This window comes from Euphorbia lathyris, chromosome 8 (assembly GCF_963576675.1).
Source record: "Euphorbia lathyris chromosome 8, ddEupLath1.1, whole genome shotgun sequence".
NCBI classification, from domain to species: domain Eukaryota; kingdom Viridiplantae; phylum Streptophyta; class Magnoliopsida; order Malpighiales; family Euphorbiaceae; genus Euphorbia; species Euphorbia lathyris.
The window spans coordinates 37,754,264-37,826,352 of record NC_088917.1 but is presented as its reverse complement, the minus strand read 5'-3'; the positions used below and the strand labels follow the sequence as shown (position 1 = coordinate 37,826,352).

The 72,089-nt window shown below is 36.2% G+C and overlaps 4 protein-coding genes across 4 annotated transcripts; 3 read left to right on the top strand and 1 right to left on the bottom strand.

The window, feature by feature from the left end:
- Positions 1-28,281: 28,281 nt before the first annotated feature.
- Positions 28,282-41,891, top strand: LOC136203104 (ATP-dependent zinc metalloprotease FTSH 4, mitochondrial). Its single transcript, XM_065994162.1, has 7 exons — positions 28,282-28,588; positions 29,733-29,820; positions 30,137-30,400; positions 38,669-38,905; positions 39,011-39,135; positions 39,535-40,011; positions 40,603-41,891. Exons 1-7 carry the CDS (start codon positions 28,562-28,564, stop codon positions 41,533-41,535), a joined length of 2,151 nt encoding a protein of 716 aa, XP_065850234.1. The 5' UTR covers positions 28,282-28,561; the 3' UTR covers positions 41,536-41,891.
- A 4,054-nt stretch (positions 41,892-45,945) lies between these two features.
- LOC136202411 (uncharacterized) lies at positions 45,946-49,222 on the top strand. The gene is made up of 7 exons (XM_065993012.1): positions 45,946-46,057; positions 46,333-46,451; positions 46,623-46,705; positions 47,849-47,970; positions 48,341-48,505; positions 48,698-48,791; positions 48,874-49,222. Exons 1-7 carry the CDS (start codon positions 46,018-46,020, stop codon positions 49,109-49,111), a joined length of 861 nt encoding a protein of 286 aa, XP_065849084.1. The 5' UTR covers positions 45,946-46,017; the 3' UTR covers positions 49,112-49,222.
- Positions 49,198-52,073, bottom strand: LOC136202410 (UDP-sulfoquinovose synthase, chloroplastic). The gene is made up of 3 exons (XM_065993011.1): positions 51,911-52,073; positions 49,926-51,007; positions 49,198-49,848 (listed from the first exon to the last, which is right to left on the bottom strand). Exons 2-3 carry the CDS (start codon positions 50,967-50,969, stop codon positions 49,447-49,449), a joined length of 1,446 nt encoding a protein of 481 aa, XP_065849083.1. The 5' UTR covers positions 50,970-51,007; positions 51,911-52,073; the 3' UTR covers positions 49,198-49,446.
- Positions 52,074-68,650: 16,577 nt separating this feature from the next.
- LOC136203285 (acyl-lipid (9-3)-desaturase-like) lies at positions 68,651-70,530 on the top strand. Its single transcript, XM_065994403.1, has one exon. The coding sequence runs from the start codon at positions 68,795-68,797 to the stop codon at positions 70,136-70,138; it is 1,344 nt and encodes a 447-aa protein (XP_065850475.1). The 5' UTR covers positions 68,651-68,794; the 3' UTR covers positions 70,139-70,530.
- Positions 70,531-72,089: the final 1,559 nt, after the last annotated feature.

The following is a 72,089-nucleotide window of genomic DNA, read 5'->3' as shown; positions in this document are numbered from 1 at the left end:
ATGCGTTTTATCATCATAATTTATAGTATTTTTCGTACTTAATTACTAGTTATTTTGTACCATTTTAATAAGGTTTAATGATAGTTTTCTTATATTTTCATCATTAATGTATCTAGGTCATTTTTGTGTGTTTTCAGGCACTTTCGTAATGTTTCATCACAAATAACCAAAGTCGGGGCTTAAGGCAAGGACTCGGTAGTGAAATGAGCAAAAAGTGAAGTTTATTCACTTCCAGCCATGCAACTCGTTGAGGTGCATAAGCACCTCATCGAGGTGGTGCTGTAAGTTACAAAGTCATATGTTCACATGGCGGGCAGATTTGATACATTTTCATATTTTCACCATATCTCCCTCATACAAACTCGGATTGAGGCGATTCAAAATGCGTTGGAAAGCTAAGAAAGATGAACAAATGAGTGACAATAATCATCTCCAAATTCGAAGTGTAACAGGCTCAAAAAATATGTCCTAATCTGATGTACATGTTGAAGCCTAAGATTGCTTTCCCACCTTCACACATTTCAACTCCTAAATTGTCAAAGTCTTTCACCACCCTCTTTAAAGCTGAATTTGGAAGATTAGGGAGTTGGGGGACATAAGGATACTTGGTCTTTGGAAGCATATATGCCATTTTACTATAAAATGAGATCTTGTGAGCCATTTGAAGACACACCAATCTTAGGCTTAATTCCTCCCTCTATAATGTTACTTTGCTAATTATTCTCTTTAAGAATCAGTTGTATTTGTTATTGTAATTGTTGTTATTGTTCTTAATTTGTTGTTTGTGCATAAGTTCATCAAATAAAAGTAAGTTTCAAGTTACCGAAGAAGTTCATACGACAATCGTTATTATGGTTTCTTCTAAACTTTAATCTCTTTTTATTATTATGAACTCCATTATCTATCTTTCTATTGTGTGTTTTAATCTAATCATGGGGTAAAACCCCCTTAACTAAGGCTAAAAGCGGATCTTAACCTTAATTATGTGGTAATTACATTTAACCTATTTAAGTTATGTTTATCCTTTTTACGAACAAACTTATGATTCTTAATGCTTGTTGGAGATGGAACAAATCCTAACTCGAATATAATTAATCGTTTATATTGACCGTGATTAAATTGATTAATCGAAACTCATAAGTTGGACCTAACGGCCATTTAGTGTGGCTTATTGGTTTTCCAAGGTTTTTCATGAATCTTATTACAAATCTTAGATTTATTACTTGAGCCGGACCAAAGTGAAGTAATAAATCGAAGGTTTGGAACTAAGAAAACTTAATGCTTCTTTGAATTAATTACTTGAGTCAGACCAAAGTGAAGTAATTAATCGAAAGTTAAGAACTAATTACTCGAGCGGTTTTCTTGAATCTTATGTAATCACTTTAGCCGGACCAAGGTAAAGTAGGTTAAAAAGTTTAGATTAATAAAAGTTAATGTTTCTCTAGATTAATTACTTGAACCGGACCAAAGTGAAGTAATTAATCGAGAGTTTAGAACCAATCTCAAGAACCTATTAGTTAATAAGAAAAATCGTCATCTTAGAAAGGATAAAACAACTTAAAAGGGGTTAAATGTTATTACCAAGCAAAAAGGTTAAGTGAAGCTCGAAGCCTTAGTTTCTTTCATTATAAGTAATCTCTCACCTAATTTGTACAATTTTCATTTCACTTCTTGATTAAGTCTTTACTTGGTTACTCAATAAACTCTACCTTTCGATTGTTTAAATAATAGATAGTAAGCAAATAGATTAGTACTTATAATCACAATCCTCGTGGGAACGATACTCTACTTTCACTTTATTACTTGATACACGATTAAGGTGCACTTGCCTTCACATGCATGTATACGTAAAATCACGCATCAATGTGAAACCGAAGAATATTCAACAAGCTCTCTCATATCCTGAAAAGGACAAATAGATTAAAGCAATGGAATAAGAAATGACTTCCATGCAAGTCAACCATGTTTGGGAATTGGATGACTTACTCAAAGGTAAAAGGGTAATTGGGAACAAATGGATTCTCAAGATTAAGCGAAAGGCTAATGGTAGTGTAGAAAGATACAAGGCTCGCTTAGTCGCCAAGGGTTATACACAACAAGAAGGAATAGACTTTGAGGAGACATTCTCTCTTGTTGTAAGATTTACTTCTATAAGGCTTATACTCGCAATTATGGTAGGGTTGGACCTGGAGCTACATCAAATGGATGTCAAGACTGTATTTCTCAATGGAGAATTTAAAGAAGAAATTTACATGCAATAGCCTGTAGGTTTCGTTCGAGAAGGTTACGAACAAAAGGTTTGCAAATTGATCAAATCGATCTATGGCCTCAAACAATCTTTAAGACAATGGTACCTTCATTTCATGATGAGATGACGTCGAATGGCTTCAATCAAATTGAAGAAGACCACTATGTCTATACCAAGCACTCTAGAAATAAGTTTATCATTCTATCATTATATGCTGATGATATCCTAATTGCAGGTAATGATATGACTTTTGTAAATCAAGCCAAAACTTGGTTAAGTTCAAGTTTTGAGACGAAAGATATGGAAGAAGCTGCATATATCCTTAGGGTCAAGATCGCAAGTGATCGCTCAAAGAAACTATCGACCTTGGCTCAATAGACTTACATCAATAAAGTTCTTGAGCAATTCAATATGCAAGACTTTAAATCCATAGATAGCCCAATAAGCAAAGATCATGTTCCGAGCTTAAAGATGTCCCTAAAACACAACAAGAAATCCAGAAAATGGAAAATGTTCCTTATGTGAATGTTGTTGGAAGCCTTATATATGCAATGTTATGCACTAGGCCTGATATCTGCCGTGTTATTGGCATGGTAAGTAGATATCAATCCAACCCAGGTCAAGCTTATTGGTCTGTTGTAAAGAGAATACTAATGTATCTCAAAGGAACAATGGACCATTCTTTGTGTTACCAAGGGAAGAATCTTCTACTCAAAGGATACACAGATGCAGACTGGGCAGGAGACTTGGATGAAAGAAAATCCACTTCCAACTACATCTTTTTACTCAGAAATGGGACAATTTCCTGGAGTAGTAAGAAACAGACATAGATAGCATTATCCACCATGAAAGTTGATACGTGTCTTACTCATCCGCACTCGAGGAGGCCGTTTGGTTGAAAAGATTCATGGATCACCTAAACATTGTTACAACAAGCTCTCTAGTAATAATCAACAGTGATAGTCAATCTACTATTGCTTTTTCTAAGGATCAAAGATTTTATAGTAAAGCAAAGCACATTGAGATTAAGTATCATTTTGTTAGAGAATTAGTTACACGCAAAGAAGTCTGTATGAAATATGTTTCGACTCATGACATAGTTGTTGGCCCTCTAACGAAACCTGTCAAGAGAGATGTTTTTGTGAAACAAATTAGGTCTTAGGGATTACTTAGGATCTAAACATATTTTTACTACATGTAACTTTTGTGACATGTGTTTCAAATTCAATAAAGTGTCCTTTTGAATCACCTATAATACACGTATATGTAAATATTGCATGATAATGTTTGCAATTGAGCATGTCAGACAGAGTAGCAGCTCACTCACATGAGCGCTTACCACCATTTTGTTAATTGTGGTGACAAAGATAAGGATGAGGCGAATTTATGAAAACGATAACTTGCTCAATAATTGACGTCGTCTTGCAGTAACAATGAATCTAGGTTCATTAGCTTGCAGGATATAAATATACATACGAGTGGAAATATGTATATAAAAGATTGTTTGTAATATGAGATTTCAATAAGAGTTGCTTGAATGAAATCTTCTATCTTAGATAGTCGAAGGTAGTCCTATAATGAGATAGACTAAGGTTAGATGTGTTGAAACACCTTTCCACATGATTTTGATTTGACAAAATTATTTAAGTTATGATAAAAATATTCTAACACATTAAATTTATAATGCTTTGATTTATTTACACTAATGTGTTTGTTCAATGTTGAGTTTAATTGTGTATAAGACATTAAGATTAAAAAGCCCAAAGACCCATAAAGTGGAAGTCAAGCCCAAGTCAACACATCAACACCATTCGGCTTAGAAGTTCAAAACAAAGCCGTATCAACCAAAACGACGACTCAGCAAGAGAAGGATCGAGAAGCCTTCGTGGCAAAAGCTTCAAGACGAAGCTGCTGAGTTGGACGACAAAGCAGTCTGGACAGAGGCAGAGAATGTTTAACTTCCAGACAAAGTATTTCTACTTTGGGAAAGGTTCAGAAGGCGCAGAAAGCTGTCTCGTGGACTTTTCCATAAATGGCGAAACATTCTGCTGAAGACTGACGAAGACAGAAGATGCAAGAATTCTATTGGCCAACGACGCTGAGCACGCCCAGAGTGACAACGACATGAAGTCGTTTCCCTCCAACGGTTATTTCGAAATTTGAAATGACCAGGTGCCTCAAGTGTCACTATATAAAGGCCATCCATATGCTTCAATCCACACAGAACTTCAAGTTGTCAAAACGCTGACCAATTCCATACTCGAAGATTCTGTGAGAAAAAGCAAAGCAAACACCTTACACCAATTTCCATATTATTGTGTAAAAGTCTAGAGTGATTTCCAATCATCTAAAGTGTCTTAGCAATTGTTGTTTAGGACAATCTCATTATCATTTCTAGAAGAATAGAAAGGAGAGGTTGAGTACTTGGTTATAGTACTCAGCGGTAGAATAGGAGTGAGTAGAGGTATAGAGGAAGGTACTCTTGTTATACTCAGCTTCTAGTTGTAAAAGGTTTGGTGATCTACCTTTAAAGAGCTCAGTAGAGAATTCGAAAGCTCGGAACGTGTTCCGGGGACAGGACGTAGGCATAGAGGCCGAACCTGGATAAATCTGCTAAGTAATATCTTTCTAACCTTTAAACTCCTTTGATATATTTTGCTTGCTCGAAAACTGACTAAGTAAAGAGGTCACGCTGAGTTGTGTGCATTGAGTATCTGAGTTCAGGAATAGACTCAAGTGCTATCTCCTGACTCAAGGAAAGAAGCTGACTTAGTCACAAGTTGACTAAGCTAGTGTCTTAAATTCACTCAGCGCGCTGTGTAATCCTTTTCATTGTAAAAGAAGTCAGCCTTAACGTACCAAAATTTTAAATAGTTCCTATCCCCCCCCCTTGGAACTAACTTGTTACGTTATAAGGGACCAACAAGTGGTATCAGAGCCTTAAAAGCTCACTATGCAAGGTTTAACTACCTTGAGCTGACCCCCACTATGGCTGAAAACAACACTCGGTTTCTCCCAGGAAATCTGACAACTCAGATTTTACCTGAGGGTCTGTCCATTACTCGGCCTCCCCTATTCTTCGGGTCTAACTATACCTTCTGGAAGAATAGGATGAAAAATTTCATTCAGGCAACAAATATGAGTGCATGGCTATCTATAGTCCAAGGCCCATTTGTTCCTGTTGAAACCATTGATGGCCAAACGGTTGTCAAATCTGAGACCAGATGGACAGAGGATGATCTCAAGAAGCTACAAAATCATGCTTCGGCTATAAACATGCTTCACTATGCGCTAGATGCTGCAGAATACAACAAGATTTCAAGTTGTGAGTCAGCGCAGGAGATTTGGAAGAAGCTGGAGGTCACCTACGAAGGAACCAACAAGGTGAAAGAGTCCAAGGTGAACCAGCATATGAGATTGTACGAGCTGTTCGAAATGAACGATGATGAAGGGATCTCAGACATGAATGCAAGATTCACAAACATCATCAACGAGCTCAAGAGACTTGGGAAGATCTTCACTGAGGAAGAACAAGTCAAGAAGATTCTTAGGAGTCTTCCTAAAAGCTGGCAAGCGAAGAAGACTGCTGTTGAGGAAGCTCAAGACTTAACCACCTATAAGTACGATGAACTCATTGGCTCACTACTGACCCATGAGATCTCAATGAAGAATTTCGAGGTGAAGGAAAAGTCTGAAGACAAGAAGCAAAAGTCTCTTGTCATGAAAGCTGACTCCACTGATGGGAGCTCAACAGACGATGAAGAGATGGCTATGTTTACCAGAAAGATGAAAAGGCTGTTCAAAAAGAATGACAAATATTCCAAGAAGCCTTACAAGAAGTTTGATAAGTACAAAGCTGACTCCAGCGACAGCAAGTACAAGAAGGACAGCTCAAAGCCCATTACATGCTTTGAATGTCATCAAACTGGCCATATCAAGTCAAGCTGTCCCTCGCTGAGGAAAGAAAGGAAGAACGGCAAGAAGGCAATGGTGGCAACCTGGAGTGATAGTGATGATTCATCATCATCTGAAGCTGATGCCACTGAGTCAGCAAAGATTTGTTTCATGGCTGACGAACTTGCTAAGCCATGTGTTTCTGAGCATGTTGACCCCTCCATTGCATCTGACGATGAGGAACATTCAACTGAGGTAATATCACTACCCTTGCTCAGAAATGAAATGGTTAATGCCCTGAGTGACCTCTACACACTTGTCAAAAAGTGTAATAAAAAGGTTAGAGCACTCAGCAGGCGATGTGACGAGGTTGAGGAGGTCAAACTGAGTGACCTTCGATATCTTCTTCAGGACAACTCAGATTTGCATAGTAACATAGGAATTATGCAAAAGTTTGTCTCTGAGGTCCAATCAGATTCTAAGAAACTGAGGAAGGACGTCACATCAATTCAGAACCAACTTAAGGTTCCGAATAAAAGAAATAATCCTCTGAACACTGAGTACCGAAGTACTAGTCAGCAGAGATGGAATCCTCAGCGGAATGTCCAGTGTGACTTCTGTGGGAAGAAAGGACACACCACAAAGGTGTGCTGGCATGCTCAGTACTGGGGTGCTGACCAGTCAGTGAGACATCCTAAACGGAAGGTCAGCTGTGACTTCTGTGGAAAGAATGGACATACTGTCCAAGTATGTTGTCATAAAATAAAATATGATGATTTACCTGTTGAACCTAACAAGCAAGGACCCAAAAAGAATTGGGTACCTAAAAGCAACTAGCTATATTGCAGGTAAGCCTGAGGTGTGCTGAGAAGTCAAAGATGTGGTACATTGACAGCGCATGCTCGAGGCATATGACTGGTGATGAAACTCAGTTCATCACATTTGAGCGTAAACGAGGAGGAAGCGTAAGTTTTGGAGACAACAAAAAGGGTAAGATAGTAGGGTCAGGAACCGTTGGTGGTAATCCTACTATTGAGTCTGTCTCCCTAGTCAGCGGACTCAAATATAACTTACTCAACGTAGCTCAGCTATGTGACAATGGGAGAAAAGTTATATTTGATGACACTGGATGTAAAATATTCGAGGGTAAAACAAATGAGTTAATTTTAACTGCCCCTCGTATTGATAATGTCTTTATGCTGAACTTAGAAAAGAAGTTTTCAAAAACTGTATGCTTAGTGTCAAAGGAAGAAAATTCCTGGCTATGGCACAGGAGACTTGGTCATGTAAGCATGGACCTCTTGGCCAAATTAGCAAGAAAGCAATTGGTTGAGGGTCTGCCAGAACTTAAATTTGAAAAAGATCAATTATGCCACGCTTGCCAAGCTGGAAAACAAACCAAACAATCTTTTCATAGTAAAAACATTGTCTCAACTAAGCGCCCATTAGAGTTACTACACTTGGATCTCTTCGGTCCAGTCCAGCCGCTGAGCTTGGGTGGAAGAAGATTTTCCTTGGTCATTGTAGATGACTTTTCTCGGTACACTTGGATCATCCTGCTGAGTAGCAAGGATGAAACCTTTGAGACATTTTCAAAATTTGGTTAGAAAACTTGAAAATGATAAAGACCTTAAGTTAGCTCACATCCGAAGTGATAATGGTGGAGAATTCAAGAACCAACAGTTTGTTGAATTCTGTGAAACCAACGGCATTGACCATAATTTCTCTGCTCGTAGAACGCCTCAACAAAATGGGGTTGTTGATAGGAAAAACAAAACCTTGGTTGAAATAGCCAGGACAATGGTGAGTGAGCATAGGCTTCCAAAGTACTTTTGGGGAGAAGCTGTCAACACAGCGTTCTATATTCTTAATAGGGCTCTCGTTAGACCTATACTAAAGAAAACCCCCTACGAACTTTGGAAAGGATGAAAGCCCAACATTGGATACTTTCGTGCCTTTGGCTGTAAATGTTTTATTTTAAACACCAAAGATAGCCTAGCTAAGTTTGACTCAAAAGCTGATGAAGCTATCTTTTTAGGCTACTCAACAAACAGCAAAGCATACAGAGTTTTCAATAAACGAACTCAAGTCTTAGAAGAGTCAGTACATGTTGAGTTCGATGAAACTAACCCTGTAGGAAGGTACCAGCCACTGACCGAGGATGATCCACACTCAGCACCCGCTGACCAAGAAACAGCCGCTGAGTTATTTCCTCAAGGGCTGACCAAAGGTAAAAGTGAAACTCAAATTACTTTCACTGACCAATCTACACCTGCAGAGATTGTTGAAACACAGCCAGCGCAAGACATCAATCTACCAAAGGAGATTAGGATACCAAGAGGCCACTCAGAAAGTGCCATTCTTGATGCCGTTGAGAATACCCTGATGACGAGAAATCAACTCAGGAGATACCTCGGCAACGTAGCATTTGTCTCAATCTAGGAACCAAAGAATTTCACTGAAGCTGAGTATGACGAATTCTGGATGAATGCAATGTAAGAAGAACTTGATCAGTTCAGACGAAATGAAGTATGGGATCTAGTGCCAAAACCAAGAAGCCAGAAGACCATAGGAACAAGATGGGTCTTTCGCAACAAGTTGGATGAACAAGGGAACGTGGTCAGAAACAAAGCAAGACTTGTAGCTCAGGGCTACAGTCAGCAAGAAGGTATTGACTACGGTGAGACCTTTGCCCTAGTGGCAAGGCTAGAGGCTATTAGAATTTTATGTGCATATGCATCTTATATGAACTTTAAATTATTTCAAATGGATGTTAAGAGTGCATTTCTTAATGGGGTTATAAACGAGGAAGTCTATGTTAATCAGCCTCTAGGGTTTGAGGATCCTAAGTTCCCAAACCATGTTTATAAACTAAAAAAGGCTCTGTACGGCCTCAAGCAAGCACCACGTGCTTGGTATGAGAGGCTGGCCAGTTTCCTGCTGACTAGAAATTACGTCAGAGGCAAAGCTGATACAACCTTATTCATTAAGAGGAAGGGTAAAGATACCCTGCTGGCTCAGATTTATGTGGATGACATTATTTTTGGTGCCACTAACGAGTCAATGTGCAAGGAATTTAGCAAGTGGATGCAAACTGAGTTTGAAATGTCAATGATGGGAGAACTCAACTTCTTCCTTGGACTTCAAATCAAACAAGGGAAAAATGGCATCTTCATAAGTCAAACTAAGTACGCAAAGGAGATATTGAAGAAATATGAACTTGAAAATTGTAAGCCAATATCTACTCCAATGGGCACTAACACTGTCCTCTGCGCTGATGAGAATGGTAAGTCGGTAGACAGCAGATTGTATCAAGGTATGATAGGCTCTCTACTTTACTTAACAGCAAATAGACCGGACATTCAGTTCTCAGTATGTTATTGTGCTAGATATCAATCTAACCCTAAGGAATCTCATTACATAGCTGTAAAAAGAATCCTTAGATATTTGCAAGGCTCAGTGAATGCAGGTTTATGGTATCCCAACACTTCAGATTTCACACTTCTTGGATACACTGACGCTGACTACGGACGAGACAAGCTTGAACGAAAAAGCACCTCAGGAGGATGCCACTTCCTTGGGAGCTGTCTTATGTCCTGGTTCAGCAAGAAGCAGGCATCGGTAGCCCTGTCAACCACTGAAGCTGAGTACATTGCTGCTGGAAGCTGTGTTGCTCAAGTCCTATGGATTAAGCAACAGCTTGAAGATTATGGTGTTCAGACTAAAACAATTGAAGTTAAATGTGACAACAAAAGTGCAATTGATCTATCAAAGAACCCAATCCAGCACAGCAGGATGAAGCATGTCAGCATCAGACATCACTTCATTAGAGACCATGTACTCAAAGGTGAGATCAAGCTGACCTATGTCCCAACGGATGAGCAGCTTGCTGATATCTTCACAAAGCCACTGGCTCGTGAGCAATTCAACATACTTAGAGAAGCCATTGGTATGTTTAATCCTCTTCAATAAATTCCAAGTATGATATGCATGCTGAGTAAGTTTCCATGATGAATGATTTGTTATATTGCATGCTGAGTAGATAAATATATATATGCTGAGTATTTAACTCAAGCTGAGCTTCTACGCATTATATCTATTCCTCTACATAACACTGACTACTCAGAATTTTAAACGCTTGAAATTCCGAACACTGAGTAAAGAGCCATTACAAACTTTAATGCAAAGCACGCGAATTGAATAGCCACCTAGGATGATGTATAGGCTATAATTAGAAAACACACGAACCGTATATGTCATAAATGCCAGAATCCTTGTCGTTTGAGAATCTCGAGGTAAAACGAACAACCCAACGCCTTGGATTAACTCAACATCTCTATAAATAGTGGATGAATTCCCACTTTTAATTCTTTACGCTTAGAAATCTTTGGCATTAATACTCTCTCTCTCTCAAAAATTCCCAAAATTCCCAAAACTTCTCTAAGAATATGACAAGAGTTTCTCTAAACATCTCTAGTGCCGGTGTTTCCCAAAACTGCTCCGATGACAATCCCACATCTCCTACTCAGCGCAATCCCGCCGGAGTCACTACGCCGAGCAAGAAAGCTCAAGCTGTCCAAGCTACTTCTTCCAAAGGGAAACAGCAGCAAAAGGATAAGGGTAAGAAAGTAGTACAGCGCAACTACACACAGGTCTTCGCGAATGTGAGGGAGTGGAAGATTGACCACTCGAGGTGGTTCTCACAAGGATTTGTGGATGCCGAGTAGCCTTTCTGTGAGTGGATCAAGAACAATGGCTGGACCGAGCTGTTCTCAATACGGGATCCCACTTACCCTGAGTTGGTACGTGAATTTTACGCCAATCTGAAAGTCGCCACTGACAACAGGAACTACCTAGCAACTAATGTTCGAGGGAAGAATATCTCCATCACCCCAGCGTACCTAGCCTCTCTGTTCAAGCTGAAAAACGAAGGGGCTATACTTCGTAAGTCAGGTGATCATGACAAAGTCACCTACGTTAAGACCTTCTGCAAACCTGAGGGTCATGTCGGTGAAATAAAGAAAGATGGCCCATTACATTCTGACAAATTTCCTCTACCCCAAAATAAACTGCACCAACTCAGCAACCAACTTCGAGCAGTGCTTCATATGGCACATGTTGACCTACACGCCGATTAATATGCATGCTTTCATCATCGGTGGATTTCTACGAAGTATAGGAACTCTTAGGTTGGGCTCCTTCATCACGAGAATCCTTCTGGATCACAAAGTGGACACAGTCTCTGAAATTCGAGTTCAAGGAACCGAAATTACTGCTGCTGCCCTATTTGGACTAGCATACGACCTACCAATTGTGCCGAAGGAAGGAAAAGGGGAAGCTGTCCAGAACGCTGAAGGGACAGTGCCTAAGAAGGGCAGAACACAAAGAAAGAGGAAAGCTGTGCAAAGCACCTCCAAAGGAGCTACCTCTACCCCAAAGAGGATCAAGGTTGTGTGTAAAGGAACAAAACCGCTAACTCAGCAAAGTCCGGGTGGATATAGATCAGCTTCAAAACGACCTAGGGAAGCTGAGCCTGAGACAGAGGAAAGAGAGGACATTGAAGAGCAACCATTGAAGAAGAAGAATAAGAAGCTCAATTTTGAGTTAAGACCTATTGAGGCCATGCCGACAGATATCGTTGTTCCTCCTAACTCACACTATGCACAAAGTCAAGGAATTGACGCTGAGCAATAGGCTGAGGAAGAACAAGATCAAGACCAAGTAGGTGGTCAGATTGATGAGGAAGAGTTGGATGACCAGTTTGAAGACGAAGAACTGGATGATGAGTCTGACGAGGAAGACAATGGTCAGGATGACACTGAAGAAACAGTTGAGGATGAACAGCTTGAACCAATCTACACTGAGTTAGTAGAAGAAGAAGAAACTGAGCACACAGTAGCTACTCCCGCTGTTCAACGGGAGACCTCACCTAATGACTCTATTGAGTCCATTCCTTGTGACCCCACTCCTCTAAAGCTTAAAAGACTCAGAAAGAAGAGCGCCGTTCGAAAACCGGTCATTGACCTAATGGGAGACTCCCCGCTAAGAGATGAAATCACTGATCTTACTGAGGTACATCTCAAATATTTCTCCAATCCTCCTGAGTCTGACCAAGGGTACTTAGAAAATCAAGCCTCTGTTTCTCTAAAGGAACATGCCGACTTAAATGCCTCCGCAAATCCAAGCAATGCCGAGCAATTGCTCGAAGATTCCGCTCCTCAAACTGTTGAGCAAGATAAGAAATTTCCTGCCCAGGTGGATGCTGAACTTCCTCAAAATCCATCACCAAGTCAGCTTCAGCTTGACACCGTGCAAAGAACTCTTTCTGCCGATCCTCCACTTCCCCAAGTAAATGAGCAGAATCAGATTAATTCAGTTTCCACTGACCATGTTGGGGTTTCCAATGTCGAGCAGAACCAAACACTGCCTCTAACTGGTTCTACTCCACTTCCGGCATCTGGGCCAACACTGGATGGATCCTTTAATTACAACATTGCCTCTGAGTCTGGTAGACGAATTGTTGACTCAGCTCAAGCTCTCATCCAGGACCTCTAAAAATCAAGTACCAATGCCGCTGAATCCAGTTCTGTTGAGACAACTTCCTTCTCATCCATCACTCAGCTTCTCACCGAGATTAAAGGTATGAAGGACCTTTTGAGTGTTATAACTACACTGCAATCTCAATAGCCCCGACAGGACTCTATACTAAAACTGTCCGAACTCCAGCTGACCATTGTAAACCATATGAATTCTCTACAACAGGAGTTTCATCAACTGTCAGCTGCGAACTCAGCATATGCCCCTTCTGCCGAAGTCCAACATCTCTTTCGCCAACTTCACACTGAGCAAGAGAAAACAAATCACCAGCTTTCCACTTCCTCCCAATGCTCCATTGATCAAATTTCTGAGGCTGTGCGTCTGCTGAACTTAAATAGGCAAGAGATGGCCACTGACGAGCTTAAAACAAACGAGATTCTGAAGTATTCTCGAGCAATCTACAGCGATGTGCGCAAAATCCAGGGTCAACGTGAGTATTATGATTCATCTCTGCTAAAAATGTTTCATCAAGCTTTTGCAATACTCACCGACAACATGCACTGGATCGGCAAGTCTCAAGCCATTGTTTTAAGCATGCTGAGTGTTGCGTCTATCGGTATTCCTCGAACCATTATCGATGGCGTTCCAATCTTCGACGGAATAAATGAAAGCACGAAAAAGCTAAAGGCATTTTCTCAGCGTCTTACTCAAGCTGCCAATGACTCAATCTTCATTCCCAAACTTGATGATGGCAAAACGGGGGAGAAAGAACAAGCCCCAAGAACTCAGCAAGCATCAGTCAGTCAGCAACACAAGGGCAAGGGCAAACAAAAATAGCTTAACTTGTATTGTCTAGAATAGCTTTTGTTTTTGAACCCTTTTATCTGTGTTCTTTTTGTATTATGCTGACTTTAAACTTGAAACAAATTATATGCATCTTTATCATTTCACACTGACTACTCTTATGCGATGCCTACTTAAGTGTTTGATATAATTTGTTAAAATACATCTTCATTAAATCAACTGTGTTTTACTGTCTATATCAATTGATGATATGTTTGCTGTGTTGATCATGCATATTGACCACTTCTTATATGTCCACTTAACTAAAACTCATTGAACAAATTTTACTCAGCGCTCTCTGATATTTAAACCTTCCGCGTAAAACTGAGTTAAATAGAATATGTTCCATGAGCTGACCTATCTCTGAAAACTGACCTTAGACTTACTCAATTAAACCTTGAAATGTTTAGAGTAAAACTAAGACAGTAGCTCAACCCTTACGGGGGAGTTATTTGATAAAATAAGGTCAACTATCATGGGGGAGCTCAACACTGAGTTCTTCGACTGAATATTTTTGCCAACATCAAAATGGGGGAGTTTGTTGAAACACCTTTCCACATGATTTTGATTTGACAAAATTATTCAAGTTATGATAAAAATATTCTAACACATTAAATTTATAATGCTTTGATTTATTTACACTAATATGTTTGTTCAATGTTGAGTTTAATTGTGTATAAGACATTAAGATTAAAAAGCCCAAAGGCCCATAAAGTGGAAGTCAAGCCCAAGTCAACACATCAACACCATTCGGCTTAGAAGTTCAAAATGAAGCCGTATCAACCAAAACGACGACTCAGCAAGAGAAGGATCGAGAAGCCTTCGTGGCAAAAGCTTCAAGACGAAGCTGCTGAGTTGGACGACAAAGCAGTCTGGACAGCGGCAGAGAATATTTAACTTCCAGACAAAGTATTTCTACTTTGGGAAAGGTTCAGAAGGCGCAGAAAGCTGTCTCGTGGACTTTTCCATAAATGGCGAAACATTCTGCTGAAGACTGACGAAGACAGAAGATGCACGAATTCTATTGGCCAACGACGCTGAGCACGCCTAGAGTGACAACGACAGGAAGCCGTTTCCCTCCAACGGTTATTTCGAAATTCGAAATGACCAGGTGCCTCAAGTGTCACTATATAAAGGCCATCCATATGCTTCAATCCACACAGAACTTCAAGTTGTCAAAACGGTGACCAATTCCATACTTGAAGATTCTGTGAGAAAAAGCAAAGCAAACACCTTACACCAATTTCCATATTATTGTGTAAAAGTATAGAGTGATTTCCAATCATCTAAAGTGTCTTAGCAATTGTTGTTTAGGACAATCTCATTATCATTTCTAGAAGAATAGAAAGGAGAGGTTGAGTGCTCGGTTATAGTACTCAGCGGTAGAATAGGAGTGAGTAGAGGTATAGAGGAAGGTACTCTTGTTATACTCAGCTTCTAGTTGTAAAAGGTTTGGTGCTCTACCTTTAAAGAGCTCAGTAGAGAATTCGAAAGCTCGGAACATGTTCCGGGGACAGGACGTAGGCATAGAGGCCGAACCTGGATAAATCTGCTGAGTAATATCTTTCTAACCTTTAAACTCCTTTGATATATTTTGCTTGCTCGAAAACTGACTAAGTAAAGAGGTCACGCTGAGTTGTGTGCATTGAGTATCTAAGTTCAGGAATAGACTCAAGTGCTATCTCCTGAATGAAGGAAAGAAGCTGACTTAGTCATAAGTTGACTAAGCTAGTGTCTTAAATTCACTCAGCGCGCTGTTTAATCCTTTTCATTGTAAAAGAAGTCAGCCTTAACGTACCAAAATTTTAAATAGTTCCTATCCCCCCCCTTGGAACTAACTTGTTACGTTATAAGGGACCAACAAGATGGTATGGCACATCGAAACTATAACCTTCGTATGGTGTTGTTTTGAGCATAGACATGCGCTTTCTTCAGATGGAAGGATTAGAACACCATAGCACATGTTTTTCATACTATGTGTGCTTAGTGACCAAAAGATGGAAAAAGGACAATCTCACTTTTTCCTAGTGTGACACTCTCTATGTGAAAAACAAGTTTTTTCTCGAAAGATTATCCTCGATACCCTGAACTATTTCAAGAAGTGTAATTCATTTTGGCTGCTTTGGAAGGATGCCCTCAAGAGCTAGGTACTAATTCAGCTCAGACGAGGGCCAACTTGGTAAGTAAAAATGAATTATTATAGAAGGAACGTAGTAAGAGGGAAAGACTTTATCAAGTTCACATCTTGTATTCCTATATTTCATAAATCCGGATAGTTGTGCATATGTGCACGCTTGTGAATATAGATGAACTGTTGAGATAATGACAACTACAGTGGATATGATATGAAGTCTAGGATAAAATATACTATTTCTTAATTACACACGTAATTCAAGAGATTGTATATCTCCAACGAGTATACAACGTTTGAGTTCTCGATTGTATGCCGGTCGCATGAACTATTTGCGAGTATGAACAAGACAAAGTGATGGAATATGATTTCGTTACGTGCGAGTGGGAGATGTAGGGATAAATGGAGTAAACGGGCCTTGGCCCATTTACTGATCCATTTATGGCCCGCCCGTAACCTAACCTAATTAGGATTAGGGTTTAACCTTGCTATAAATAGATAGCTAAGGAGGCTAAAACCCTAACACGAGATAATAGAGAAAGAGACTCTCTCTCTCTCCTACGCGCCCTCCCTCTCTCCCTTTGTCTTCTAGTTTCGTTCTTAGTTCGTGAATCAAGGGTAATTAGTCCTTTGGTGTGGTAACCTCCTAGATTAGTGATATGAAGCTAAGGTCAATTACTTCAACTGCTATTTAACGGATCTGCGCTACAAGAGGTAAGCCTAAATCTATTGATTTACTTATCATTAGATCCGGGTTCATTACCTATCCTTTAGAGGTTAGAGAAATCCATTAGGCTTCTTCACTGAAGCCTATAATAAACAATTTTTTTAAATTAATAAGATAATAATTTTTTTGGAACAACCCTTTATAAATACATTGTTTTATTATTTCTATAAATTAATAATTTCTCAATTACACATGCCAAGTATATATAGATATATACTTAGGATAATTTAGCAAAATATGACACCATAGTACTTTGTTTTTTCTTGAAATTTAAATCTAGTTGAATTTAATCTCTAACTATTCTCAGGGGTAAATTTCATCAATGGTGTACAACCTTTACCCCATTTCACACTTTGGTGTACAACCTTCAATTTGTCTCACTAATATGTACAACCTTATAAGTGACCTCACACGATGGTGTACAACAGGTAAAAATGACCGGTCAACGCTCAGTCAACGCGCCACCTCAGCTTTGACCGGTCAAAATGTCAAAAAAAATTCATAAATTACTTATATACCCTTATCAAGAATACTTGTTTTTTTTATTAATTTTCTTTCTCTATGTTTATGTTTTCTTTTCTATTTCTTACTCTCTCTCTCCCCTCTTTCTTTCTCTGTCTCTGGTTGCAAAAATCTCTCTTCAACCTATGGCCATCTCTCTCTTTTCTTTGAGAGAACGTGAAACTCAACCTCCTTTTCCTATCACCTGCGCCGATTTCTTTTCGCTCGAACCACCTCTCTTCTCATTTTTTTTTCTTTTTCTTCCTCTTCCCTTCAAGGAAGGCGGCGGTTCCGACTTCAATGGCCGGAGGTCAATTCGACATCGTTCTCTAAATGCGCGGTCGGAATCGAGAGGTAAAAAGAAATTGCTAAGAGTAATCATAGTTTGAAGAAAGATCTAAACCCACAAATCCATGGATTTCAAGCTATTCAATGTCCCTAACTCCTCCTTTAATGGCCCAAAAAGTCTATTCACTTGAAGGAACAGAGTTTCCAATTTCTGTAAATTCCCAATTTGTCTCACTGAAATGGAGGAGTAGTCGAAAGTGTAGACATTGAATTTGAGGTAGGGGAAAAATTTGCAGGAGCTTCTGAAAATTTGTTGGAAACGGTGGAGCTTCTTTGAAGGGGAAAATTTTGAGAGAGCTTCTTAAATTCCTATGGAAAATTTTGAGAGAGAAAGAGAGAGATGATTTCATATTAGGAAGTATAATTTATAAGCATTAAAAAGAGAAAGGTACAAATAAAGGGAGAGAGGGTGTATTTTTATTTTTTTTATTTTTTTAGGGATAGGGGTATTTTAGTTATTTTACATATGGTGGGCTGAGGTGGCGCGTTGACCAAGCGTTGACTGGTCATTTTTACCTGTTGTATACCATAGTGGGAGGTCACCTATAAGGTCGTACATATTAGTGAGACAAATTGAAGATTGTACACCAAAGTGTGAAATAGGGTAAAGGTTGTACACCATTGATGAAATTTACCCCTATTCTCAGTGCATTCAATAATTCTGGTGTATCTTGTCAAATTGTAACAAAAAATTGTAAAGATTAGTTGATGCTATAATTGCTTCCTTTCTTGTGACCGGTTCCAAACCTACCGAATCATACTCAGCTTCATCCTCAATTGAATTTGCATGACACTCTATACATTAATAATTATTAATTTATTAATTAATTAATATCTCTATAAGTGAATAAAATTTCATGGTCCCAACATATATACTATATCTAATAGCGGAAGCATAAAGAATTTACAAGAAGTGTTTTATAGGCTTTTTACCTTAGTTGGCACCGTAGGAGCAAAAAGAATAAATGAGTTTTTTTTTTTGAAAAAAAAGAATAAATGAGTTAATGAGCTTTTATTATCTCTATATGATAAGTACTATATTAACACATTATTTATTATTAATTACTATAGTCCATTAATTAAAATAATAAAAGAAAGTATGAGTTACAATAAGATGAAAAACCACCAAGCGAAGGAAATCCAAAAGTCACATATAAATCTATATATAAAGCATGATATATAGTATTCCATCATTATATTCATTGGCCACCGAAAATCAAAGATCTCCTTTAATTTTGATTATGTATTAGTTTTGTTTTTAATTTTATAATTTTGTTCTTACTTCAAATAATATAGTCTTATAATTTTGTTCTTACTTCATTAAGAGATTCATTTAAGAGCAGTTTCCATTCATAAATTGTATTAATGGTATTTTTTATAAGAATTGGGAGAATTTAGACTTTGATATATCCAATTGAAGAAATCAGATGGAAATAGAAAAGACATAGACAACTGAAATCGGAATAAGCAAATGTGTCAAAAATTACAGGAAATTGTTATATTTACGAAGCTAATTATTCGATTTTTTCATGTGTAGTAGTTATTTTGTTCTCAATTATGTTGTTCCATACCTCTCGCTGTCTTATCTATGTTTTCTTTTTTATTTGTCTTTTTTTTTCTTTTCAAAATGACTAAATAAAGATTTTGTATATTTTCATTCTTTTTAGTATAAATTGCTAGGTGTAATCGTTTCGATTGTTAATTCTAACTAAAATTTGGATTTTCGGCTTTATATGAACTCAATTGTTAGGTTTAATTGGAGTTAGATTAATTTTTTCAAATTCAGAAACCTGGTGAAGTCCACTGATTTTTTTAATTTGGATTTATCTAACTCATATGGATTGAATTTTTTTATTTTTATGCATTTTTGGTACGAATAGATATAAAATTTCACACAATAGTTGTTTATTGAAGTTGAAGACATATTGAAGAAAATAATTAAAAAGATATTGAAACATTTTGTTAACTTTAACTAAAATTTGGATTTTCGGCTTTATATGAACTCAGTTGTTAGGTTTAATTGGAGTTCGATTATTTTTTCAAATTCAGAACCCGATGAAGTCCACTGATTTTTTTTTTTAATTTGGGTTTATCAAACTCATATGGATTGAATTTTTTATTTTTTATGCATTTTTTATACGAATAGATATAAAATTTCACACAATAGTTGTTTATTGAAGTTGAAGACATATTGAAGAAAATAATTAAAAAGGTATTGAAACATTATACTTCCAATGAAATTTATTTCAATTATAAATCATATTTTTATCATGATTACCATTATAAGTTGTTTTCTCATTTTTAGTGATGGATTTTATATCTATATTATATTTATTTATATATAATAGTGGAAGTAGAGAGAAATTAACGAGGAGAGTTTTAGAGGCATTTTTTATTAATTGTCAAAATAGTAATAAAGGAAAATTATAAAAATTATAAATATTATATCTAATCTAATATATATTTAATAGATATAATAAAATAAAATATCCCAACGAAACAAAATTATATGACGATAAAATATGTAAGCATCCATTCAAATTCCCTTTATTTAACTTTAATAAATAGCATTAAAACCAATATAACTGATTTTTTTTTAGGGATAAGGTACCAAAATAGACCTAAGGTTTTTGGGGAAGTACCAATTTAGGCTCAACGTTCAAAATAGCACTAATATAGGCTTAACGTTTACAAAATAATACGAATTTAAGCTAAACGTCACAATTCAATTAACCATATTATATCATTTTCCTATTAACTTTATATGTTATGTTTTTATTTAGTTCTAGGTGCTTACTTTGTTAAAAACAAAGTAAGCATAGCCTAACCCTTTAGTTCTATGTTCTTATTTATTATAATACAATTAATTAGTATTCTTGTCCATTAAAACCTTATATTTGTTTTTTTTGTTTGTAAGTGTATCCACCGCCGACAGGCGTGACTATTCACTTTCGCATATGGTTTGCACCTCTATGGGTGGGACTGCTGGCCATGAAAATTCTTTCTATTCCCAAAGGCGATGATCGAACCCTGGACTTTTGGTTAAGGGAGGAGGAGTCTTTACCACTCAACTACAACCTCGTGGTTACCTTATATTTATTTTTCATCAACCATTCCATGACTCCTAAATTTCATGGCTCGTGTAATATATGCAAACTAAAAGTAATTGAATATCCACAATAGGTGTTCGAAATATTGTGGATATTCAATTACTTTTAGTTTGCATATATTACATGAGCAATGAAATTTAGTAGTCATGGAATCATTGATGGGCAAGAATACTAATTAATTGTATTATAATAAATAAGAATATAGAACTAAATAAAAAGATAACATATAAAGTTAATAGAGAAAGAATATAATATAATTAATTTAATTATGACGTTTAGCTTAAATTGTATATATTTTGTAAACGTTAAACTTAAATTCGTATTATTTTGTAAACGTTAAGCCTATATTGGTGCTATTTTGTACGTAAGGCCTAAATTGATTCTATATTGTAAACGTTAAACCTAAATTGATATTATGTTGTAAATGTTAAGCCTATATTGATGTTATTTTGAACATTGAGCCTAAATTGGTACTTTCCCAAAAACCTTAGGTCTATTTTGGTACCTTATCCCATTTTTTTTATAACACTGGCAAAAAAAAATATGTAAGATTTATTCAAATTTCATTCATTTAACTTTAATAAATAGCATTAAAACCAATGTAACTGAAAAAAAAAATTATATTTATATTAAATAGATATACTAAAATAACTTACAAAATATCCCAACGAAAACAAATTATATAGCGATAAAAAAATATGTAAAGATCCATTCAAATTTCATTCATTTAACTTTAATAAATAGCATTAAAACCAATATAACTAATTTTTTTATAACATATTTAATTTTTCGTTGTAATAATTAATTCAATATTTAAACCTCCAAACTACTATATAAACCAAATAAAAATTTAAAAAGAAATACATGCTTATTTCAAATTCATGGATTTATAAAAGATTTTAGGAAGCACGAGAAAATGAATTTTGAGGAGAGTTAGAATTTGATTGAAAAAAATCACCACAAAGTGTAGTAAATATTTTAAAATTGCAAGATTACATAGAAAAAGTATTATACAAGAACGAAAATGAAGGACCATTGCAAACATGTCAACATGACAAATAGATTATGACTTCAACCATTTCCAAAAATTATTATCAAACAATTATAAAGATATGTTTATTAATTTATTTACAATTCGTAAATTTAAATTATTTTAAAACAAAATATTAATGTATGTAAATAATATAAAATTTTAAAAATTTTAAAATGTTAAATTTATGTAAAAAAAATTATCCACCCGCGCAACGCGCGGGCATAATACTAGTTATTAATTTATAGAGGTTTTACTATATATATATATATATATAAAAGAAATAATGTTAAATTATAAATAATATATAAATATATATAATTTATAAATAATTATAATTATAATAAATAATGATGAATTATATATAAATAATACTATTTTTTTTGTAGGAATAGGAAAGAAAAACAAAAGACAAAAGATTAACCCGGGATTAGCCTAGGGAAGCTAACCCCCACTACATCTTCCAAAAGAAGAGGAGATAAATAATCAGGAGGAGAAGATAAGGTTGTAATGCCCAACATCCTTTCGTGCCCAGCAGACGCCAAACGATCCGCTACCCGGTTTTGTTCTCTGAAGACATGGCTGAAACTGATGAGGTCAAAGGAAGAACAAAGTCTTCTAATACCTTTGATTAAATTTTGGCTATTTAAACAAATAGTATTTTCCTCGGAGATCATTTTCATTGCCTCGAGGTTATGAGATTCAACTAGCAACCTTTTCAACCCCAGACTCTTGGCCAGTCTAAGGCCAGAAAAAATCCCCAAAAGCTCAGCTGAAAAGGACGAGCCCAAGCCCAGATTCTGAACAAACCCAGGCAGCCAAGCACCCGCATCATCCCTTAGAGCACCTCCTGCAGAAATTCTACCATCTTTAAGGCAAGAACCATCTGTATTTAATTTCACCACCCCTTCCCTAGGCTTGCACTAACCAAGGAGGTGAAAACTCTTCTTTTGGATAGATCTAGCAAGAGCATCTCCTTTGAAACTATCAATAATATTAGATAATTTTCCCGAGAAGAACTCTCTCAAATTAGGAAGAGAAACATTCTTCCTATAAAAAATCTCCTCGTTCCTCCAATTCTAAATCTGGTGACAGACAATAGCAAAGAAAATATCACCATGCTCAAGGTCAGCCAACAACTTCCCCCTGACTCTATCTACAAACCAGTCAAGATCAGAGTGGGCCAAGAAAGTCGAAAGCAAGTGGTGGGGGAGAACTTTCATCCACACCTCTTTACTCCTAGTACAATCCCTAAGAGCATGGCAAATTGTTTCCACATGCCCTCTGCATCTGCTACAAGCACCGGAATCCACCAGATGCCATCTATTTCTATCAGAATTAGTCAGCAACCTATCCTTGGCACCAAGCCAGAGAAAGCTCCTGATACGGTAGGGAACTTTTAAAGCCCAAATAAGCTTCCAGACTTCAGAGTGGGAACCTGCCCCATTTTGTTGAAGGCTTCAAAGGCAGACTTACAGGTATAAGCCCCGTTTTTAGACAATGCCCAACAATGACTATCCTTATCTTCCTCCTTATTACTTATCTTAACCCCTCTAATCCTCATGAGAGTATCCAGAATGAGAAAGGGGTCAAATTTAGACCAAATCCAATCCCCCTCAGAGTCCACCACATCAGCAATCCTCCAATTACGGATGTTATCAGGCGGCAGGGAACTACACACTTCTAATAAGGATTTATCACCGATCCAGACGTCATTCCAGAAACTGATAGACTTCCCATTTCCCACCTCCCAACCAATCCTAGAGCAAAACTCTGGAAAAACAAAACTGAGGCCTTTCTAAAGAAAAGAATAGTTTACAACTCTCTCATTAGGACCCCCAAAAATCTTATCTTTTCTATACATTTCCCAAAAAGAAAACGAACCCAAAGAGAAGAGGGAAGTTGCCACATTCTGCACAATAACACTTTGTTATTGTCCTTGGCTTGTCTTATCCCCAGGCCTCCCATATTTTTAGGTTGAAAAACCTCCTTCCAAGGAACCAGGTGGATCTTTTTCCCCTCTGTGGAGTCCCCCCAAAGGAAGCGACGATTGATTTTATCAATATCATTAAGAAAAGGCTCAGGCAACCTACACGCTTGCATAATATGATTCAGAACCGCACAATTGACAGACTGAATCAAAGTAAGACGGCCCGCCAGAGAGAGAGATCTAGCTTTCCAACTGGCACAATTCCCGCTAGTTTTATCGATAGTCTCTTTAAAGGATGCTTTGGAGACTCTGTCACTATGAAGAGGAACCCCCAGATACTTACCCAAAGAATTAGTCAAAGGAATACCAGAGATTTCACTTAGCCTTTTGCAGACACTCTTACTCATGTTTTTAGAACACAACATCCTAGATTTTTGGATATTGAGCTTTTGGCCAGAAGCAGCGCAGAAGCAGTTAAGGATGTCCATAACCACACCAATTTGCTCCTGATTCCCTTCCACAAAAATCATAACATCATCTGCGAAAAACAAATGGGTAATTGAAGGACAGAATCTGTTAATGGAAACAGGGTGGAAATTTCCATTACTCACAGCTTCTTGGATAAGATGAGACAACCTTTCCATAGCAATAACAAATAAGAAAGGGCTCATAGGATCCCTTTGACGGATACCCCATGAAGGAGTAAACTCCTCAGACATATCTCCATTGATCAAAACCTGAAAACTAGGAAAAGAAATACAGACCTCGATCAATCTCCTCCAGTTATCTGGGATGCCAGCTCTCTTCAGACTATCCAGAAGAAAATTCCAGTTTAAGCGGTCATAAGCTTTCTCCAGATCCAGCTTAAGAGCCACAAAACCTTTCCTACCCTTCTTGATTTTCATGGAATGAACCATCTCCTGGGCTATAACGACATTATCCATCATCTGTCTTCCAGGAACAGAACTGCCTTGATTTTGGCTGATAATATCAGAAAGAATACACCTGAGCCTATTAGCCACAATTTTTGTAATAGCTTTGTACAACACATTACACAGACTAATAGGCCTTATTTGTAAGAAGGAGGAGGGTTTCTCAACTTTCGGAATCAAGACCAGAAGAGTTTTATTAACAAGCCTAATATCTTCAATACCACTGAAAACTCCTTTAATAAAACTATAAATACCTTCCTTCATGATATCCCAATGTTTGTGGTAAAAACAGGCAGGAATACCATCAATCCCAGGAGCTTTGGTGGCTCCAATACTAGAGAAGGCCAGATCAATCTCTTTCTGGTCAATAGGATAGAAAGCTTCCTGAATCGCTTCCTCTTCCAAACTAGGAAACGTAGTCCTAGAAAGAGCTTTATTTAGATCCACACTCTCCTCTTTGAATAAGTCTTTATAAAAATTAAGGGCCAAGCGTCGAATGTCCTCATCCTCATAGACCCAGTCTCCATTTGAATCTTTGATAGCATCAATCCGATTCCTCTGCCTTCTAATAATAATAGAAAGGTGGAAAAATCTGGTATTACGATCTCCATCTTTAATCCAAGCCTTCCTTGATTTTTGAAACCAAAGAAACTCTTCCTGCCTCAACACATCTTCTAATTCCTTCTGGAGAGATCTAAGAAGACAATTCAAGCTATGATCAAATCTCAACTCCAAATTACGTTGACTGCCTTCGATTCTGCTTAGAAGTTTATTCTTCCTTCTGATAATATGGCCAAAGATATTCCTATTCCATTCCACCACATTTCTTCTAAAACCCTCAGCAACAAGGAGAACATTGGAATGGGGTTTCCAATTGTCCTAAACAAAGTTTTTAAACTCAGGGTGAGATTCCCAAGCCACCTGGTACCTAAAAGGTCTATCCCCTTTAGGCCGATGGCTTTTAACCAGCTTAATAAGAATAGGACTGTGATCAGAGTGACAAAAAGGAAGATTTAACACTTTTACTTCAGGAAATCTACAGATAGCCGCAATATTCGCATAAACTTTGTCTAAACGAACAAAAACATTATTGCGCTTCCAAGTAAATTTGTGACCAGCAGCTCCCAGGTCCGAAAGCCCACATAAATCCATATTCTGTTTATGGTTAAGACACCTGTTTATATAGTGGTTCCCACCCCCTCTTTGGTCACTTATAAGGGCAATATCATTAAAATCCCCAGCACAAACCAAGCATCCAAAATACTCGAACTCATAGTATATAGAACCTCCCACAGCCTTTTCCGGTTGGCCATGATAGGATCAACATAAAGGAAGGTGATAAAGAAAGGTTTATTACCAGGGTAACAAACCTTACTATGAATAAATTGTTTATCCATTCTGACAATGTCAATCTGAACATGTGGGCCAGTAGCCTCCGATCTGATACAATTCCAATTCCTAAACTTTCTAACCACCTCATCTGCTTTACTCCCACTGATCTTGGTTTCCAGCAAAGCAAAATAAGAAGGGTTAAATTGTTTAACTAAATCTTTAACATGGATACGAGTAGCCTTACTAGCCGCACCTCTAACGTTCCAAATAAAAAAATCCATCAAAAGGCAAGCTACTGAACACAGGCCCAATACCCTAAACCATGTATTTATTTGGGGCTCTTGAGAGCCTTGACGAGGTACCCATAGGTCCCCTTTTATCCCATGAATCCAAAAAACTATGGTTAATTTTCTGAATACCCTTCGGTTTTTCATACTCATTTTATTGACCCCATAGTTTTTCCATTTAAATTTGCACCATAGTTATTTGATTTACTAACCTCATTATGCTGCTTTTTCCGTTTTGGGGCATTATTCTGGGAGCTCCCCAAGTCATCAGCTTTAGATTCAAACAGAGGGTTAACTGCCTCCACCTTGTTAACCGCCATCTCAGCAGATTCTAACCCAGGCATGCTAAGATCCAATTGCTCATTTGAATTATCGAATTCATGAGTATCCTCCAAAGCCATAACCCCAAATCTAGATCCTGAGGCGGGGACTGATTCATTGCCTGAATTATCTCAGGTGCTATCTGGAGGAGATTCATCTCCTTACTGATGTTAGGAGGATGATTCTGGACCACAATTGCACGAGTTCTTCATCTCCCCGGCCTCTTAGCCATCATTCAGGGACCAAAGTTCCTCCTTTCACCTTCAAGCTCCTCATCTCTCTCTTTCTCAACCATCACAACCTCTTCAACCAGCTTCTCCCTTTTAGGACACCCTTCATAAGTATGACCAAACATACCACATTCATAACAAATATTATGAATACCTTCATACTCAATAAAGTAAACCATATTCTGAACACAAAATTTAGACAAGAGAGGCTTAGCTAGATCGATATCAATACAAACTTTGGCAAACTTGCCTCTAACAGCCCCAATAGTGGTTTTATCCACGTGGTGAACTTTACCAACTAGTCCACCAATTTTATTAAGAAAGCTTTCATTATAGTATTCAATAGGTAATCCCGGGAATCTCACCCAAGTAAGAATCCTATTAACTGAACAGTCATGAGGATTAAAGTTAGGAACCCATGGCCTTAATGCCAGAACATGATTAGAAATAATATAAGAACCACCATTGATAACAGCATTAAAGTCCTCTGCCTAGTAAATTTGATAACATAATAGTCATTCTCTAAGTCAGTAATGGTGACTTTCCCCTTTTTTTGCCCACTGTGCCTGGATCCTCTGAGCAAAATAATTGAAACTGATTCTTTTACCAAGCACAGTCACTATTAATGCAAGCTTCCATTTAGACCTGATGCCACATTTTTCCGCTGAGGATAGCCGAATTACAGGACAAAACAGATCCTCCTGTTCTCCATCCTCCTTATTAGAGTCAGAAAAGTACTCCTCAAAATCATCCTCAATGATCTCTTCATCTAAAACGGGTTCCTCCTCGACCACTCCCATCACAATATCTCTCCAAGAGATTTTCCCCACGCCTTGCACATTAGCCTTTTTATTTTCCGCATCCTCAAATGCCTTAGAAACCACTTTCAAAGTGGATCTGGATTCCTCATTCACCTCCAACCCCTCCGTTTGAATCCCCCTATCGGCCAAGGCCGCATCAACGATTTTCCCATCTCCCTGCACAGCAGGCGCAACCCCATTGTCCTGCGCATAAACTCCTGCCCGGATACCAGACGCCCCGCGCGTGGTAAAGCCTCCTGCCCCAAGAACGCCGATCCCATCACCAACTCTACCTCCAACAACACCGACCCGCTGCGCTCCCCCTCCCAGATCTACGGTATTAGCAGCCGCCTCACCGGATCCCCCTACCCCTCTCCACTCTGATCCCACCCCTCTCCTTCCTCCTCCCTCTTTCTCCCCATCCGGCCTTTCAAACCAGCCGAACCCCTTGCCACCCTTCGGATCTGCCTCGTCCGCCCAGAAGCGGCCGCTCGGACCACCATGCGCCGTCCGTTCCAGCGATCGGTCACGATCTCGCACCCTCTCACGCTCCTTTCCTTTTGTCATCGCCAAAACCGGATTCTGTTGGTCACAACAATAACAAACTAAATAATAATACTAAATTATAAATTATAATAAATAATAATAAATTATATATAAATAATTATAATTACAATAAATAATGATAATTTACTAAACTGAAATGAACTGAATGTTGCTGAAGTGAAACTACTTATACTCAAATTAAGTAACAAAGAACATGACCTTACAAAATGCATGGTTTTAATTACACTTATCTTCTACTATCATATGTATACATAATTAATACATATTGAGTTGTTGGTAACATCCATTTAATATGATAGACACCCATTACTTTGGTGATATCCATTAAATAATTATTAACATAATTATAATTTTTTTTTTTTTGAAATCACATAATTATAATTATTCATAACAAAATTATTTTATTTTCATGTGAATGACCAAATAATAATAATAATAATAAAAAAAGTGAAATGAAGGGCAAAGTAGACATATGGGAGGAGACATGAAGGAGTCGAAAAATCAGAAGATACGCGAGAGGGAGAGAGAGGTTTATAGGTGGTACTGGCTGAACAGAATGATTCGCGTACCCTTCAATTTTCATTATTAGCAATAGAGTCTCAAAACATTTTTCTTTTCTTCCCTACATTCGCTCCCATTTTCCTTCCTTTTCTACCCTATCCAAACACGCCTTACAACTTACATACTTCCCCTTCCTATTTTTTTTTTCCTCCCTTTAACCCAGAAAAACTCGCTCTGACTGGGATTTAATCACCCGGAGAAGATCACACCTTTTCGCTCTTTGAAACAGGCCATGTCTTGGAGACGCTTAATCACGCAGGTCAGTTCATAGTTTGCATCTTAGATTACTTGCCCGGTATATTCCTTTAGGTCTTTCCTTTCTCATTTTTTTTTTTAATTTAGGGCTTTTAAATGCCCTAAGCATGATTGTTAATTAGTACTAATTACGGAGTTTAATTCAACGCCGCTATTTAGATTCACTATGAAATCGAGGTGTATTGAAGAATAAACTGTTTCCTGCATTATTTAGTGTTAAAGCTGTATCTTTTTCTTTTCTTATTGCTGGGGCAAGAAAGGGAAACTAAATTTAGGACGCTCATCTGCTTTCTATTTGCTTTGGGGCTTTATCGGGAAATAACTTCCTCAGCCTAAAGTTGTTTTCCTTGGCTTAGGAGTCTCTGTATCTTCATGTTTTGTGAGTAAGCTGCTATCATCACCAGAGGCATCATCTTGTTGTATTTGCTTCGAATTCTGAAGCCTTCTGGGGAATTGCTCTTGATAAGTACATACATTTGAACATTTGTGGCATGGTTTAATGAATTGGATCTACTTCGTCTGGCTGAAGAATGATCATAGGTTTCTTGCTATTGCTATGTATGGGGCCTGATTACAAATATGAAAGAAAAATGAAAAGTTGATGTTTGCAATTATGAGTTTCAAAGCTCCATTTGACATGAATTGAGTATACGAGATTGCAGATTTGGCATAATATAGCACTTCGCCAATTTTTTGCTTTGCACACAATTCCAGATATTGCTTTCATTTCAAATTCATGCTTATCCAAACCCAATGAAAAATCTTGTATTTTTCAGAGCTTCTTGTATCTGCTGTTGAACGTGCACAATATCTTTTTGTCATTGTAGTTTTAAGAGTCATTAGCATGGCAGCTAATACTTTTGCTAAATTCCTATGTTTACTGTTATGGCCAGTTATAATTGCATATTCCCATATATACTGATATGACTACTTATAATTGTATATAGAATAAAAGTTCTAAACTCTTAGTGCATGAAGTTGTTTGACATAGTCGGATGAAGCATATAGATGCTGTATGTTGTTTTATTAAATCTTTGTTGTTCAGGAACCCACCAGCCTACCCTGAACCCTTTCTTTTTCTTTTTTCTAAACCTCTTTCCTTCTCTTTCCTTTTCTTTCCCCTTAATATGGAGAATGTGTTTTGACAGGTTTCACAGCATCAGTCAGAGTTGAGACAATTCAAAAATTTGTTGGTTGGAAATTACTTTCCCGCCAACAAGATCGGAGGTGGTGCAGGTGTGTTATCTATCTTATCGACATTTATGTTTTCATTTAAGAATATTAGTTCTACTTTTTTTTAACCAAATGTATCTCTGGTATCACATACCATTTATTGCACCCCTGGCTCAGATGTGGATACATCATTTCATGTATGGAACCTTGGTTTTTATTTATGTACTGAAGTTGCCATGTCCATCTCAACATACCATGTTAACCTTGGGAAAATCAACATCTGTCCACTTCTATTTTTATTTTTATTTTTGGGTATTTGCTGCCAAGGCTTTAAGAAACATTTTGAGTCTCTTTTCTTATCTTTTTTATTTGGGTGCAGGAAACAGGCTGTTAAATGCTGAAAGAAGGTACCAGTCAAGGTATGTTGGTAATTTAGCTCGCAGGGTGCGTGATACTGAAGAAGTTAGCGATGTTGCATACCTTAAGGAACTTTCCTACCGGAATGATCCTGAAGCAGTAATAAGACTATTTGAAAATCAACCATCATTGCATAACATCCCATCAGCTATTGCCGAATATGTTAAGGCATTAGTCAGGGTTGACAGGCTGGATGAAAGTGAGTTGTTTAGGACCTTGCAGAGAGGTGAGCCTGGGACTCTGTTGTTTCTGTTTATAAATGTTCTTCTCATTCTTACGTTTTACAGTATATTCGTGTATTTATCAGGTGGCTTGCATTTGAATATGATAATATAATCATTTACCATAGCTAGAAAATTATGCATGGTTTTTGTGAGGGCCTTTTTAAGCCATCATTATCCTTTTCTCCAAGATGCATGTTATTGTTTGTATTATCTTTACATTTTCCATATTTGGGTTTATGGCTGTTCATGCCATGAAAGGGTTTGTTGTCTTTTCCTACTGGTATTTGTATAATTGATTTGTTGCCCATGATTATTAACTCATTACGTTTTCTCTACTGTAAACATTTTGAGCACACAACGTATTGTTGAACTACTTATTCTCTTGATTGTGTTGTCTTAGATAAGGCATTTCCTTGATGAACAGTTATTCTGAAAATATATAATTTTGCAAGTGAAAGGTGCATTAAGAAAATGTCTTTCTATTGATAAAAATGCAAAAAGCGTGTTTGCCTGCTTAAAGAAGCCATGAAATTTCTAAAATAATTGATAAGATGATATTAAAAAAAAAATACACTGCTAGTATCTAATAGTACCTGTCACATATGCTCGTAAAGTTCAGGGACCAAAAGCATAATTTGGCAATTAAGTTAGTTAATGTCTGTTATTTCTGTTATGTTGTTAGTTGTTTCAGCATTGTGTTGCTGGCCTTTTATTCCCTAAGGCTTCTAGAAGCTATCTGTGATTTGGACTGTAGTTGGTTGTTAGACAGCTGTAATTTGGACTGTAGCTGGTTGTTAGACAGCTGTACAGCTGCACTAACTGTTTCCAAATTCTCTCCTATTTAGAGAATGAGGATTGTAACGAATTGGTTATGCAAAGTTTAATGAAAATTATTCCTTTCTCTCTCTATTCTTCTCTCTTCTATCTTCTTCCATTCTTTCTATTCTTCTCCTCTTACTCTCATCCCTGACCTCAGAACCTAGGTTTTGACATTGGTATCAGAGCTCAAACCTTCCTCGGACAAAGTCTTGTATGGTAAATAGGCAATATAAAAAAACCCGCGCGGCAACTAAGGCTCGTCAGGAACCCATGGCTACACTTGAGCAACAATTTCAAGCTCTTTCAGCTCAGATGATGGAGAGAGCAGAGAAGACGGCTCACCAGGTGCAAATGATTCAAGATAAGATGACAGATATCCAAGCAGCTCAGCAGCAGCGAATGGACTCCATTTGCTTGGATCAGGCACAGCTTCGTAAGGATCAAATGGTCACCCAACAAACCTTAGAGGAACTCAACAAATCTGTGGCGACCATTGCCAAGATCGTTCAGCCACGAGCTGGATCTCCTCAAAGATCTTCTTCCATTCCTGGCAAGGACAAAGGGGTTCTTGGAAGTTATCCAGGCACAAACCAGGTTGGGGAATCTTTTATCAGAGTTCCATATTTCAACAAAATGCTGCCAAAATGTGAATTACCACATTTTGATGGAACTGATGTTGAAGGTTGGGTGAGCAAATGCCAGAAATATTTTCAGTTGTTCGAAGTAGCAACTGAAAAAAAGGTGGAATTAGCAGGTCTCTACCTGCAAGGAAAGGCTGATAAATGGTACAAGAATTGGATTCAAGAGAATGGAGAGGCCAACTGGACTACATTCATTGAAGAAATTTCTAAGCGATTCCAAGACACTGAAGTAGAAGATGTGGTGGAGGAATTACAGAATCTCAAGCAAACCTCTACAGTATTACACTACCAGGAACAATTTGAGACTCTTAAGCTCAAAATGGAGAAGGTATTTCCCTCAATCACTCCAGATTACTATGTTAGAAGTTTCATCTCTGGTTTAAAGCCTGAAATCAGGTCAGCAGTTAGGTCTAGCCGGCCTACTGAGAGATCTACTCAACCATTAAGTATGCAAAACTTCAAGAAAAGCATCTCAAAGAACTCATTGAGGCAATAAAACCTAAAACTAAACCCATTTTCACCCCTAAACCATGGAATCCATCCTTTAACCCTTCCTCCAAAACCCAAAACCAACCTAATCCTACTGCTACCACCATACCAAAACCTCCAGACCCTAAACTAGCCACTAATACCAACTTTAAAAGAACACCAAGACTGTGTTGGAAGTGTGGAGATAAGTTTTTCCTTGGTCACCAGTGTACCAATAAGAAGTTGAATATGTTGAACTTAGAAGGAGAAATGGGAGGTGAAGAAGGGATCACAGAAGAACCTGAGATTGAACCTGTTGGTGCAGAGATTTCCGAAGGCCAAGAGACGATTAACTTGTCGGTTAATGCCTTGGATGGAGGCTTGGCAGATGGCACATTTAAGCTCAGGGGAAGTTTAAATAAAAGACTCATTACTATATTGATTGATAGTTGGAGTACACACAGCTTTGTGAATCACAAGCTGGCCTTAGAAGCTAAATTGCCCCTTATCAAAGTGAAACCAGCAGCCGTATCTGTTGCTGATGGGAGACAACTCCTTGCCAACTCTAAGTGTGAAGAATTGTGTTGGTCAATGCACAATTCCAGGTTCACTTTTGCTGTTAGGACCCTGGAATTGGGGGACTATGACCTTATCCTCGGGACTGACTGGATGAGGCATCACACACCTGTGACTTTTGACTTTGAGGGCAACAAGCTCATCCTTCACAAGGATCAACAAGCCTTGGAGCTAAAGGGCATTTCTGAAACAGTGACATCAAAGGTATTATCTCTGAAATCCTTGAACAATTTGATTTCTAAAGGGTGGAAAGGAGTTACATCTAGGTTATTTTTGATGTCCTTGTCTGATGTGACCCAACCTATTGAATTCTCTAAGCACTTACCAACTGTATCACCCACATTTCAACCTCTCATCACAGGTTACACTCATTTGTTCACTCCCCCGACTCAATTACCTCCTACCAGGACTCATGACCATGCCATTCCCTTGAAGAATGCCACTGATCCCATAAATGTCAGACCATATCGATATTCCCATTTCCAAAAAAATGAGATAGAGAAGCTAGTGACTGAAATGCTTATTAATGGAGTCATACAACCCAGTCAAAGCCCCTATGCTTCCCCAGTCCTTTTAGTCAAGAAAAAAGAAGGAACATGGAGATTCTGTGTGGATTACAGGGAACTAAACAAGGCCACTATCAAAAATAAGTTCCCAATTCCAGTAATTCAAGAATTGATAGATGAACTTAAGGGTGCTACTGTGTTTTCTAAAATTGATCTTAGAGCAGGGTACCATCAGATTAGGATGAAACCTGAGGATGTGCCTAAGACAGCTTTTAGAACCCATACAGGACACTATGAGTTCCTAGTCATGCCTTTTGGGCTAACAAATGCCCCTGCCACCTTTCAGTCTCTAATGAATAGCATCTTTGCTCCTTACCTTCGAAAATTTGTCCTAGTATTCTTTGATGATATCCTAATTTATAGCAAAACTGAAGAACACCTTTATCACCTTAATCTGGTTTTTCAAATATTAGAGGCTCACAAACTTTTTGCTAAGGGCTCCAAGTGTGAGTTTGGTGTGTCCTCTGTTGCCTATTTGGGCCATATATTATCAGCTGCAGGTGTTGCCACTGATCCTGCTAAGATAGATGCAATGGAGAAATGGCCAATTCCAACTTCTTTAAAGAGTTTGAGAGGATTCTTGGGCCTCACTGGCTACTATCGAAGATTTATCAAAGGATATGGCCTCATCAGCAAACCCTTGACAGAGTTATTAAAGAAGGACAACTTTCATTGGTCCCAGGAAGCTGAGACAGCCTTTCACCATCTCAAGAGGTTAATGACCACTGCACCAATTCTATCCCTGCCTGATTTCAACAAACCCTTTGTGTTAGAATGTGATGCAAGTGGCACAGGGATTGGGGCTGTGTTAATGCAGGATGGGAAGCCTATTTGCTACTTGTCTAAGTCCTAAGCCCAAGGAACCAGAGGCTTTCTGCTTACGAAAGAGAATTACTTGCCATTATGCAAGCTTGTACAACCTGGAGGCACTATCTAGAGAATTCCACATTTGTCATCAAGACTGACCATGAAAGCATCAAGCACCTCTTAGAGCAGAAGTTGCACACCTACTTGCAACATAAGGAATCTCTAAACTGCTGGGGTTGGACTACACTATCCAATACAAGAAAGGAGTGGAGAACAGAGTTGCAGATGCTCTGTCAAGACAAAATGAAGAGCAGATCAAGGTTATGGGTAAGGTCAATGCCATCACTGTCCAAGTCCCTACTTGGCTGGAAGAACAATCTTATTCATCATCTAGCCATACAACCAGATTCCAACTCAGCATATTCATTCTCCAAGGGGCTCCTCAAATATCACACCAGACTCTATATTGGGTCTTCTACTCAACTGAGAGAGAAAATTATGGCTGCTTGTCACAATTCTCCTATTGGTGGGCACTCTGGAGTTAAGGGTACTCTCACAAGGTTGCAACACCATTTTTATTGGCCTCACCTGTCACAAACAGTCACTAAGTGGGTCTCAACTTGTGACACTTGTTTAAGATGTAAAGCAGACCATTCTGCTTACCCAGGATTGCTTCAGCCCTTGCCTATTCCCAATGCTGCTTGGCAGGACATAGCAATGGACTTTGTGGAAGGACTTCCTAAATCTCAAGGGTTTGATACCATCCTAGTAGTGGTGGATAGGTTCTCAAAAGGACATTTTGTGGGGCTTTCTCATCCCTTCAATGTTGCCGTGGTGGCTCAACACTTCCTAGATCACATTTTCAAATTACATGGCATACCAAGGTCAATAGTTACAGATAGAGATCGCATCTTTACAGGGGTGTTTTGGAAGGAGCTAATGAAATTGTTAGACACTCAGTTGATGTTCACAAGTGCCTACCATGCTCAGACTGATGGCCAGTCTGAAAGGCTTAATCAATGTCTGGAAGGGTACTTAAGAAATATGTGCTTTCTACAACCTAAGACCTGGTATAAGTGGTTGAGTTTGGCTGAGTTCTGGTATAATTCTTCTTACCATAGCTCAATTAAGATGACACCCTTTGAGGCATTATATGGAGTTGTTCCTAGACTACCTATTCTTCCATCACAAACATCTCAGGTGGTTTCTGTTGAGGAGTTATTGCAGGAGAGGAGAGTGATGATTGATCAACTGAAGGAAAGTTTGGCTAAGGCTCAAAACAGAATGAAACAATTTGCAGATGCTAAACATTTTGATAGGGAATTTGCAGTAGGAGATTTTGTGTTCCTCAAGCTCCAACCTTATCGCCAGTCTTCCATAGCTAGTCGTTCTTCTCTCAAGCTTTTTGCACGATACTATGGGCCCTATGAAGTGTTGTCACACGTGGGAAAAGTAGCCTATAAGTTACAGCTTCCTGCAGAAAGCCGCATCCATAATGTCTTTCATGTCTCGCTATTGAAGAAGCAACCAGCACCTGCAGTCACTCCACTCACTACTCTACCTCCAACCTATGAGGGGGAAATTGTCATCACTCCAGCTCGGGTCTTAAATACAAGGAATGCCATCAAGGGTGATACCTCTGTCCCTCGGCTGCTAATCCTTTGGGAGGGTCTTCCTACAATTGACTCTACCTGGGAAGATGCTGCAGTGATTGAAGCACAGTTTCCGGAGTTTTTCCATTCTTGGGGACAAGAATGTAGTGAAGGAGGGGGCATTGTCACATATGCTCGTAAAGTTCAGGGACCAAAAGCATAATTTGGCAATTAAGTTGGTTAATGTCTGTTATTTCTGTTATTTTGTTAGTTGTTTCAGCACTGTGTTGCTGGCCTTTTATTCCCTAAGGCTTCTAGAAGCTATCTGTGATTTGGACTGTAGTTGGTTGTTAGACAGCTGTAATTTGGACTGTAGCTGGTTGTTAGACAGCTGTACAGCTGCACTAACTGTTTCCAAATTCTCTCCTATTTAGAGAATGAGGATTGTAACGAATTGGTTATGCAAAGTTTAATGAAAATTATTCCTTTCTCTCTCTATTCTTCTCTCTTCTATCTTCTTCCATTCTTTCTATTCTTCTCCTCTTACTCTCATCCCTGACCTCAGAACCTAGGTTTTGACAGTACCTTTGAAGAAATGCAATCATTTGCATATATTTATAGAAAAATTAACAAGGCTGGTAGATTATCCAAGAAAATTTGATGTTCTGTCTTTGAGCAGTAGAGAGAAGTAAAATAAAAAAAAAAGAGAAGTGTTAGAGGAGGCACTGGTTCATGTTTGAGCAGTGAGAGATTAATGAACTATAATGGAGGGTTGTAAAAGCATTAAAGAAAAAACAAAAAGTAGCTGGCTGTGTAAACATGCAGAATTTGTCCTCAGTTACTGTCATAGTATTTAAGCCATGAGAAAGTGAGTACTAGGAGAAACTATTCCTTAAAAGAACAAAAGATCTTTCTTGATCAATCTCTTTGCTCCCTCATTCTTCGGGTATCATAAAATTTAAGTATATGTATTGTATTTAGTATATTGGATATTTATTATAAAATTTCGTTTATGTGAATCCTAATGCTTATGGCCTAAAAAATCTCTCTCAATCCAAGGCCTAAAAAAATCAGGCCAAGTGAATATTTGCGAGAAGAAATTGCAGTAAGGGTCGGAGAAGGACAATCACTCATTCTTAAGTCCATAGAGTGGGAGGGTAGCGCAGTACAATGGTTTGGTCCACCGTTTGAGGCTACTTAAATTTTTTTACTAATTATCATGAGTTGAACTTTTGAGTTTCAAGCAAGTTGAATTAAAGCAGTGCCTCTATTCGCTGTAAACTTCTAAGCACTGTTGTTAGAATCTTACGATTCACGATTCGAATATTCAGCTCTATTTCGAGCCGAATCTATAGGGTGAATCTAAATTTGTAACAGAATCTTACGATTCGCGATTCGAATCATACGTTTCGATTCAACTCTATTTCGAGCCGGATCCTCATCAGCATTCATAAAAAACTTCAACAACACTAACTACTAAACTCACTCTCCTATAGTCCGATTGTTATTTATTAAGCTATCAACTCAAACTAGTTCCATTCAAGTTGACAAAAAGCTCAAACTCTCTATATCCACTAAGTTATTGAATAGAGTCTGATTTGTGAATTAGTTTTATTAGTATTGCATTTGCATTAGATTTGAATTTTAAGTAATTGGTTGATATGATTTCTTTTTTGACATTAAAATTGCATTTCTAGACTAATATTTGCAGTTCAACATGGTAATATTTTATTTTTTATAGTATTATGAATTTGAGCTGAATCTTACAATTCGATTCACGAGTTACACGATTCACAAAATGTGAGTTTCGATTTGATAACTATGTTTCTAAGGATAAAAAATGCATGTGGTTTGCCCTATTTGCAAAAACAGGCCTGTGGTTTAAAAGTTGGCAAATACAGGTCTGTGATATGTTTTTCTTACAAAACAAAATATTTTAAATTACACAGTTAAGTCCTGAGAGGGCGAGCCTTGGCGCAACGGTAAACGTTGTTGTCGTGTGACCAAGAGGTCACGGGTTCGAGTCTTAGGAGCGGCCTCTTGCCAAATAAATTGGCAGGGGAAGGCTTGCCCCCAGTACACCCTTGTGGTGGGACCCCTCCCCGGACCCTCGCTCAGCGGGGACGCGTAGTGCGACCGGGCCGCCCTTTTTTTTTTTACACAGTTAAGTCCTGATGACAATCAAGGACATTTTTTTAAAAAAAAAAAAATTGCATTTACATATTGACAAAACACAGACCCCCAAATCGAATTGCTGCTGTGTAAAATGAACTTAAGCATCAATTTAGTTCATAAACTGTCAAATTAGTTAGAAAACATAAAATGTCCGCTATATGATTTATGGTTCTGATTTAGGGGGGGTTGTGTTTCGGGGGACTTGTTTTGTCCATTTGTAAATATAATTTTTTTTTAAGATAAAACTTCACTTGGTTGTAATTAGAACTTAACAGTATAATTTAATGCACTTTGTAAACAAAACATACCACAAACCACTATTTGCAAACTTTTAAACCATTTGCCTGTGTTTGAAAATAGGACAAACCACATACATTTTTTTTGTACTTCTCCCAATACTTAAAGTGCATTTTAAAAACTTAAAACTGCAAGGTTCTGAGTTTTATACTTTCAATGACCAGTGTTGTTGAATGGAATCTTATTTGTGCGAATATGGAGGGAGTTCCTCATGTCTTATTTTTGAGTTCCAAGTCTTTCACTTAGCAGTTAACTTGTTGGTTTTTGTTCATTCCTCAACCTTTGATGCTTGTGCTTTATTAAGTTAAAGGTTTCCTCGAAATTTGTAGGCATTTCAACTGCAGGAAGGGAAGAAGAGGGCCTAGGAGGTCTTTCCGCTTTCAAGAATGTTGGAAAATCTACAAAAGATGGGGTTCTAGGGACTTCTGCTGCACCTATTCATATGGTTGCTTCAGAAGGAGGGCATTTTAAAGAGCAGCTCTGGCGTACTGTCCGTACTATTGCACTTGCTTTTCTGTTGATTTCTGGTGTTGGAGCACTTATTGAGGACAGAGGAATCAGTAAAGGTATCATTAAACGTTTCTATTTCAATACACCCCTATCGTTCAATTCAGTTACAAACTCAAATCGGTTAAATCTTTCTCTTTTATTTGCTGTACATGATCTGTTAGGACTTGGTCTACATGAGGAGGTTCAACCTAGCATAGAAGCTAATACTAAGTTTAGTGATGTAAAGGGTGTTGATGAGGCAAAGGCAGAGCTTGAAGAAATTGTTCATTATCTCCGGGATCCAAAGGTAATAGCCTTGTGCCATCATACTCAATAATCATCCACTTCTGTAGCATAAAATATCTGTTTTTGGGTGAATACTTGATAAAGATCCTGTGAAAGTACAGCAATGAGTTTATTTTGATGTTTTAACAATCTTAAATGCAAATATTGAATTTGAATTACTGGCTCCACAATCTTCCTGTTTTCATGCCAAGTTGTTTTGATACTGTTACTATTATGATTCAGGTCAATGATTTAGGTTCTAGATTAAAATTTAGAATTTATTGTTGGCTCAATTACTGTAGATGGTTTGAACTATAATTCCATGATAAGTAGTACCAGCCTTTTTCCTTATTGCATGACAATTTGTAAGTTGCGAGTAAGATTGTTTTTTTTCTGGATTTTTTGTTTTCCCTGGTCGTAGCGCTTCACTCGTCTAGGTGGCAAGCTGCCAAAAGGTGTTTTACTAGTTGGCCCACCTGGAACTGGGAAGACAATGTTAGCAAGAGCTATAGCCGGTGAATCTGGGGTTCCTTTCTTCTCACAGAGTGGGAGTGAATTTGAGGAGATGTTTGTGGGTGTTGGAGCGCGAAGAGTGAGGGATCTTTTTGCTGCTGCAAAGAAAAGGTCACCATGTATAATATTTATTGATGAGATTGATGCTATAGGGGGAAGCCGTAACCCCAAGGATCAGCAGTACATGAAGATGACTTTGAATCAGTTGCTTGTTGAATTGGATGGCTTTAAGCAAAATGAAGGAATTATTGTAATTGCAGCAACAAATTTTCCAGAATCACTGGACAAGGCCTTGGTAAGGCCTGGACGTTTTGACCGACATATTGTTGTTCCCAATCCAGATGTAGAAGGAAGGCGGCAGATTATGGAAGTCCACATGTCAAAGGTATTCTTCTCCTCCTTTAATGACATTTAAAGCACCTTTTTTTTTTTCTGGCCTTAATAAACATATCTGAATGAACTATTTATCAGTTTTTGAACATAAGCGTTTATGGTGTAGCATCTGCATGCTTGTGTTTTTATATATATATTTTATCACATTATGGCCTGGAGGTAAATATGGGTTGGGCTGTATGTTCATTTATAGCATTGTTTGCATGCACTTATCATGCCTAAATCAAGCACATGGGTAAACCATATCCTGTATAATTTGTCTCATATCGTCCTCTTGTTCAATTGTTAATATTAATTCCATTATCATTTGTTATTTTGATGATTATATTGCAATCACATAGAATTAATATTTCATGTCATTTGATAATCTTTGTTTAGCCTGGGATTTAATCATATGCGCAATGTGGTTCAGACTGGGATTGTACTACAGTACTGGTGTTTACTGATTATCTTTGTGGTCTAGGATAGTTCCTTTTTCTTTTTTGCTAGGGAAAGAATCACCAGTTTGATTGATCTTCACATCTTTCTCTGGTTGTTGTTATTATAACTCGTGCAAACATGACTGTTTATTTTGAGATTGCAGGTCTTGAAGGCGGATGATGTGGACTTGATGATCATTGCTCGGGGAACTCCTGGGTTCTCAGGTGCTGATCTTGCAAACCTGGTTAACATTGCTGCTCTCAAGGCTGCAATGGACGGTGCTAAAGCTGTAACGATGGATGATCTCGAGTATGCAAAGGATAAGATCATGATGGGAAGTGAACGAAAGTCAGCTGTAATCTCTGATGAATCACGAAAGTTAACTGCTTTCCATGAGGGTGGGCATGCTCTCGTGGCTATTCATACTGATGGAGCTCTTCCTGTTCACAAGGCAACTATAGTTCCTAGAGGTATGGCTCTGGGCATGGTGGCTCAATTGCCTGACAAGGATCAGACGAGTATATCAAGAAAGCAAATGCTTGCTCGGCTTGATGTTTGTATGGGTGGACGTGTTGCAGAGGAGCTTATCTTTGGAGAGAGCGAAGTTACTTCAGGGGCATCATCTGATCTCAAACAAGCTACTAAGCTTGCAAGAGCAATGGTTACTAAGTATGGCATGAGCAGAGAAGTTGGGGTCGTCGCGCACGATTACGATGACAATGGGAAGAGCATGAGCACTGAGACCAGACTTCTTATTGAGAATGAAGTGAAGAATCTTCTGGATAGGGCTTACAACAATGCAAAAAGGATCCTCACCACTTATAGCAAGGAGCATCACGCACTAGCTAATGCGCTACTTGAACACGAAACTCTTTCAGGAAGTCAAATCAAAACTCTGCTTGCCCAAGTCAACTCTCAGCAACAACCACAGCATCAGCAGATAGTTACACCAAAGGAAAGTTCACAATCTAACCCAATGCCTCCATCGACTCCTAATGCAGCAGCGGCATCTGCAGCTGCAGCGGCGGCATCTGCAGCTGCTGCAGCAGCAACTGCAGCAGCTAAAGCAAAGGGCATTGCTCCTGTTGGATCTTAGCATAAAGGATATTGCAAGGCCTGCTCCCAAGTGGCCATTCATTCCAATTCAATGTGCATATAGTGAATTTTACTAAGCTTTTGTGATCTCAGAGAGGTTCTTAGGTTGATTGCTGCCAGAGAGGTTCTGTTCTGTTTGTGTATTTTGATGAGTCTTGAGTTGGACAACAAACTCAATGGCGATAAAGTAAACATGCCAATCCTAGCAATATATTCATACTGTAGGAGAAGCCTCTCTGGAACTCCGGTGGCCTTTTTTTCTTTTTTCTTTTTATGGATTCTTCTAATAGAGTTGCAATAAAGTTTAATTTAGGATAAATTATATACAAGAAATTATCTAGTTCCGATCTTTTCTTATACCTCTTATCTTTTAATTATCAAATGTTTAATGCAATGCAAAAATATATATTGCTCAATCTATGAGATGCTGCCTATTCTTCAGGTTTTTTCCCCTATTGATGTCCTTCGATTGAAATTTATTCAGGAAAGTTACAAATGTAACAAATTTACGTCTGGGGTTGAACTTACCCTTAGTGAACACCTGAACCTGTTAGATCTAGGTTTACTGAGGGTCATAGTAAACATTTGGATTTAGATTTAGCGAGTGTTGACTTGAACCCTGAATAATTTTACTATTCGAATAAATCAACTTTACTGATAAGCCTAGATTTAAGTTATTCAGGTCCAATTAAGCATTAACATACAAATGATTTAATGAGATATATTAAGAAGTTGTAACACAAGAACAACACTTCCGTAGAACAACAAAAACAATCAAGACTTTGGAATGTAAGGCGGTTTGTATAATTTGTAAATTCAAACATTTCATCAAAAATTATTATTGTGCTATTCATATTAAAAGAGTGATTTGGAGTAATTAAAAATGCTAATTTTGCAAGTATGATTTTGCAAATTAACTAAACAACAAGTATTGTTTGGCATAATTAACTCACAAATCCTTTAACTGCAAACTTCACAAACCTTAAACTCATGTTTGCAAATTTTTATTGAAAAATTATAAAATTGGATCAAATTAGAGGCTCATTTACATATTTAGACCAATTACCATCTAGACTATTTATTTGTGACTTTCCCAAAATACCTCAAACCTTTCATCTTCCTCTCTTCCTTTCTATCGTTTCATCTTCCTATTATTGTGCGAATCTTTCATCATTATTTCATCTCCCTCCTTTTTCTTCATCTCTTTGTTTCTTTCTTCTTGTGCGAATCGAAGACATCGGTTTTCATCTTTCTGTTTTTTCTTCATCTCTTTGTTTCTTTGCAGAAACGATTTTTTCTACGTTTATCATATGTTTATTATCGATTTCAATGGCAAAAGGTGCAAACTCATCCACTGAACTAGTATTTTCTCTAGAAAATGAGTTCGCAGAATTAGTTTGCTTCGCAGATTTCGCAATATGCGAAGCAAGCTCATCCACTGAAGTAGTATTTTCTCCAGAAAATGAGTTCGCGGAATTAGTTTGCTTTGTAGATTTCGCAAAATGCGAAGCAAACTCATTTACGAGAAGTTGTACACGTTCCAGCTCAGTCACAAGATTTCCATACCGCCTTTGCAAAGTTTGTTCTAGTTCTTTTTGCTTGTGAACTTCCTCTTGAAGGCCATTAATTCTGTACATACATGTTCATATGTTGGACTGAGCGGGGCTCGGGCCGGGCCTAATCAGGTTTATCATGTAGTTACTTTGTCCAAGCGCAGTCCAACCCACACTAAATTTATATCGGGCTCTGGCCGAGCTAGGTTAGACTATAAAAAGTATTTTCCAAGCCCGAGCCATCTAATATATTAATATTAAAAATAAATTAAAAACAAAATAAATTATTTCTAATTTAATTATATAATTCTTTAATTGATGTAATATCAATTTTAATAAGACTTGGTCTTCAGGTATTCATTGAAGATACAAATGAAGATGGTAGTGTCCATGTCCTAAATCTAATTAATTAATTTCTTCAAAAAAAATCTAATTATATATATATATATAAATATATATATATATATATATATATATAATTGGATCCGGCCGGGCCGGGCTCACTTGCGATTTTGAGACAAATCCCAAACCAAATCCATTTTATGTGCGGGCTTAATCAGGCTTGGACCGGACCGGACCGTGCCAACCATTAAGTATGAATGTCCAAACCCAACCCATGAAGGACGGGCCTGAACGGGCCAATGGGTTTATGAACATGTCTAATTTTATATGACTTTGCCGATTTTTCTTGCTTCTGTAGAGTCTGGAAGCACTCCAATTAGGATTTATTGTGGTACACTGGTGCTCATGCTATTGCTGGGGTTTAGGGTTTGAATTATTGTTGCAATTTTGTTGTAAATTTTGATAATGTTATGTTTTTTTTTTATGTCATTTTGCTATACATGTTTACTTATGTATATTTTAGGCAAATAACAAAATATACTACTTCACATTTTTTCCGAAATTGATTTAAGTCGCATTAAAAGAGCACTACATTTTATTAAAAAGCATTAAAGGGGAGTCATTACGGTTATCACTTAAACCTATATAAATACCACTGCAATAAGGCATCAAAAGATACACACTATCTAAACTCTACGTGTGATTACAGATTATTTTCTCAAGTACATTACTGATTTAGGCATCGGAGTGCCCCCAATCGAACACAACGGCACCTCACGATAACATTATTCGGTGTTAAAAAATCAACGTGATATCATATATTATTAACAAATTTATCCTTATATTATTAATTAGTTAATTTATATAGATGTGTTTTAGTTAAGTTCTTATATATTTCTTTTATAATATTAATGTAAGTATAAAAAGTAATATTTATATCTTGTTCAAAACAAGTAATATTAAATAATAACATAATAATATTGTTATTTAGTATATTTTAATTAAAGGTTGATAAGTGCATTTGGCTATGATTTTGGAGGAAATGGGAGGAATGTGAGCAATGCCAATAATTTTATATGGGAAATTATAAAAATAAGAACTTAATAACTTTTTAATTAGACAATTGTGAATAAATTTGGAAGATATAAAAAAGATTGAAGCTTCATAATTGAAGGGGTGCATACAAAAAAATCCGTAAAACTCAAAAACTGGAAAACCAAATCGAATCACCAAACTGATGGATTAGTGTGCGGTTTTTAATTTTAAAATAGTGGTTAATCGTTACCGCGGTTAACCGAAACCGACCGAATTCAATTAAATGTATAAATATATATTTATTTATATTTATCCTTATACATATAATTATATATTATCCCAATTAAAATAAAGGGTAAAATACAAAAAAAATGCTCGTGGTTTACCTCATTTGTAAATAGAGGTCCGTGGTTTAAAAGTTTGCAAATAGAGGTATGTGGTATATTTTTTTTTACAAAATAAAGTATTTAAAATTAAACTTTTAAGTAATTGATGACAATAAGAGCGTTTTTTAATTTTTTTCAATTATATTTATATATTGACAAAACACAGATCCCAAAATCAAATTGAAACAGTGTAAAATGAATTTAAATATCAAATTAGTTTATAAACTGTCAGATTAGTAAAAAACGTAAAATTCCACCATATTATATATTGTTTCGATTTAAGAAGTTGCTTTTTTCGGGGTTATGTTTTGCTGATATGTAAGAATAATTTTTTTGAAGATAAAAATGTCTTTAGTTGTAATCAGAACTTAACTGTGTAATTGTAATACTTTGTTTTGTAAATAAAGCATACCACAGACCTTTATTTGTAAACTTTTAAACCATACATCTATTTGCAAAATAGGCAAACCACAGACATTGTTTTCGTACTTTTTTCTAAAATAAATACAGGGATCAATAGCAAAAATTTAATAAAAACACTAATGATTTCCAGTGACTAAGACTCAATGATGGAATATTTCACCCCAAATGTCGCGGTACTATCAAATTTATCACAAAGTAGATAATTAGTGAAATTAATATACATGGATAGGGTTTAGTTGGTAAATCACGGAGGATACGAATTCTGACCCAAAAATATAGTAATTTGATGCCTTAAAGATTTGCTGTAAGGGAAAATGTAGTGTCCAATCCATAGTCCACATATAATGCATGCACATCTCTCACCATTGACCTGCCGTCCACTCACAATAAAAAAATTAAGATTTTTTTTTTGAAATAGGACTTTTGTTATTATTTTTATTTTTATTTACTACAATGGTTAGAACCTGAAATAAAAAGTTATCTGATAAAAATAATTGGTTAACCGATTGGTGGTTAACTAAATTTAGTAGGCTAGTGTATTATTAGTGTTTTTAAAAAACTGATAAAATAATTTACCGACCAAATTAATTTTAATGGACGGGTTAATTGACTACGTGCACCTAATTGATGATGTAAATGAGTACCCTAACCTAAGATAAATAGAACTCCCCATAATGAAGAAAATTAGTTGAATTGAAAAGATTTTCAGGGTTTCCGGTGAAGTTTGTCATACAGGAAGCATAAATGAAGAGGCCGACCCTTCAACAACTAGTTCAGACGCCAGGTGATTGAGTCCCCCTTTATCTTCCCAAACTCCATATTTTCCTAATAAATAAAATAAAGCAACCCATATCTGATATCTTCTCTAATTCTGAGATTCAATTGAGAAATGTGCAATATTGATATTCTTTCCATTTCGAAACTTTCCTATTAACATTGGCATCGCTTAGCTCTTTCAATGTTTATGTTGTTCCGGTGTCTACTAAGTCAAAAATCTTAGGAATTGAATCGAATCATTGCTGATTTTGATAATTTTTCTCTTCTTGGATCCGTCTTTAGCTGTTAAGCTGCAAAGAGTTGTTGTAGAGAACAAACATGGCGAAAAGCTCGTTGGCTTATTGCATGAAACAGGTTCCAAGCACCTTGTTATTATTTGCCATGGATTTCAATCTTCAAAGGTGTGATCAATTTCTGATATTTTACTTTTAAGATGAATTTTGCTTCTTCTTTTTTTGGTATACAATACAGTATTTTTTTTTTATCCCCCAACAGTCTTATTGTTGCGAATTTTGATGGTTTTAGAAACCAATGTTGAAGCTAAAACCACTCTTTCCACTCTCCGTGTGCAGGAAAGGATACCAATGTTGAATCTAGCTGTTGCTGTAGAGAACCAAGGCATCAGTGCCTTTCGCTTTGATTTTGGAGGAAATGGGCAAGTTTTTCTTTTTCTTCCTTTTCATTTCATCTGAACTTCAAATAACATATCTGTAAACATCAATTCTTCAACTTTCTACCGGAATTTGCCATTTTTATGTACTTCCAGTAACATATTTGTTTCAGCAATTTCCTTGTCTTTGGAAATGATACTTGTTTAAACACATCTGGTTGCCTTAGAGCATCTCCAACAGTCTCTTAAATTGGCTCTTAAGTTAAAATTTGAGGAGGAAGAATAAAAAATCAACTCCAACAGCCTCTTAGTGGCTCCTCAAATCACTAAGAGCCTCTACATCCTCTCTATTAATAGAGAGCATCTCTCCACCTCTTAGTGCTTCCTAACTTCATTTTTTAATAATAATTTATTATTGATGAATCTCTCTCCTCACACTATTGGTAATGTAACAATAAATAATAATCTTAATAATAAAATAATAAATAAGGAGTGAATATAAGGAGCATTGTTGGAGATGATATATCTTAGCCACTCTTAAATCACTAAGAGCCAATTTTTTATATTATTTTTAGAGAGTTCACTAAGAGTCTGTTGGAGATGCTCTTAGTTTGTTTTGGTATACAAGTTCTTTTTTGTCAAAATTGCTGGGTTTAGGACATACCTGAACCTAGTTGCTAAAACCATTGACAAAAACTTTCAACCTGTCGTTTCAGACGATTCCAAAGCTATAGGTTCTCTTAATTGAATCACCTTTCCTTGGTCTCTGTATGCTGCTGTGAATATTCCATAGAAGAGTGAGTAATTGCACCTCTGGTTGTAATGGACTATTCTATCCAAGGGTTAAATTTTTAGAGCCAGGTCCAACATACAAAAATACAAGCCTAGCCTAAAAGCCTCGGAGTTTCTTCATGAATGATAATTCATCTCAACTCCACAACATTTTACGTATTGAAAAAGAAAGTTTCTATAGGAAATAAGAGAGAGAGTGTGTGTGTGAGAAGAGAGCAAGGGTTGGATATGGATGGGCTTTTGGCTCACTACTGATCAAGCAACTTTTCCTTGAAACTTGACTTGATTGCCCCAGAATTCTTCCTATAATTTAGACTTGCATGCAAATCTTGAACAGCAAAAATCACTTGGATACTTGCTATATGCTTATGAAAGTGTTTTTGTCTTGTATTCCAGGGAAAGTGAAGGTTCATTTCAGTATGGTAACTATCATAGAGAAGCCGAAGATTTACGCTCAGTAGTCCAACACTTCCGCAGGCAGAAACGGGTGATAGGTGCAGTCGCTGGGCACAGTAAAGGTATGCTCATTATTTAATTATAGTTTGCAGAGAGAAAAACAGATGATAAGCACTCTATGTGGGATAAAATATGCTGTTGGATATGTATTTGCCCATCAAATTTTTCATTTTTTTTTCTAAAGTAAATGTGAGACTCTTTAGACCAGCATCTCGTATTTCTGTTGAGAACTTCTTTGCTTAAATTCGAAGCTGAAGTACTTAGGAATTTCAACCTCTAAGGAGAATCACTTTGATTTTTAGCCAATTCATCTAAAAACTATAATCAGAAATTATATTTTGGTAGCTCAAGGATTTGGCTATATAAGCAAAAGATCTTGTGATAAACTTTCTTGCTTCTTTTAAGTGCTCATGGGAAAAGGGTTTCATGTAGGAGGAAATGTGGTTCTTCTGTATGCTTCCAAGTACAATGATGTGAATGCAGTTGTCAATATATCCGGCCGCTTTGATTTGAAAAGAGGTATTGAGGGACGGCTGGGTAAAGAATTCTTACAAAGAATTAAGCAAAATGGATTTATCAATGTTTATAGTCGGAAAGGTAAGCTATTCGCTGTCTTTTTTGCACAAGTTGACAAATTTATCGTAGTAACCTTTTTTTTTAATAAGAAAAAGATGCATGTATTGATCATATATTCTTTACTATAAGGAAATATGCTCTTAGTATTTATTATTCATTGCAATGCTCATTCCCAGCATAAGTTTCTAATTTTCGTCTCTCTGCACTTTGCAGGAAGGTTGGAGTATTGTGTGACTGAAGAAAGTTTGATGGATCGTCTAACTACTGATACACATGCAGCCTGCTTATCGATTCATCCAGACTGCAGGTAAGAAATACCAGTGCCTATTGTTCTGATGCTGCATTTTCTTAATTATATTCTGATATTGTTTTATGGCTGTTGATTTTAGGGTGTTGACAGTTCATGGATCCATGGATAAAATTGTACCTGTTGAAGATGCTATGGAGTTTGCTAAGCTCATACCAAACCATGAATTGCACATCTTAAAAGAAGCTGATCATGAATATACTATGCATCAGAAAGAGTTGGCTTCAATTGTAATTGATTTTTTGATGGAAAGTTCCAATCTAGACAAAAACACTCATAACTTGCTTGTAAAAGATTATTCTTTTCGATCGCGGATATAAGAGTTTGGTTGAAATCAGCAGAAAAACAAAAAGTTTGTGTGTATGGGAACTAATAATGAACACTTTCCGAATGCTTACACCAGATATGTAATAAGTTCATGTTCCATTTCCCATATCTTTCAAGATATTACATTTACCACAATCTTATAGCGACATAAAACATTCTGCCACTCAGCTAGCAAAAACTGGAACTCCAGAGATATATTCATGAGTGGCTTGTGTAGATTATAACTTGAAATCTAAGGATCCATGTAAAGTTATATAGCAGACATCATCTCCCAAAAGCGAGAATGGGAAATGGACAGAACATCTAGCTCAACGAAGAGTATGCTTAATCAGGCTGCAACAGTCTTTGACTTGACTCCAATTTTTCTCCAAGAAACACTAGGCATTATCTGTTTAGTATCAACACGATCCTTGTACTGTATAGTAAAGTTGAGCAAGGAGTCGAGGAGAGAATCTGAAAGAAGGTGTGGTTTCAATCCCAACTCAACAAGTTTAGTGTGCTTGGCATTGTAGTAATGTTCTTCTGCCTCTACTCGTGGGTTGGGCACAGATATTGTTTTCACATCTATCCCAAGTTTCTCTCCTGCTCTTGTTACAAGAGAAGCAAGTTCATTGACAGAAAACTGCTCGGTAAATTGATTGAATACCCGAAACTCCCCAGGATTTGCTGGATATGCAATGGCAAGTTCCACGCATTGAACAGTATCCCGTATGTCAAGGTAGCCCCTGGTCTGAATCATACAAATTAAACTTTTAGAAAAAAAAAAAACTATTGAGGGCATTGTGACAGTAGTAGAAGGAATTTTACCTGGCCACCCTTTCCGTACACAGTGAGTGGATGACCAACAGCAGCCTGGACACAAAACCGATTCAATGCAGTTCCAAATACTCCATCATAATCAAACCTATTGCAGAGTTCATCGTGCATCTCTGTTTCATCCGTCCTCACCCCATAAACTACTCCTTGATTGAGATCAGTCGCTCTAATTCCCCAAGCCTTGCAAGTGAATGCTATATTATTGGAGTCATGGACTTTACTAAGATGGTAGAAAGAGCTAGCTTGCTTAGGGTAAGGCAAAGTATCTGTTCTCCCGTTATGGGTAATTGTTATATAACCCTCCTCAATATCAATGTTTGGTGTTCCATATTCTCCCATTGTCCCAAGCTTCACCAGATGACACTCCTCTCTGAATTCCTTTATTGCAAATAGAACATTAAGTGTCCCAATCACATTGTTGTTCTGAGTAAACACAGCTCTAGACCGATCAATCATTGAATAAGGGGCTGAACGCTGTTCCCCAAAATGGACTACAGCATCAGGCTCAAAAGAGTTGAATGTTTCAGATAAGAACTCAAAGTCGCAAACATCACCAATATAGAGTTCAATTGTTTTTCCAGTGAGAGACTTCCAACAACGGATACGGTTGTGGATGGAAGAGATAGGGGTCAGAGAGTCCAGACCAAGTTGGTGGTCAAAAAGACGTCGTACGAGGCTGTCAACAATGGCAACCTCATAACCCCTTTTGGAAAGGTGGAGAGCAGTGGCCCAACCACAGTAGCCATCTCCACCGATGACCATAACCCGCTGTGTCTTGGATGGTTGACCAAAGACTTGGTGGGAATCGGAGCTTGATTGAGTTGGAGCTTCTTGGCTTACAGGTACAGCAGTTGCATGGACAACACAACTCTTTCTCGGTCTCTCTCTTTGCAACACAACCCTTGTAAAAGGAGATTTAGAGGTTTGCAATGTGAGAAAGGTAGAATATATTGTTGATTGGTTCGACGGTTGAGAGTAAGCTCTGCAGCTAGGGGACAACTTTAAGGAACAAGAAGTTGATAGCAAATGCGCCATAATGGTGTTTGGATGTACTATAAAATATGCACACACACCTGCAAAAAGATCAAAGGGTATTAAAAGAATGACACAGCATTCACGATTTAACTTCAGGCAAGAACTATGTTCAGGCTACATAAAAGAGAGGCAGAGATGGAGAGGAAGTGTCAAAATCCAAAGAGCTAGTAACAGCATTAATATATCAGAGATATATATACTGTTAGATTAGACTCCAAAAAATTTCAATGCATATGAATTCCATCAAAGTATGTTACACAGAATCTAGAATCATATTCAAGAGACATGTGGTACTAAAAAGCAAACTAAAAAAACTGAGACAAGACATCAATCCATTAGGGTTCATGTATGTTTATAGAATCTGTTATACCTACAAAAAGGGGGAAACGAAGTTCAAATGTCAGGAAAGCGGAAATATAACATGTTTTGTGTAAACTAAAAGGCACCCAGATAAATAACCTTCAAAAACTGCAAGAACGATGAACATCTGTGCTAGTAAATTCTATGTTCGTGATACAAGTCCGCTTCTTTCAATTAGAGACAAACCAAAAAGATTCGAAGCATATGATGTTAAATTTGGCACAAGAAAATAGAAAAACAACCTACATTTTACATATTCTCAATCTCAACCTCATAAAACGATAACATCCCAGATTCATCACTAATCTTATACATTTTGAAATCAAACTTTGAAAAGACAATTTTATCAGGTTTTCATAGAATCAGTAAAGTCAAAGTTCCATATAAGAAAGAAGAAAAATCGCAGGGAAACAAGAAGAGTAATTTATAGGTTCGTACACTCCACAGATAAAGAAAAATTCAAGGATGATCACTCTCCCATACCATAGAGGAAGGGGGAGCAACAAAGACAAAATTCAGTATTGAGTTAGCCAATTTTACTTTGAAAAGTTAAAAATAAAAGATGGGAGGAAATAGATTACCAAAACTGGAGAATTGATACAGGCAGGTGAAGCAATTGTTGAGGAAGAATAGGGTTGAGCGAGGAGCTTGTGTTAGGTTTTTCTGTTCATGGAAGAATCGAAAAAGGAAATGCAGGCATATTCGGTTTTAGCTTTATCCATACATTAATTTTTTAACTGGAACTGTTTTAAATGAACTAGTCCCGGCGGAACGACTAATGAAAATGCTCTTTAACCGGGCCTGAGCTTCAAATGCAAAAGCCCAGCCCAGCAAATATATCGTTAGTATATAGGGTCAAATACATGAATATCATAAATAAGTACAAAATTACAACTAAATCATATCACCAAACTTAATTCTTAATATTTCATTATTCTCTATATATTATGATTTTACACTATAATTTAAAAAATTTAGACTCTAATTCATAAATTATAAACCCTAAAAAATATATTTTAGACTCTAATTTATAAATTCTAATCCTTAAAAGTACTGATTTTACTAGTTTGACATAATCCAAAATTATAATTTGACATTGTTGTAAATAGTTTTTAAAAGTTGAATTTCTGTGTAATTTTCCCTAGTATATATTTATGGATAAATTACACAATAATCAGGATTGATGAATTATTTATTCTTTTAAACAAATTTATTAAAATATTAATTCTGGTGGTTTTTTTAAAAACTTCTTTTTTCTCTATAAGTAACTAACTGAAAATTTGATAAAAACAAAATTAAAGTTATGATATTCTGATATTTTAAGATTTAAAATCGTGTATAATGATAAAATGCATAAAAATGATTTTCATAAATGTAAATAAAAATTAAAATCTGATTTTTGACATAATTTCTTCTATATTTATATGACGAAATTACATCAAATTTTTTAACATTTTATTTACATTAAACAAAATCTTTTTCTTTATTTTATCATTGTATAATTTTAAATCCTAATCATAATATCATAATTTTATTTTTTTTTTTTGTTAAAACTTTAGTTATAAAAACCATTAGATATGATTCTACATGTTATTTTTAGTTTTAATTTACGAGAATGTGACATTTAGATAAATTTGTTTTAAAATATAAAACACTTGTAAATAATTCATTCAATCATGAATATTATGTAATTTACCCTATTTATATAGCAAAATTGAAATTTGTACCTAAAACGAGAAGTATGTGTTAGTATGAATAAGATCAAATGGTTTTTATTCCTTTCTACCGTATGGAATAAAGACTTCGTTAATTTTGTCTCAGCACAAATTTTATATTTATGTTTATAATCAATTTGAAATGAAGAGATATGTTCTAAATTAATTAATCTGCGCAAAGCGTTATAATTAACATGAATAAATCTACTATGCCATAAGTTAAATTTCTCAATGAAATAAGCAGAAGAAACAATGTTTTTATTAATATTCATTGTATTGGACTTAAAAGAAATTGCATTAAATTTCCACAATCCATTGGATACATAACCCTCACCCACATGCATTCCACCCTTAGAACAAATTAAACTTTTCAGCTTCAAAAATCATCTTAAAGTTGTGAGCGCTAAGGAGGCTTCCTGAAACCAGGTTCTTTCGAATGTTAGGCACGTGTAAGACATTTTGCAGCTTTATTTATTTTCCAAAAGTCATCTTTAGAATCACAATTATGGTTCCATTGATCTTAGAGGTAGAAGAATTTTCCATCAAAAGCTTCTCTCCGATTTTAGGAGTCAGGTCAACAAAGGACTCTTTGTCACAACAAACATGACGTGTGGCACTTGTATCCAGTCACCACTCCACTAGGTTGGAATCAACCATATTGACTTCGAACCCCAACACAAAGGTCGATATCAGATACATCCTTTGTAATAGCTTCCATAATGTTTGCTTTATTCGGCTTGACCCTTTTTGGTACTCTACAATCGGATGACTTGTGGCCCATCTTGTTACAGTTGAAGCATTTCCCATTGAACTTTGGCTTCTTTGAAATACCACCTTTAAGGCCTCATTTAGTCCCATGTTGAGGCTGTTTTACCTTCTTAGAGTCTTTCTTGACCTCCATTATATTTGCTCTAGCCATATATTGACTGGCTACGTTTGAGACTTTCTTCTCAATGCCTCTGTAGTCTTCCTCAATTCAGAGTCTAACAATTCATGAACAATCATTTCCTTTAATTTATGTTTAAGGTAATTTTTGAAGTCTTTCCATCCTGGTGGTAATTTTTCTATTATTGCAGCCACTTGGAAAGATTCACTAATTACCATACGTTCGACACGTATTTCATGGATAATGAGCTGTAATTCTTGTACCTAACTTCCAACTTTCTTGGAATCTACCATAATATAATTCAAGAATCGTCCAACTAAGAATTTCTTAGCACCTGCATCCTCTAATTTATATTTATAGTCCAGAGATTCCAAAAGTTCCTTTGCCCTTTTTTTAATATTATAAACACTGTAAAGTGCATCAGTTAAACCGTTTAAAACATAATTCCAGCAAAGGAAGTCAGATTTTTTCCATGCCTCTACAACCTTGAAGGCGGTAATAAGATCTACCTCATCCTCTCTGATAACAGGAGGATCATCCTTCAAATATTTTGCAAGATTTAACATAGTCAAGTAAAACAACATTTTTTGTTGTCATGTCTTGAAATTCACACTAGTGAATTTCTCCGGCTTTTCGTTGTGGCTAATAGGCCAATTGGTAAGGCTAGACGTGGAGCCTCAGAAATGACTGTTGGTTCCTTCAACCAGATGGAACAACACTAACAATTCCAGCCATTTACTATATGAAATCGGAACAAATAAAGTTAGTAAAAAATACAATACGTTTGACAAAATATAAATTAACAAGAAACAAACAACAAAAGAAATTAAAGTTCGTTTATATATTTTAATTAATGTTCGTTCAAGAAAAATAATTAGAGTTCGTTTATATTTTTTCCAAACAGTCCGTAAAGTCCGTGGTCAAGATATAGTCTGCAAAGTCTGCAGTGAAGGTACAGTTTGCAAAGTCCGTAGTCATGGTAATTCAACATTTAAAGTAACCTTGTCCGCCTTTTACAAAATAGATAAAAATTCTATCTTAAGATTGTTAGATAATATTAATCCAAAAAGAAAGGCGAACAAGATAACCGCTTTAATAATATGAAATTACAATAAAATAATTAAAGTTACAGAATTCTTGCAACCTTCATTTTGGAACGAAAATGAGTAGAGAAAACATTGAAGCCTATAGACAGTTTCCTTAAGACAGAATTTGCTCGCTACGGAACAATCGTCTCCCAAGATACAACAACAAACTTGAACAAACTCTAACGTGTATAGAGAATTATCACAAGAACAAAAGAATAATTGAAAGAAAAAGTAAGGATCTAAAGGAAATTTTGCACTTACTAAATGGTTCTCGTAAGTTGTATCTTTTTTCTATATCCTCATATGGATGTATATACAACTTAGATACAAAAGTTGAAGATATACAATTACAAAAAAAAAAGTATTTATGATACATTAATTAGCATTTGACTATATGGGGGATATTATTGAACTTTCATACTTTGAAAGAGTTATTCAACATAATTTTCATTATTATTTATTTAGTTATTTATTTTTTCCAATAATTTTAAACAAAGTTCATGAAATGAATAAGATTATCCGTAAGTTCAGGGATCAAAATAGTTGTTGGGCCAAGTTCATAGGATTTATCATATATTTTACCCTTATTTTTCTTTGAAAACAAAAACTTTCAAAAAAAAAATTAAAAAAAAATACAAAATATAATAAGGAAATAATGAATTCCTGAAGCCTTAGGCATAAAGGCACGTGAGAATCAGATATTTTTGGGATAGATTAGCATATTCTCATCTTTTGATTGGGTATATTCTGCATTAAGGCACTTGTACTTTCTATTTTAAGATGGTTAAAGCTCGGGAAACAAAGTAGCTAAGTAGAGTAGCACAACAATTAAAAAACAAAACATCTTGGATGTTTGTAAGATCTACATTTTATACTAGACGAAATGCCTAATATGTAACGTGGATTAACGATAGTTTTCATAATAAAATAATAATAGACATGTAATTGTATCAGATACATCAGATTTGGTATATCTTATCCTTAAAAGTAGTTATTTTGATTGTACAGGCTCACCGTTATCACGTCAAATTTATATGGTATACTTCAAATTATCCGGACATCGGCTAAATACAGGAATCAATGCTTTTTTAAAATACATTTAAAATATTTTTATCCTGCAAAAAGTGTAAATTCATACTACTCTATTAGTAAAATTTCAATCTCATTTTTAAATACATTTAATTATAAAATTATTTTGCAATTGATATCATTTTTAATTTATACAATTAAATTAATATTTTAATATAAATTATTTATTATTAATAAATTATTTTTTGTAATAAAAATTTCAAAATATTAAATTAAATATAATTAATTAATATTTAAATTAAAAATTGCTTATGAAAATTAATTAGAATTAAAAGAAAAGACATCATTTCATTTATGAAAATAAATTACACAAAAATTATAATAAAAGTTAAATAAAAATTCAACATTAAAAATTTACAAATTTATAAAAAGAATTACTATGTCGCGATATAATATTATTATGTATTCCATTATTTTATTATTCTTGTCTCAAATTCATTAATTACATTATTTTCTTTTGGTAAATTTAATAACATTATTTATATATTATTAATAATAATTGTATTTATAATATTTAACTTAATTAATTAAAGACTATGTGATGTTTATTTTAAGATAATAATAATTATATATCAATTGTCAAATAAATTGACCCTTCTTAATATTAGAGGTGTGAAGATTAGTAATCAGGAGGAGGATAAGGACAGACACTGCTGGGCCTTGACTAATAATGGTTCTTATTCTTGCAAATCGGCCTATGAAGCTTTTACCCCTAATAGGGCTGATCCTCCCTTGGAAATTTGGAAGTCCATTTGGGCCCTCAAAGTCCCCTACCGCATTAGGAGTTTCCTATGGCTGGGAGTCAAAGACAGGCTCCTCACGAATGCAGATAGACACAGAAGGCACTTGGCTGTATCTGGTGCCTGTAGCAGATGCAGCGGCCATGTGGAAACCTTGTGCCATGCTTTGAGGGATTGCCCGAATAGTAGAAAGGTTTGGGAAGGGGTCCTTCCTCACCACATCCTTCCTTCCTTTATGGGGTTCTCTGATATTGACTGGTTCTCTGAAGGCGTTAATGGGAACTTGTTGGCCAGTATGGAGCACGAGGCTATTCTCTTCGCTATTATTTGTCACCAAATGTGGAAATGGAGGAATGAAGAGTTATTTGCTGAGAAGACTGTCTTTATTCCTGACCTCCGGTTTTACTTCTCGAAAAAACTCTATGTTATTACAAAGAGTTTTGAAGGAGAGCCCATGGTTCACCCCTCCCCGGTTAAAGAGGTCCAGTTAGTTGGTTGGAGAAAGCCCAGGGAAGGGGTTGTCAAGTTGAATACGGATGGCTCCTACCTTAGTAATGGCAGAATTGCTGCTGGTGGAGTTCTTCGGGATGCTGGTGGCGCCTGGCTGGCTGGGTTTACCCATAACTTAGGTACGGGCTCCTCCTTTACTGCGGAGCTCTGGGGGATCTTGTCTGGCATTAAACTCGCCATTCGCATGGGTGTTAAAAGACTTTCGGTGGAGTCTGACAATTTGGAGGCTATCAACAGGATTTCGGATAGACAGGCTGTTTGTCTTAAGAGTCAGAATCTCATTAAAGCCATCTTGAGGCTTCGTCCTGCCTTCGATTCTCTTACCTTCTCCCATATTTATAGGGAGCAAAACCGCGTGGCGGATCGCTTGGCAGCTGCTGGGCATGGAGGGATGTTAGGTGTTTCTACCTTTTCCGTTCCTCCTTCTTTTCTGTTACCTTCTCTTCTTGAGGATAGGATTGGGGTCAGTCTTCCTAGAATGATCCCGGGTTAGGTTTTTGTTTGTTTGTTTTTTTTCTTCCCTTCTTACAAAAAAAAATTGTCAAATAAATTGGATATAAATCTTTTTATTTAATTAATATTTAAGATTGGTTGCTACTGTGGGCCCAAGCGAAGCATGCCCTTTCAGGATGCCAAGTCGCTCGAGGGGCTCTAGAGGTCTCACACCTCTTGTTTGCAGATGATTCCCTCATTTTCTGTAGAGCTACGTCAGGGGAAGCCACGCGACTAAAAGCCATACTTGAGCGGTCCGGGAAGAGATCAAAGGGCTCTTTAGGATTCAGTAGTTGTTGGACTTGGGTGGATATCTGGACCTATTGACGATGGTTAGTCGTAATAAACAGACGATGAAGCTAGTTTTTTCCATCCCCTAAGGAGTAAATTGCATACCCAGCTATGGAGTCGATGATCATATCAATACATGGTAAGGGTTATGAATCCTTCAGAGTGGATTTGTTCAGGTCGGTAAAATCTACATAGAGTCTCCACTTTCCATTTGTTTTTTTACTAGTACCATGTTGGCTCTCCACTTTGGGTATTGGACTGGCTCGATGTGACCATAGTCTAGTAGCTTTTTTACCTATGCATTAATAATTTTTATCGCTCTGGCCCATGGTTTCTCCTTTTCTGGTAGATTTCTTTCTATAGATTTGTCTATGTTGAGAGAATGCATCATGACTTTTAGTGAAATGCATGCGATGTCTGCTAGGAACTAAGCGAAGATGTTAATGTTGTCCTTCAAACATTTAGTAATGTCTGTCTTGATGGGCTCAACCAAATCTTCGGCCACCTAGATTGGTTTGCTTCAGCCAACAATGTCGTTTCTAAGGAGCCTACGAGTTCGATTCTTTCTCTTTCCTCCTCCTATTTATCATCTGGCTTTATGTTTAAGGATTCCATGTAAGTCTGATATGCTACCAGTAGTTTTCTTTGGGCGATGGCCATGCCATCCTCAGTTGGGATTTGCCATGCCAGTGGCCTGATTGATAAAGCCCCAACCAAACTAGATAGAAGGGGCCTTCCTACTATGGTAATGCAAGGAAGAGTAGTGTCTACCACGAGGAATTCTGCATTGCTCTTCCATTTAGGTCTAGAATCCCCAATTTCTACGTCCACATGGATGCTGCCTAGAAGGCATATAGTGTGCCCACAGATTCCTACCAAAGATCTAGTGTTCAATCCATGTTTATCGCACCAATGATAACTAAGTATTTGAACCTTGACTAATTGTTTGAACATCTCACTAAGCCTTCCATATATTAACTTGTAAAATAGAACCAAAGTCAGAGAGGAGCTGGAGTCTACCGAACCCTCTTTGATGCCTAAGTCAGTCAAGTGCTTAGGAAGAGTTGAATAGTATGGAATAGTTATGAGATAATAGTTAGCATACCGTATGAGGTGATTATACCTATTTATATATAGGGTTAGCTCGAATCTTTTATCTACTAGAAGTCCTTTAAGTGTTAGGATTCATTCTCCTATTACGAGTCTTGTCCTTAAGAGAAGTTCTTTGTACTATGGAACTATTGACTTAACCGTACGGGGGTTTCTTGTGTAGGGGAAACATATTATGAAAGCTTATTATTGATATGAAGGTCTTTAATCGTTACATGTGGTGTTTAATCTAAGGGCTATGATTCTTCCATGTGTATGATTTGTTTTATACGATATTATAGTTATGATTTTGCATTTTTATAATTTAGAGTCTGCAAATACAGGAATGAGCAAATAAAAAATAGAATGAAAGATAGAATATTACCTTCAAACATAACTTCATATCTAGACGTCCCTTCGAAATGCACCTCCCCTTCGAGGGTTTGGAGGAGAAATGGGGCATTTTTGTTAAGAGGATCTAATAGTTATTCTTTGGTGAAATACAAATCCACCCACGTTAAATAACCACGTATAATCTCTTATTCCTTCGTCAAAGGTGCCAAAGGAGGCCAGTGCTTCTTGTTCACTGGTGCTTTATTCCAAGAAGTCTAAAAGGGAAACCCTACAGGGTACAAAGCTCCCTTCACAGCTTTCCCTTTCTTAATTTTAGAAACCCAAATCCAAAACCAATCCAGTTTGAAGTCCTTTATACTTCACGATTTGTTAGTAGCAAAAGATTTTCGATTGGAGGGAAGCTTCTGGATCAAAATAGAGTCATCTATCCTTTCTCTCATATACAACGTCCATATATGATGAAAGAGTGGTCTGGTCATCTTATGTCCAAATCCTCGCAAATTTTAATTAAACCAAGCAGGTCCATCTAAACATTTGGGGACAGTTGCGCTGAAAAGATATTAAACTCATTTAACACATTCACAGTATTAGGGGAGAAAGGAAGCTTAACCCCATTTTCCAAAAACAACTGATAAAACCCCAAGTGACCTTCAGTCGCCTCATTTAATGCTTGATATGGGGTAGGTAGAGCAATTCCCAAATGTTCAAATTTGGGGTATTGAGAGATGACTTCTGCCAACGAAATCTCATCCAAGTGTGAAGGTTGTTCAAAATTTTTAGGCTTTTGAACTAGAGGTTTTTTAGATTCACAGGTGGGAACTACTTCAGAAAATGCTAGACTTATTACAACCCATGGCACAAATAGAAAAGAAACAACAAAAGAGTCAAGTAACTTACTTGGAAAGAAAAGAGAGAGTCTATTAAAGAAGAAGTCACAAAGCAAAAGATAATAGAAACTCAAAGAACGACTAAAAGCAAGAGAAAAGAAGGAAGAAGAAAATTTAAGAGTCTTTATAGGCATTGAGGGAGATTTAAGAGACATGAAAGGATTCGACGACCTCATTTAATGCTTACAATAATGAAAAGTCGTCGTTCAAGCACTCACACCAATCAAAAGGGAGAGAGAAATGATTGACAGCCACCTAGACAGTCATGCATAGGGCAAAAGGCTACAAATTCCAATGTCCACCTACTTCACGCGATAAGAAAACAATTACCACATTGCCAAAGACTAAAAATAAAAAATAAGGGAGCTGAAGCAATGATAAGCACCAGACAATTTTTTCTACCAAGCATACCGAACCCTAAAGAGCTTAGTTTTTACCAGAAAGAGGAGGGGGACATATGATACGACATGTGGAGTATCAAGAGCCTTCAGATCAAAAGATCAGGTGGAGCATTAAGAGCCTTCATATTAATTGACCATGTGGAGCATTAGGGGCATTCAAATCCAACAACTTCCAGGGACCATTTTCCATAAAGGAAGATCCGCCTGCCCATAAAGTGAAATCATCCGTGTCCTAATAGAAGATGTCTTCCAATAGAAAACGTTCCCTAATAGAAGAAGGTTTCCTAGAGGAAAAAGAATTCATTAAAGCACTATAAATAGATAGGTAAGGCAAAATTCTAAAGGTACGTTGGCATCAGTACTTCATAGTATTTCATTGTCTTTAACCTTTCAAAACCTTTATTTACTTAGACATCGGAGTGGGTTCATCGAATGGCGGCCCCTCCGTGACTGTCTATTCTTTCTTACATGTGGTTAAAAGGAGGAGCCAAAGACGCTTCAGAGACAACATTATCATAAAGTCATGCGTTGAACATTTTCTAAAATTTGCAAAATGCTTCAAATTTTTCTCCAAAAAAAAGAGTACCTTATATAAAAGGCTTAACAGGCACCCAACCCCCTAAACTTGTAACTTTTTTTCACCTGGTCCCCTCAACTTAGGAGACAACCTCTCAACCCCCTCAACTCTCTAAAAACATTACATACAGCCCCTTACACCCCTATGTCCGGTCAAAATATTGACCCGTGTAGAAAACGTGTTTGACTGTTGACCACACCAATGTCACGTGTCACTTTTTTATTAAAATTTTCCATTCTGGCATAAGAATTCTGATCGAAATCCATCTCTGGTAGTTGCTCGCCGAGCAGGTGTCTCAATGGAAAAATTTAATAAAAAATGACACGTGGCATTGGTGTGGTCAACAGTCAAGCGCGTTTTCTACACGGGTCAATATTTTGACCGAACATAGGGGTGTAAGAGGCTGTATGTGATGTTTTTAGAGAGTTGAGGGGGTTGAGAGGTTGTCCCCTAAGTTGAGGGGGCCAGGTGAAAAAAGTTGCAAGTTTAGGGGGTTGGGTGCCTATTAAGCCTATATAAAATAATGAATGTATTACATCATTATTTTTAAGCATTTTTATTGAAAAATGGCTTAATACATCATTTTCCCTTGAATTTCCAAAAAACTTGATTGGTGAACTTTCAAAGTATCACGATAGTCCCCTCAACTTGCATAAAATATCCAGTTAGCCTCTTGAACTTGCGTAAAATGTAACTCGGTTACAAAAAAAGTAAGTTAAATGCGAAAGATGTATTGCACGCGTCTTAAAAAAAAGTAAAACGACCAAAATCGGGGTATGTGGTTATAATATTAGAGAAGACAACAGTTGAGAGGGCTATCGAAACATCTTAAAAATTCAGGGGGCCAATTAAGTTTTTTAGACAAGTTTCAAGGACAAATGATGTATTAAGCCTTGAAAAATCTTTAATTTGTTAACTTCATAAACAATAAAGATTTCTATCACGTTTTGAATAAATACCTTCCACAAATTGTGGAAGTGCAAAATCATAATTTTTTTTTAAGCCTTTCCAATAATTAATTACACTTTTAACTAATTATATAACACCTATCACATTAAGCTTAATCACAGAGTATTCTTAAAATATGGCAAATCCACATATGAATGTCCACGTATCAAATTATAATCAACTAGTATTGTGCACGTACATTGTGCGGGTGAATAAATTTTTTTTTTTTACAAAAATTTAACATTTTAATATTTATTTAAATTTTATATCATTTACCTATAGTGATATTCACTATATTAATATTTTGTTTTAAAATAATTTAAATTTACAAATTGTAAATAAATTAACAAATATACTTTTATAATTTCTTGATAATAATGTTTGGAAGTTGTTGAAGTCATAATCTATTGTCCCTATTTAAATGTTTACAAAAGTCATTCCTTTCCGTTCTTTTATATTTTTTTCTGTATAATCTTGTAATTTTAAAATATTTACTACACTGTGTGGCGATGTTTTTTCAATCAAATTCTAGCTCTCCTCAAAAATATTTTTCTTTGTTTTCTAAAATCTTTGATAAATCTATGAAAGTGAAATAGTTTGTTGCTCAAACAACAGTTTTTTTAAAAGGGCTTTTTCCTTTTATAAAAAGACAATGGGAGCCGGTTTAAACTTGGAAGTTAAACAATGACACATATTCCTTGAAAGGGTAGTTTGTTGATTGAGTCTGGTTCACAAGGATGCGAAATCATTCTAATCATATAACATCTATTTCAATGAAGTAGTCGTAGTGAATGGGTTCATAAAAATGAAGATGAGACTTGCGTTTGCAAGAAAGATAGGGGATGTGCATGATGATTATGTGCATAGAAATAAGTAGATCATTAGAACCTCTATGCTTTTCATGGAGAAAATGAAGAATGAAATATTAATTCTCTAAACCTAGATCGTACTTAAATGTGTTGCCTACATATATTTAACGAGTGTAATTCTGTTTGAAAGTTCCAAATAACACACCATTAATTTTCTCTAGAATTCTGTGTTTTACCATATTGGATGCAATAAAAGATAGTCTGGATCACGAAGTTAGTTTCTGAGTCCCCATTCACAACAAAAATCTGAACACATGCTCATGAAATTACATCTCAATCAAAGACAGTCCATTGAAATGTAAAAACCAACAAAGTTGAGTCAAATAATAATATCGAGGATCCAATAATGAACTGATTGGATCAGCCTTAACCTGATGGTCATGTTAGGTCAATGGGGATTATGACCTTGCTTGGTCGGAACTAGTGCAAGTGGGAGATTGTTGGTGTATGCCCTAGTCCTAAGACATTACATCTTGATTGTACCCTTAATTGGAAGGCAATAATCTATTTTGTTAGTTCACTTGTGCGAATTAACCTAATAAGGATCATTGATTAGTGATATAGTAAACAAATTATTTTCAAAATAGTCTCGTCTAATAAACTACTTTTCCCTCCAGACAGTTTGTCTATCTCGATATAGTGAACATTCTGATTGTCTTGGTACATTGAATGATCTGTCTAGAGAATGTTCACAAGACAAATTTTTTATTTTAAATTTGAAACATAAAAATCCCTAAAAAATTCGAGATCCTGAGCGATCTACCTAACAGAGGGTTGCGCTCGGTAACAATTCGCCCAATGGACTACTGTAGAACATAACAGTCTGCTTCGGTGGATTGCTATGTTCGGGAATTTTTTTTCTAAATCCTGATTTAAAATATTTTTCTATACCGTTTATATATATCCTATATATAATAATAATAATAATAAATCCCTATAATATACGAATCAAAATTCAATTTTAATTATCTTGAATCATAAACCAATATACAACAAAACAATCTTAACGAAATCTAGCGTGAATTCCTTTTTGATACCACTGAAGGAATTTCTATAACCGATTAAAAGATGGAAAACAAATTTAATCAAAGAAATGCTATAACTTAAATACATAAAAAAAAGTAAGATTTTCATCTATGATCCTAAATGCTGGGTCAATAACTTTAAACTTAGATTGCTAAGAGTATCTTGGATATTATATAATACATTTTCTAATATATACCAATTAGTTTATAATTTAACATCTTATTAAAACAAAGATCTAATATTTTTATATTATAATTAAATTTTTTAATAATATTTATTAGTTAATCGTTAATTTTAATCCATATAATTTTAAATAAAAATATATAATTTAAAAAACATAATAATAAATTTAAATTTATTAATTAATATTTACCACTAAAATGTAGTTAGATGAATATGTTTATCATGTTACTAGTTTTTTAAAGGAACAAAACAATATTGCTATAAAGTCTCAATCAAATGATTTATCCGATTTTGCTTCTGTGATTCAAGACTGTAGATTTCAACTCTTAAATAATCGAGAGTTCTCGGTAAATTATGTTCATAAATTAGCAAATGAGACTACTCACTTAGTTGCTAGGCATTCATGTTCCAATGCTAATCTTTTCTTTTCAAAGGTAAAGACAATCTGGCTAACATCAGTTCTGGGACTGGATATTCAATCCTATTAAAGACTTCAATTTTATTTAAAAAAAAACAATATTTGTTTGAATAAATAGTAATAATTGTTAGACAAACAATTACATCTGTCTTAAAAATATTAGATGTGATTAACCAAAAAACAAAACAGACACAGAAAAATATACAGACAATAAAACTGGAAATTAAAAGGAAAGAGTTAGACAAATCTGAAGCCTGTATTAGCAGTTTCCTTAAGACAGATGTCGTCGCTATTGACGATCGTCTCCCAGGATACAACAAATTACGCAAGCGAACTCAAACCGTGTGTAGCCTAGTTATCACCGGAGTAAGAAAACAAGAACAATGTGAACAGACAAAAGTATTTTGAAAAAAATTCAACAACAACTTTTTTCCATCAACTGTGAATTTGACATTCCATTCTATATTAATAGAACTTGAAAGGATATGTCTTTTCACGAACGAACACGACTGTACAGGACAGACACGACTATTCACGTACGAACACGACTGTTCACGACTGTTCATGAAAGGAGGTGTTTGTTGGTATTTAAATTAATAAATAATTTTATTCAAAATTTTCCAACAATCCCCCACATGAATAAAATTAGAAGCGAGACGATTACGAAATGGTGATAACTTTCTACAGAAGATATCTGCATAGGATAGGTAGCTAATGTACCTTGAACCTTCCCTTGTGAAAGTATATTTACTTTACTGGCTGACTAGTAGACGCGATGCCGTTGAACTATTCTGCCGTTTGTGTAAACGATGATATACCCCACACAGATATCAACATAACACAGTATAGGTTCTCATGGTTATATTCGTTATGGTCATGAACATCGCCTGGTTCTGCGAGAGTTTAAGAGAACTAGGCCCCACACTAGTCTCCATCGAAGCGACCCCACTTCACTCTGACATAGGTGATTTATTTGCTCAGAATACTGACGCACAATGTATCATTAGAAGCATATAGCTTAACCTTTTTCCGTTGGTGTCACTGTTTACATCTAGGAATGGACGAGGGTTTAACCCCCACAGTGAACGCGTTGTCCCTTTGAACCTAGATCTTAGGATCTCCAGTCAACTAGGTAGGGTTTTTCTTCACATAATGCCTCTTCTCTATGGGCTTTAGTCTCACTCATTCCTTTCGATGATTTTTCAATTTGATCTCGGTTTAACCTCTAGGTTAGCGGATCCACTGTGTTATCCTTTGATTCTACAAAATCAATTAGAATAACACTCGTTAAGATCAATTGACTAATAGTGTTATCACACAGAAGCTTTTCTACCCGAGTTCATCACTTGGAAGCTTTTCCATCATTGTGACGTACTTATTTTAAGGCGATTTGATTTCTACATTTTTAGTGAATTTCATAAATTAAATCTAGCCAACTAATGTTCATCTACCAGCGTCTAACTCGGCTAGTTAACATCACTACTCAGATTTTTCAATTTATGACATTTCACATTTCTAATGTAAATTCACCCTTATGCGCGAGAATATTAAATATGGAATTTTCACATATCATCATCATCTCTAAAGAAAACGTATTTTCTTTTATCACAAAGTCTTTAAAATTCATACCAATGAATTTTCCTAGACTTTTAGTGCGGCTTACACATTGCCACTGGTACAAGTAGGCCTACTGCCTCTGAAGTAACCGTATTCTTAAAACCGGATTCATCTTCAATTAATATATGTACCAACACATGCCAAACTGCAATTAAGAAAATAAATAACAATTTATTTCCTGAAATTCCAAACAAACAATGTTAGTATCGTAAAATTATAATCTATTACCAAATAGATAACAACAGATTATTAATAACACAAATATAAATTATATATATATATATTAAGTTGTCCTCCAATCTGTCCCAATATAATTTTTCAATTATGATCTGTTCGTCCAGATAATCCATCATCAAGGTATTTTTGTTTGTCAAAACAACTACCAAAAGTTGCAGGTATCAAAAGTGAAATAAAGAAAAATAACTTTAGATATACTAAAGTTTCCTTATCAATAACTTAAAAAATACAACTATAAAGGATTCTTCGAATTTCCTTCCAACTAATCCTTCCTTTTACTAAATTAAAAGATATATTTATGCCACAATACCCATTCAGAGAGTTTTTGCATGACATTTCATCTCTCTCAAATAATTACTCAAGAGCATACAAATATGAGCACTTTAGGCTATTCGCATGATAACAAAATTAATTTTGAGAACTAACTTCAACAGCAATTTAATTGCATTTAATCTAGCATACAGATAGTTCTAACAAAACATAATATGATCAGATAAACTCAATACAGTAAACAATTGATACAATAATAAAGCAAAGTGAAACATGTTATGTGCTCAATCACATTCCTCACATAAGCTAAATAAACAATTCAATTCAAAGTCCGAATTTCCAAAGTTTGTAATAATACTTAGCTTTTGGTCATACGAACTTTCTGCATTTCTGTCAATATTTCGGAAAGACTTAAAATTCGTTCCATACAATGTTTCTGCATATGTTCTTTGGAAAATCAGCAAATAATTTGATGTCTTAAGAATGTTAGATAAACGTAATTCTGTTTTAAGAATGTTAGACAAACGTAATTCTGTCTTAAGAATGTTAGACAAACGATTACGTCCGTCTTAAAAATGTTAGATGTGATTAACCAAAAAACAAAACAGACACAGAAAAAATATACAGACAATAAAACTGAAAATTAAAAGGAAAGAGTTAGACAAATCTGAGGTCTGTATTAGCAGTTTCCTTAAGACAGATGTCGTCACTATTGACGATCGTCTCCCAGGATACAACAGATTATGCAAGCGAACTCAAACCGTGTGTAGACTAGTTATCACCGGAGTAGGAAAACAAGAACAATGTGAAAAGACAAAAGTATTTTGAAAAACTTCAACAACAGCTTTTTTCCATCAACTGTGAATTTGACATTCCATTCTATATTAATAGAACTTGAAAGGGTATGTCTTTTCACGAACGAACACGACTGTACAGGACAGACACGACTATTCATGTACGAACACGACTGTTCACGACGGACACGACTGTTCATGAAAGGAGATGTTTGTTGGTATTTAAATTAATAAATAAATTTATTCAAAATTTTCCAAGGATAAAAATTTCTTTTAAAAAGAGATTTAGCAATAAAATAATTGAAAAATCCATAAACCTATATATTTTTTTAAAATTAAAGATTTTTTTAGTGCAAAAAGCTAATTAAAATCTATTTTCAACATAATCAAAACCTGTTTAAAACCTTTAGGCGGAAGAATAAAAAAAAAATTGAGGCTTGGCTCCATTTTTTTCTTCTTCCGCCACACAGAGCCTAATCCATAAAGGACCTCTTTAATAGGCTAGTGGGCTTATAAACAAGGTTAAACATCACCCACCCACCGGTGAAGATATATATAATATATAATTTGGGATGACTATTACGGTAGATTTGCCCTTACATTGCAACAGCTGTATAAATTGGAGAAAATTAAAATTTAGAATATTTTTTAATCTAGAAAACAAACAATAAAAATAAAACTATTAAATTACATAAATATCTTGCAATTTTTTGTGAATAATTTTAAAGCCGGGCATAGAAAGAAAAGGGTAGGGTTATTTGGAAAGAAGAAATTTAAACAAATAATTATGGCGCTTTTTCCAATCTTGCAATTTTTTATTTAACCAAAAAATTAGTAAACATTTCAAATAAAATAGGATTCTATAAAAGCTTGGCAATGCTCTAGTGTATAAACAGTAGGTCCCTCCTTTCATCAACACCAACCAGAAAGGAAGAGAAAGAAGACGGTGAATAATATTTCTTCCGGTAGCTCAGCCGTACTGCCATGGCGTTGCCGATCAAGTACATTACTAAAGAAGAGCTACAAACTCACACAAAACCAGACGATCTCTGGATCTCGATACAGGGCAAGATCTATAATGTTACTAATTGGAAAAAGGATCATCCCGGCGGCGAGTTTCTTTTGCTTCATCTTGCAGGTCAAGACGTTACAGACGCATACGTTGCCTATCATCCTGGCACCGCCTGGAAATATCTTGACAATTTCTTCACCGGTTATTATCTTAAAGACTACTCTGTTTCTGAGGTTTCCAAAGATTATCGGAAATTGATCGCTGAGTTCACAAAAGCGGGTCTTTTTGAGAAGAAAGGCCACACTACATTTTTTACTCTTTGTGCCGTACTGGTATTGTTTGCTGCTAGTGTTTATGGTATTCTATACAGTAATAGCGCATGGATACATTTGCTTTGTGGTGGTGTAATTGGGTTTTTGTGGATTCAAAGTGGCTGGATTGGCCATGATTCTGGCCATTATCGGGTTATGTCAACCCCCGGTTGGAATCGTCTAACCCAGATCCTAACAGGCAATTGTCTCGCCGGGATTAGTATTGGCTGGTGGAAGTTTAACCATAACACTCATCACATTGCTTGTAACAATCTCAATTACGATCCAGATCTGCAGCACATGCCTATGTTTGCGGTATCTTCAAAATTTTTCAGTTCAATTAGGTCTTATTTTTATGAAAGAAAGATGAATTTCGATTCTTTTACCAGGTTTATGGTTAGCTATCAGCATTTGACCTATTATCCAGTGATGTGTTTTGCTAGGATCAATTTGTTTGCTCAGTCTATTATCCTTTTGTCATCTAAGAAAAAAGTACCAAATAGGGGTCAAGAGATTTTAGGAGTGCTTGTGTTTTGGATTTGGTATCCATTGCTTGTTTCTTACTTGCCCAATTGGGGGGAAAGAGTGATGTTTGTTATTGCCAGTTTTTCAGTTACTGGGATTCAGCATGTTCAATTTACATTAAACCATTTTTCATCCCATGTTTATCTTGGTGCTCCTAGTGGGAATGATTGGTTTGAGAAGCAGACGATGGGAACACTTAATATAAATTGCTCAACTTGGATGGATTGGTTTCATGGTGGATTGCAGTTTCAGATTGAACACCATCTGTTTCCCCGATTGCCTCGATGCAATCTTAGGAAAATCTCGCCATTTGTGATTGAGCTGTGCAAGAAGCATAACTTGCCTTACAATTCTGCATCATTTTACAAGGCTAATGAAATGACATTGAAGACTCTTCGGACTGCCGCCTTGCAAGCTAGGGATCTCACAAACCCAGTTCCAAAGAATTTAGTTTGGGAAGCTGTTAATACCCATGGATGAGATGGGGATCCTGTGAAGCTTTTATGTTTTTACGGTTATTTATGTATGGCTATTGAAGTGAGTATGACTTCATTTGATTGATAGATATCCAAGGGCAGAATAGATTAGATTTAAGTTGAAGAAAATAAGTATCTGTCACTTGTTGGTTAAGGCTTCAATAGATTGTTATTTTGAGGTTGCAATTATTCCTTTTTAGTTTTTGGATTAGGTAAAAGATCATTCATACTGACTACCCTGCAAGTTGATGTGTTTCTGCTCAGCTGTGCAGCAAAGAAACTAGTGGGATGTGTATTATCTGTTGATCCATCCATCCATCCATCGCTTGCTTTTGATGGTATTGCTGTTCTCTTCAATATATTTATATATTTGGATTGTTTTCCACTTGTTTATCATTTGAAAGCTTATGTATTTCGAAGAAAAGCCTTTCTTTTTTGGCTGCATTTTATTGTGTCTGCTAACGCTATGATTCGTTTTGATACAAATCTCTTTCATGGTATCTCACAACTTTTTCATGGTATCTCACAACTTTAAAACAGTTTACAGATATACACCTTACTAATGTAATGGAGTCATTATCTCTTCATTTTCGATACGAGATTGAGTTGATTATTGTTTTAATTCCCATCTTTCAAAGTTATTTCTTGTTCAAATCTCACATCCGGTGCCATGTTACCCCTAAGGACCAGATGAGTAGGTAAAATATTTAGAAGCATCCTTTGCATGAAGTATGACACATCAATTGGTTATTCTGTTGTGTTGATTGTAAGGTAGTTGATTGTTTGGTGGAAAAAGGAGGCCTTTCCATCCTTTTTCAGATACGGATGGATACATGTGCATATCATTGATTCTTTCACTTGTATGATAAGCTCAGGTGGGGCGCTGAATTTCAGGACCTAAATGTTCCACGTAAGATCTCATATCCAATTACAAGAATTCAAGATCATTCATCGCCTCTTCTTTATCTTTAGGCTTAGGGCTTAATACATATGGCTAAAAAAAATCAAACTTTCAATTTACAAATATTTCATTACCCCTTTCAATCTACTCATCACTTTAATTTATACTGTAAGTCTTCATTACTTAGATGATGCCATATCAGAAGATTGATGTGGCCATCTGAGTGGAGGGATCAGCACTGATCCCGAACCATGATAGAATTTTTCATTATTTAAGGGTTAACAAACCAATTTGTAAATTTAAATATCAATTAGCTTTTTAAACCAACAATATGAGTACGTGTTAAACCTTATCTTTATATTCACTTGGTTCATGATTCTACACTTTTGTGCATACATATACATGATTAATGAATTGATAGTATGGATGGTAATGGGTAGGGTATCCGCGGGTAGTACTAATCTCAAATCCTTATCTGTTTATTTTTTAATTATCCGTATCTGTCTCATTATCCTAATGGGTATACTTTTTTGCATCCCATACCCGTCCCATTTAATTCGCAGGTACCCGCGGGTACCCTTACCCATTAAGAATCAATAAATAAAACAAAAAATATTACAAATTTAACAAAGTATAAATTTAATAAATCATCCATTTAAAAATTGAACAAATTAAACATTAATCAATAAGAATAAAATAGCTTAGTGGTATCACTCAATGGTTGAAGAACAAAAGGTAGGTAAGGGTTAAAATCTAACGTCTTTACATCTAAAAAACAATAATATTTTTTAATATATAAAAGAGTTATGACGGGTAATGGATACCCTAGGGATAATCCCATACCCCTCCCATTACTCTTACGAGTAATGGTTTTGATCTCATACACGTCCTATACATTTTTATATAAGGTACATCTAATTCCATTAGGATTGAGTAATACCGGATACATATGGATACAATACCGATTGCATCCCTAATTGATAGGGCTATCATAGTCTCTTTTTTTCCCTGAAAATATCTTGTGCAAAAGTTGGAGAAGAGAGTTAAAAATCCT

Coding starts and splice junctions, on each gene's coding strand:
- LOC136203104 (XM_065994162.1), top strand. CDS start 28,562: ATGTCTTGGAGACGCTTAATCACGCAG. Junction 29,821..30,136: donor CAAGATCGGAGGTGGTGCAG/GTGTGTTATCTA, acceptor ATTTGGGTGCAG/GAAACAGGCTGTTAAATGCT. Junction 38,906..39,010: donor GGACAGAGGAATCAGTAAAG/GTATCATTAAAC, acceptor ATGATCTGTTAG/GACTTGGTCTACATGAGGAG.
- LOC136202411 (XM_065993012.1), top strand. CDS start 46,018: ATGAAGAGGCCGACCCTTCAACAACTAGTTCAGACGCCAG. Junction 46,706..47,848: donor TTTGATTTTGGAGGAAATGG/GCAAGTTTTTCT, acceptor CTTGTATTCCAG/GGAAAGTGAAGGTTCATTTC. Junction 47,971..48,340: donor AGTCGCTGGGCACAGTAAAG/GTATGCTCATTA, acceptor GGTTTCATGTAG/GAGGAAATGTGGTTCTTCTG.
- LOC136202410 (XM_065993011.1), bottom strand. CDS start 50,969: ATGGCGCATTTGCTATCAACTTCTTGTTCCTTAAAGTTGTCCCCTAGC. Junction 49,849..49,925: donor TGTACGGAAAGGGTGGCCAG/GTAAAATTCCTT, acceptor TGTATGATTCAG/ACCAGGGGCTACCTTGACAT.
- LOC136203285 (XM_065994403.1), top strand. CDS start 68,795: ATGGCGTTGCCGATCAAGTACATTACTAAAGAAGAGCTACAAACTCAC.